Genomic DNA, 72,089 nt, shown 5'->3' with positions numbered 1-72,089 from the left:
TGTTACATTATTTACAATGATGAAGTATGAATACTACATTAGAATTATAGGTCACAGGGCTGCCATTTTATTAGTTTTAAATGCTATAGTATGGATATCATAAAAGAATTGAAGGTCACAGTGCAGGTATTGTATTCATTTTAGATGCTGTAGTATGGATTTTATATAGTATTAAAAGGCCACAGGGAAATTATTATTTCAGTTTTAGAAGTCACCGTGTTGATATTATTAAAGGCCATAGGGCAGTTAGTATGCATTAGATGCTATATGTGGATATTGTATTAATATGAAAGGCCATAGGAGAGCTATAATATTACCTTTAGAGGCCACAGTACAGTTACAATACTAATAATAGTGTCACAGGCAGCTCCTATAGTACTTAGTATAGATGCTGTAGTATACACACCATATTAGTATTAAAGCCCAGCCAGGCAGTGGCACATGCCTGTAATCCCAGTGAGTTAGGAAGCTGAGGCAGGAGGATTACAAGTTCAAGACCAGTTTCAGCAACTTAGTAAATCCTCCAAGTAATTTATCAAGATCCGGTGTCAAAATAAATTTAAAGAATTTTTAAAAGGCTGGAGATGGAGTTAAATGCCCCTAGTTTCAATTCCTAGTACCAAAAAAAATATGTACTAAAGCCAAAACTTCAGTTATTATATTAGTTATATATGCTATACTATATACATCTTATTAGTATTAAACTATTATAGTCATTTTAGATACTAGTTTGGATATCATATTACTATGAAATGCCAGAATTATAGGCATTTAGTTAAATTAATTTTAACTTTAGATGCTATAGTATGGATATCATAATAGTATTAAAGTCCACAGGGCAGCTATTATATTACTTTTAGAGGACATAGTATAGAGATTTTATTAAATTTAAGGCTAAAGGCCATAGGGATGATATTATATCCATTTTAAATGCTATATATTATAGATATCATATTATATGGATATCATATTAAAGGCCACAGAGTAGCTATTATATCAATTTAAGATGCTATAATAAGGATGTCATATTGGTATTAAAGGATACAGGGCAGCTATTATATCATTTTTTGGATGCAATCATATGGGTACTACATTAGTGGCCACAGGATAGATATTATATTAGCTTGAGATGCTATAGCATGGATATTAATTTTGTATAAAAGACTGACTATAGGGCAGATATTATATTAGTTTTGGATGCTATAGTTTGGATATATTATTAACATTAGAGGTTACAGGGAAGTTTTTATATTAGTAATATTATTAAACCCTCAGGACAGTTGTTATATTAGTTGTACTTACTACAGTGTAGATATTACTTCAATATTAAAGCCACAGATCAGCTATTAATGTAGATGCTGTAGTATGGATATCATACAAATATGAAAGGCTACAATAGAGCTATATCATCCTATTCTGCAGCCACATAAGCATATATTAATACTAAATGCCACAAGGAAGTTTTTACAGATCTGTAAGATGCTACAGTAAACATACTACATTAGTATTAAGGTCAAAGTTTAGTTGTTATATTAGTTTTAAATACTATATTATTTTTAGATAGTATTCTGGGTATCATAATAGTATTGGCAGCTATTATATCAGATTTAAATGCTACATTACGGAGAATTTATTAATATTAATGGCCATAGGGCAGCTATCTTATCAGTTTTAGATGCCAAAACAGGTAATCACATTAGTACTAATAGCTGCACGTCAGCTATTATATTAGTATTAAGACCACAGAGGAGATATTATATCCATTTTAGATAATAGAGTATGTATATCTTATTTGCATTCAAGGCTACAGGGCAGCTATTATATCAGTTTTAGATGCTACACTAAGCAGTTTTAGATGTTCTACTAATATGATATCATATCAGTATTAAAGGCATCAGGGCAACTATTTGTTTTAGGTGCTACAGCATGTATATTATTTAGTATTAAGACCACAGTACAGACATTATATTAATTCAGATGCTACAGTATGATATTATATTAATATTAAAGGTCACAGGGCAGATATGTTATCAGTTTAAGATGACATAATATGAATATAATATTAGTATTTTATATATATTATATCATAATATTAAAGGCAACAGGCTCTTATATTAGCTTTGGATACTATAGGATGGATATTTTGTTATTTTAAAAGATCTCAGGGAAGACATTATATCAGTTTTAGATGTTCTAACATGGATATCATAAATTAGTATTAAATGCCCAGGTCAACAATTATGTCACTTTTAGATGTTCAAGTACACATAACATGTTAGTATTAAAGTCAACATGGCAATTGATATATTAATTTCAATAGTATAGCATGGATATCATTAGTTTAATGGCTACAAAGCAGCTATTTTACTAGCATAAGGTACTATAATATAAATTTCATGCTAATATTAAAGGCCATAGAGACCTGTTTATCAGTTTTAGATTCTATATAATGTACACTAAATATTAAATCCACCAGAGAGTTATTATATTGGTTTCACAGGCTGTAGAAAAGGTGTCATATTCATATTAAAGGTCACAGGACACCTATTACATTGGTTTTAGAGGTAATAATATGGATGTCATATTAGTATTAAAAGCTACAGGGGAGCCGTTATACTAGTTTTAAATGCCATAGTATGGATATCACATTAGATTTAAATGCCACAGCCCAGCTACTATATTCATTTTAAGTACTATAGTTTAGATATCATAGTAGTATTAAAGGCTCTAATGGCTCTGATATTATTTTTGATGCTATAATATGAAAATCATATTAATAGTAAATTCCACAGAGCAGCTATTTTATCAGTTTTTCATGCCATATTATGGTGATCATATCAGTAACAAAGGCCACAGGACAGCTATCATATTAGATTTAGAGGTCATAATATGGATGACATTTTAATAGTGAAGCCTATAAGGAAGCTATTGTATTTTACATGCTATCACAAAGTTATTATATTAATATTAAAGGCAGAGAGAAGCCATAGGATGGATATAATATCAGTATTGGAAGGCCACAGGACAGTTTTTATATTAATTTCAGGGGCCATAATTTTTATATCAAATTAATGTTAAAGGCCATAGGGCAGGGGCTGGGGTTATGACTCAGTGGTAGAGCACTTGCCTGGCATGCATAAGGCAATGGGTTTGATCCTCAGTACCACATAAAAATAAATTAATTAAATAAAGGTATTGTGTCCATCTATAACTTTAAAAAATATTTTTAAAAGGCCACAGGGCAGGCTGGGATTGTGGCTCGGTTGCAGAGTGCTTGCCTAGCACGTGTGAGACACTGGGTTTGATCCTCAGCACCACATAAAAATTAATAAATTATGGACTGGTGTTGTGGCTCAGCAGTAGAATGCTCATTTAGCACATGTGAGGCCCTGGGTTTGATCCTCAGCACCAATAAAATAAAGGTGTTATGTCCATCTACAACTAAAAAAATTAAAGGCCACAGGGAATGTATTATATTAGTTTTAGATGCTAAATTATGGATATTTTGTTAATATTAAAGGTCACAGTTCACTTATTTTATTAATTTTAAATGCTGTACTATGGATATCATTAGTATTAAAGACCATGGGGCAACTATTATAAAATTTTAAGTACCAGAGAGCATAACATCTTATTATTGAAGGCCATAGGAAGCTATTATATTAGTTTTAGAGCCCACAGTATGGATATTACATTAGTATGTAAGGCCATAGTGCCACTATAATATAAGTTTCTGATGCTGTATTATGGATTTTTATTACAATTAAAGGCCACAGTGCATCTATTATATCAGTTTTAGAGGCTATAGTATAGATAACTGCATTTTAATTAAAGAGCACAGGTCAGCTATTATATTAGCACTAGGTGCTATAGTATGAACATCATTAAGTATTAGAGGCAAAGGTACATGAATTAGTTTAAGATGCTATACACTGATATTACATTAGTATTAAAGAACACAGGAGATCTATTAGATGAGATAGTATGTATGTTTCATTAGTATGAAAGGCTACGAGACAGCTACTATATTAGATTGGTATGTTTTGCCATGGATATCATATTACTGTAAAAGACCAAAAAGCAGTTATTATATTAGTATTCAATGCTATAGTGTGCATATTATATTAGTATTAGAGACCAAATGTCAGCTATTACATTTTTTAGATATACATTAAACTCCCTTGTAGATAGATTCTTTTGCTGATAGTCCTAAAAATCAATTATGGTAAAGATTTATGGAGAAATTTAGTTAAGATTTTCTGTGGATGAGGGGGTGCCATTACAGAAGATTCCTTTAGTAGTGCAGTCCCACTAAGGTAACTTCTGACCAACAATTGACCCCAGTGCCCACATTAACATGAAACTGACTTATAGATGAAGCCCTCAGTAGGTTACCACCGTGACAGTTCTGCAGAGGACCAGCTAAGGTCAAAAACTCCACTGCCCAACATGAGAAGGAGTTGAACACCTGATTGGCAGAGTATAGAGGTGGTCCCCAGTTCTCCTGGTAAACATTAAACAGTAACAAAGTTGGGGCACAGCCAAGAGATGGCGGGGGGGGGGAGCGGTCCAGGTGAACACTAAGTTGGCAAAGGCATGACAACAATGTAGTAAGTGACATTTTTGAATACTTGAAAAAAAGCATAGACTTACACAAGTAGTCTTTATGTTGTCTGAGGAAAGTACTAAGAGTCAACCCTGAAGAAGTAAGCAGCTTGGCCTTTTGAATGCAATAGAACACAAATGAAGAAAATCAAAGGTTGATGAAGAATCTGGGTAACTTAGGTTTTAGAAGTTAAAGAATTAAATGTAAAGGTAATACCTAAAAAGCCAATTACATGGACAAGTCATCAGATGACATGGAGAATCTTAAACAACTTCTAGAATAGGTCAGAGTCTCACAGTTGAACACAGTTGAGTTGAGGCTGGCTGAGCATCCTTGGGAAGGACAGTTTTGTCAAGAGAGGGGGTGGTGAAGGGCTACACAGTAACCTGTAAGAGACTATTGTCAAGGGTTACACAGGGGACTGAGAAAGGAGGTGGTAGAAAAACATACAGGAGATGAGAGCAGTTGCTGAAGGAAAACACAGGAGTTGAGAGGTGTTGGTGGAGGGCTACAGAGGATGGGATGAGAAGAGACCATGGAGTACTACAAAGACGCCATGAGAGGAAATGGTCAAGGGCTACACATGAGCCCTTGAGAGGAGGTGATAAGAGAGTACAAGGAGGAGATAAAATGAAGTGGTAGAGGGCTAAATGGGGAGATGAGAGGAAAAGGTGGAAGGCTACACAGAAAGCTGTGAGAGGAGGTGGTGGAGGGTTACACAGATAGAGGTGAAAGGTGCTGATAGAGGAGAAGGTTGAGAGCTACACAAGATCAGTAAAAGGAGACAGTGGAGGGCACACCAGAAGCCATATGGGATGTGATACAGAGCTACACATGAAGCTGTGAGAGAAGTGGTGTAGGACCATAGAGCAGGTCATAAAAAGTGGTGGTCAAGGATAACACAGTCTGGTTTGACCCTTATCCTGACCTCTCTTGCCTACCTATAACTCTAAAACACTAACTCTATTCCCTATCTCCTAGCTCTTACATCACCCAAGAAATCCTACATCTAAGTCCACAAACTATATGCTTCTATTTACCATCCACTCTGTAAATCATCCCTACCTATCCTGTACCTAACATCTGACCACAACCCACACCACAAATTTGCAACCCAACCCAGAACACAAATTTGCTCAAGCCCACCCCAACCATAATTCCCAAACTCTAATGCTCACCATAAAATTTTGGTTTCCTGATCTTCACCTTATGGAGGGACTGGGCTTCAGTGTGACTGACCTTGAGAAGGGGATGGCCTCAGTGTCTATGACATTTGAAAACTGGCTTTGTTCCTCTATCCAGAGCTGGTTGGTCATATCTGCTCATTTCTTGGAGTATATTCTTCTGTACTAGGTTGGAGAGATCCAAGTCTTGCTTTGCCTTAATATGAACTTGACCTGTGACAATCAATCACTTTTTCACAGTCATTGTGAATATTGCACACAAGTGTCACACCAGTATTGTACTGGGAATTAAAACAGGCTCTGAGTATTGAGGTGGTTGCCCTGTGCCATATGCTGGTAAGTGGCAGAGCTAGAGTCCTGTGCACAACCTCCAGCCCCACTCCCAGCTCCCCCACCACCTTCACTATCTCCAAGACAAGGAAGAGAGGAATCTCAGTCCCTGACCAGGACATGTTCTCTGGGGCAGGTATTGCAGGTAATACTGTCCTAGAAGCTGATGAGTGATGAAGCAGGGTGGGGGGGTGTTCACTCAGCTTTACCTAATCCTCATTCTTGGCCTGGATCCCACATCAATTTCAATCCATATGAGCTCTGACCACAAGAATCCTGGCCCAAAAGGGTTTGACACCAGGCTGTACACTCCCCAGACAATGGAGGCTGGTTTCTTATCCAAGAGCATCTGCTAACTTCAAACTCATTTCCAGCCTCCTGGGAGCCAGAAGTAGCCTTAATCAGACCCTCCAGGTATGTCCTGCCTCATCTCAGACTCCAAACATAGCTTCTTCTCTGCCCAGAATGGCCACAGTCCAATCTAACCAGACATTCATGCAGGCCAGAAAAGAAATTGTCCTTTCCAGATCAGGCAAAGGAGGTGTCTGTAGACTGTTGGCATCATTCAGTCTTACCTATATCCCAGTAAAAGAGGAGATGGAGGTCAACTCTGCTGGTCCACTGGAGCTACTAGGGCCCCAATTGGACAAATGGGGAAACCCAGTGCTCTTGTGGCAAGGGTTTTTATACTTGTATACTTGGCTTAAAGTTGCACAGAGCATAAAAGTGCAACCAGAACTTGGCACAGGACTCTGAATATGGTGGGTATTTTGCCAGGTCCAGAGCCTCTTGTGACACTTGGAGATTAACCTATGCAGATGGAAGTCAGTCTCCACTCCTTTCTTTGTTTCTCTCATTTGTGCTGCTGCTATTCATGTCAGCAAGAAAAAAAAAAAAAAAAAAAAAAAAAACCTCAGCTTTTCCTCTTCTATTTCTTTCTTGACTTTCCAGTCCTTTCAGCCTTCTTTTTCTCCTCAGGAACCTGTGTTAAATCTGGCTAGGCTAGAATATGTGCTCATGTAACCCATAATGCTCAGAGTCTAGAATCACTGGTACCACAGGCTTCCATGCCTATTTATAATTTTGGAAGTTCTGTATTATCTTCTAATTTGTTTCTCCAGATTTCACACAGAATTTATCTACACAGACTTTATGTGTGGCCTCTTGTAGTTAACTTCTCATCCAGAAGAAACATTTTATATGTTACTTATTTCCCATAAGTGTTTTAGTTTTACTTGATATTGTTTCTTTGGTTGTCTTTCACTGACTTCTCCTTTCTTCTCTCTTCTACTCTCTCTCTTTTTCCTTATCTATCTCTTTCATGGTGAATAAATGCAGCATGAAAGTGTAAAACCTGATTTTTCTTTTGTTTCTTCCATGACTCTACATTCCTCATAAACCCTCTTTTTCTCCATGGTGTCCTAGATGTGCTTTCAGAGTCTGGGCTGATACACCTGCATCCTCATCAAACCTCAGCCTTCACCTCTGAAATCGCTGGTACCTCAGGCTACCTTACCTACCATTTCTGATTTGGAAGATCTGAATTATCTTCTATCTTGTTCCTCCTGATTCTGCATGAAAATTTCTTCGAAGATTTGACTTGTGTCACTTGACCACATTTTTATATTCCTTTTGACATCAGTTGTAGTTAACTTCTGAGGTATAAAAACAATTTTGTAGGTTATAGCATCATCTGAAGTATAAAAACAATTTTGTAGGTTATAGCATCATATAAACATTTTTATTTAGCTTGATTTTGTTCTTTGGTTGCCATTCATTTATCATCCTTTCACTCATGTATACTGCAGTCCCGGGAATCCAACCCAGGCATTACTTATTCCAGAGAAAGCCTCCACCACTAAGCTCCATGCACAGCCCTGGAAGGTGAGCAATTGACATTATGGAAGACTTATTTTCCCCAATACCACTAAGATCAGGCGAGACAGCCTGAGGCACACAGAATTCATTTAGCCAGCCTCAAGAGAAAGCCCAGATTTCCTGTGGTACCTGTGTGTGTTTATTTCATGTGTAACACAAAGGATACTCTGACTAGTCACCAGGGAAGCTGAGGCTGGAGAATGGGAGGATGGCATGTTGCAAATGATCCTGGGAAACCTCATGAGACCATGTCTCATAAAAAGGACTCATTATGGCATGGCGACACTCAGTAACCCTGAAAACATGGCACTGAAAGTGGCATGGAGCACTCCAACTGAAGCCTGTTTAATGCTGTATTTATTCCAGGAAGAAAGAGAAATGACTTTTTCTTCTCTGTCCATGATTTTCTGCTCCTTTTTCTCCTTTTTCTCTTCAGTTTCTCTACTGTGTTGGATGATCGTAGGCCTATGCTTCTGCACTCACATGACCCCCAACCTGAGTTTCTGGAAAAGCTGATGCACAGGCTGAAGTTGCTAGCACACATAGACATTTCTTCTGGCACCAACTTCAGTTAAATTCTCCACTACCAAAAAATTTTGTAGGTTAATCCCAACCCATATTTTTTTGCCTTATATTGTTTTCTGGTTGTTATTCATACATCTACTAATTTATATTGCAGTCCTGAAAATCCATTCCTAGGCATCATAAATATGAGGGAATGGCTCTATCACTGAGCTCCAACCACAGTCATTGGAGTTTTGCACCTCAAGGTAGAGAAGACTCCATGTTCCCCAACAATGTAAAGCTTCCAGGGTGAAAATCAGCATGAGAGATCCTCAACTTTTCCTTCATGATATCTTCCATGACTTTCCATTATTCTCAGATTTTCCTTTTCTCCTCAAACTCCTGGCTGTGTTCTTCTGAGCTGGTCTTCTACACCTGCATTCATGCACTCTCCCAGTTCAACCTTCTGGAATTGCTGATACCACAAGCTCCTCCTCATGCCTGATTCTGATTATGAACAGATTATCTTCTAATTTTCACTTTGATATTTCTTTTGCTAACCAACCAAAGTTAACTTCTCTGCTAGGAAAAAAAATACTGCAGGCTACAAGCATCCCATAAATGTTTTTGTTTTGCCTTATTATTATTTTTCTGTTGTTTTTTGGTTGCCATCATTTACTCATTTATATTTCACCTTGAGAATCCAATCCCAGGCATTTCACTTTCCAAAGATAGTCACTACCCCTGAGCCCTCTTTCAATTCCTGGGAAATTAGCATTTTAAGTTACACAGTACTCAATGTTTCCCTACAGAGATAAGCTGATGATAGACAACCAGAGGCATACTGAATTTGTTTATTTAACTTAAAGATGAAACTCAGATTTCTTTGATACCGACATTAGTAATTAAAGAAATGGCCCAGTGACTAAAGAGGTTGAGGCTGGAGAATATGGAGATGGCATTTTCAAAGTGATCCTGGGAAGCAATGCCAGAACCCATCTCAAAATAAAACAAAAGAGGCAAGGACTGTGAAGTATCATGCATCTATGTTTAATCATCAGATACAAAATAAATCATTTCATTCTCCTTTTTCTTATTTCTCTCCTTTGTGCTGCTTTTATTTTCTGGAGAAACTCAACTTCTCTCTGTTCCTTCTATGACTTTCCATTCCTCTCCTCATGGTCCTGACTTTGTTCACTCAGGGCTGCCTGGTATACCTATACTTGTGTGAACCTATAGCCTCTTCTTCTGGAATCATTTTAACATAGGCTACCACAACTATCCATTTTTACTTTTGGAAAGTCAGAATTATGCACAAAATTTATCTTCAAAGATTTAACTGTCCACTTGAGCACCTTGTGATATTTCTTCTGACATCAAAATGCTAAAATCTCCATTAGAAAACAAAAGTTCATATGTTGCTACCATACCAAAAACATTTTTTTGGGGGGCCTGACTTTATTTACATATACTCCGGAGGTCCTCAGCAACAGCTCCTGCAACCACTGGAACAACATGCTATTATACAATTTAATTTCTAATTGCAGAAGGTCTGATTTTCTTCTCATTTGTTTTTCTTGATCATAAATGATATTTCTTTTCAAAATTTGATTTCTATCATCTTAATCACCTTTTGATATTTATTCTGACATCATTATTTTTTAAAAAAATTAATTTGTATGTGACAGCCTAATTCATTACAATTCTTATTACACATAAAAAGCACAATTTTTTCATGCCTCTGGTTGTATACAAAGTATATTCACACCAATTCGTGTCTTCATACATGTACTTTTTTTTATTTTATTTTTTAGTTATCAGCGGACACAACATCTTTGTTTGTATGTGGTGCTGAGGATCGAACCCGGGCCGCACGCATGCCAGGTGAGCGCGCTACCGCTTGAGCTGCATCCCCAGCCCTATACATGTACTTTGGATAATAATGGGGCACCAACCATTTTGAAACACTTGCAGTAAAGTGAAATTTTTTTACAGGTTAATAGTTTCTCAAATCAACTGGTGCTTTATTCCTTCTCCCATTCATTCACTTTCCATATTTCTCTATCCTGATGCCTTTCTTCATGCAATAAAAATCAAACCTTAACTCTTAACACTAACCTTAAACTTCTAACCCATGCCATAGACCCTAACTTAACACTATCCCTAACCATGTTGCTAATCCTAACCCCAAAGCCAACCATAAACGTTAATCTTCTAACTCTAACCCCTAAGCCTAACCCTAAACCTTCAATTTAATCCTCACCATAAACCTCTAACCATTTCCCTAACCCAGCCCCAACCCTTTTCCCAACTGCAAACCCCTAATCCAACCCATAACCCCAATCTTAATATCAACTCTAACACTACCTACCTGAAGATGGCAGCAGCTCCCACTTGAACTTGATGAAGTAGCAAGTGCCCAGGTGGCTTACAACTTCTGTCTAACATGGACACAAATGAGATGTTCCATGACCCTCTTCTTTGAGTCATTTGCTGTAGTGGCTCACAGCAGCCAGAAAACTATTTAGTACTGCCAATTCACCATAAATCATATCTTTCAAACATATCTTAAAATAATATATTTAAACAGGCATATGACCACACACACAGGGAAAGGTAAGTGGTAAAGAGCCTGTAGCTTTTATGGCCTCCCCAGGCAGCATCCTTCCAGCACCTTCAGCAACAAAGAATCATAAAACTCTATCCTTTTCTTTTTTATGGATGCTTCATTAAGTACACATGACTCATTAAATCATTGATTATTTGTTACCAATTTAGCCTTCAATTCCTCTGTTCTCCTTAAATGTGTGGGAAGGCTCAAGTTCAAACCCTGTAATGACAGTTTTTTTTTCCCACTGAACACAGTCATCCTGTGTTGCCCAGGAGCCCTAGACCATCAATCACCTCACTGGCATCAGAGAGACACATTGCTTCATAGATTGAAGAATGAGGAACTAAGAGACAGGAAACTGAAGCACAGACCAAATATGTATTTCTTAGCACAACAAACCACAAAATAGCTTCAAATTGACAACGAACTTGAATACACACTTTTTACCAGTAAACATGAAAAGATGATTAACAGGATATTGTATTAGTGTCATTATAGACATGCAAGTTAAACTACAGTGAAATTTCCTCACTCCTACTAATAAAGCCATAATCAAAAGATTTAAAAATAACAAGTATTGGAAAGGATGAAGAGAAATCAGCACTCTTTTATATACCTGTTAACAATACATAATGTGAAGCTTGTGTGTGGAGTAGTTTGCTATTTCCTCAAAAAGTAAAAACAGAATTATCATAGTACTCAACAACTCAATTTCTATGTATTTAACCCCAAAGAACTGAAAGGAAGTATTAAAAGAAATGTACATGTGTACACTCTTCATATGTTAAAGTCATGAAAATGAGAGACAGGCTCAAAAGGAGTTTTAGGAAAAGAATCCTAGATATGAGTAAAAAAAATTAGGTTTTTTTTCCTCAGTTGGGCAGGTAATGAAAGTGAGGATTGATTACCATGGAGAAGCTTGCTGATGTCCTGATTTGCAGGTTATGTGGTGGTCACCTGGGAGCATCCTACATTGAGTAAAATACAATGCAGTATTTTATATGGAGATGCAAATCTGGCATAGCAATGACCAGTGGAGAATGTAAGTGAAAGGATGCAGAGCATTTTGCACCACCAACGCAGGGTTCCTGTAAGCTTAGCACTATCAGAAAATCAACTGCTTTTTAAAAACCACCATGTCAATACTATGCCAGAAAAACAGACATCAGACTTTATTAGGGAAGCTGATCCTTATAAATCCAGCTCAGCCAAATCTCAGAAATATGATTGCAAGGAAATCTTTCATTAGAAGTGACTGTGTGTGTGTGTGTGTGTGTGTGTGTGTGTTACATTAGTACTAGAGGCTAAAATTTGGATGTTATATTAGTGTAAGAAGGTCACTTAGCAATTATTATAGTGATATAAAACCAATGTGTTCATAGTAGATTATCATTAAAGACCACACAGTCTGGTTATCACTGTGAAGGCAGTAAGGGTTCATGTTAAGTAAATATATTACTAGTAGAGGTCATCTATGTACACTGTAAGCATACTTTGGTAAACAATGTGAATATCACATTAGTATTAAAGGGCACAATGTGTATACTGTATTAATATCAATGACAAAAGGTTATGTATGCTTGTAATCCCAGCAGCTCATAAGGCTGAGGCAGGAGGATAGCAAGTTCAAGGCCAGCCTCAGCAACTAAGTGAGGCCCTGAGCAACTTAGAGGCACCCTGTCTCAAAATAAAAACTGAAAAGGTCTGGCATGTAGCTTAATGATTAAGTGCCTTTGGATTCAATATCTAGTACCAAAAAAAAAAAAGAACAAAAGATCAACTATTATATTAGACTAGATGTCTCTGTGAGGACATTGTATGTGTAATGAGTGGCAGAGGATTCAATGAAGATATTATCTGCATCACAGACCTCAGTGAGGATATTATATAGGTCAGAAGTTTCAGTTTAGATATTATATTAGTGGTAGAGTCCTGAATAAAATATTATATTAGTGTAGCAGGTCTCAGTGAAGATACTATACCAGTATCACAGGTCTCAGTGATAACACTATATGTTCTAGAGATTTCAGTAAGAATATTATATGTTTTAGAGGCTTCAGTGTGAATATTATGTGTGTCAAAAAATCTGACTAGGAATAATATCTGAGTATCTGAAGCCACCGTGAGAATATTATATTTGTCAGAGGCCTCAGTGAGATTATTATTATCAGAGGCCTCACTGTAGAATATGGTAACTATTAAAGGTTAATTGAGGATATTTGTAAGAGTACTCATTGAGAATATGATATGAGTGTCAGAGGTCTGAGTGAGTATATTATATATGTCATAAGCTACAGTGAGAATATATATATATCACTATTTATAAATTATATATTTATATAATATAGACAAATATATGTATGCAAATATATTATATATATATATATATATATATATATATATATATATATATATGTGTGTGTGTGTGTGTGTGTGTGTGTGTGTGTGTGTGTGTACTGGGGATTGAACCAAGGAGTGCTTTACCACTGAGATACATCTTCAGCTCTTTTTATTTTTTTTAGGAACTTCAAATTTTTGAGGCTGGATTCAAGCTTGCAATCTTCCTGACTCATGCTCCCGATTCATTGGGATTACAAGTCTATGCCACTGTATTGAAGTTATTCAGAATATTATTGAGTTTCAAAGTCTTCAATAGGTCATTATGAGTTAGATGACTCAATGAGTATACTATATCACTCAGAGGACTCAATTAAGGTATTATTTTTTCCAGAGGCTTTGGTGAGATTATTATATGAATATCAGAGAACTCAATGAAGATAATATATGTGTTACAGTCTTAACTAATGTTATTATATGAGCATCAGAGATTTCAGTGAGAATATTATGAGTGACAAGAGAACTTGGTGAGGTTATTATATTGTCAGAGGCCTAAATGAGAATATCACATGAGTATCAAAGGGTTTGTGTGGATATACATGTCTCATCCACCTCATTAAAAATATTACATTTGGGGCTGGGGTTGTGGCTCAGCAGTAGAGCACTTGCCTAGCATATGTGAAGCCCTGGATTCAATCCTCAGCACCACATAAAAATACATTAAAAAATAAAGGTACAATACCTTTGTGTCCAACTACAACTAAAAAATTAAAAAATTAAAGAATATTACATTAGTGTTAGATAACTCAGTGAACATATTATACGTATTAGAGTCATCACTGATCATATTATGTTTTTCAGAATCTCAGTTGTGATATTACATGAATGTCAGAGGCCTCAATTAGGCCATTATACATTTTAGTCCATTTAGTTAATATATCTGTAAGAGGACTCACTGAAGATATTATATGTCCCCTTATATGTGTCAGAGGACTAAGTGATGATATCATCAATTTTAAAGCATCAACATGGATATCATATGTGTCAGAGAACTCAGTGTGAAAATTTTGTGTCAGAAAAATCAATAAGAATATTATATGTGTAAAAAAAGAATATTATATGTGTGCCAAAGGTATTTTCAGAGCCACAGTGAAAATACTGTATCTGGTAGAGGCAAAATGAAGATACTATATTAGTGTCACAGGACTCAAGTGTGGATATTATATGTGATTTAGAACTGAGAGAGGATGTTCTATGTGTTAGAGAACTCAGTGAGCACATAATTTGTGTCAGAAACCTCAGAATATTATATTCTTTAGAGGTTTTAGTGTGGATAGTGTATTAAACAGAGGCCTCAGTGAGATCATTATATGGGTTAGAGGCCTCATGTGGCCATGATATTTGTTATAGACCTGAGTGAAGATATCATATGAGTGCCATAGGCATCAGAGAGGATATTATATAGGTAAGGGCCTTAAGGTGCATATTATATGTCAGAGCACCGAGTGAGTGTATTATAGATGAAAGAGGCCTCATTACATGAGTGTCAGAAGAATCAGTGAAAATATTATATGAGTGTTACAGACCTCAATGAGTATATTCTGTAAAATGCCTCAGTGAGGCATTACATCTTTTACATATATGGAGCTTCACTGAGGACATTATATGAATAGCAGAGAACTCAATAAGAATATTGAATAAAAATATAAATGTGAAAGCCCTGACTAAGAATATTATGTATATCAGAAGTTTCAGTCCTCACTGAAGCCCTTATTATGTTTGTTAGAGACTTCAGTAAGGATAGTAAATGTATTAGAGTCTACATGAGGATATTATGTATCAGAATCCAGAGCAAGGCTATTACCTGAGTGTGAGTAGTATATGTATTAGAGCCCTCAATCACACTGTTATATGACTATGAACATCCTTAGTGAGAAAAATATCTGACTGCAAGAGGCCTTGGTTGAAGGCATTGCATGTGTTTGAGATCTCAGTATGTTCAATCTATGGCTCAAAGGCCTCAGGAAAGAAATCCTATGTGTCAGAGGTCTCACAGAGGACAAAACAGGAATGCCAGACTACTCAGCAAGAACATTAATTGTGTTAGAGTTCTCAGGGAAGAAGGTATACCAATGTCACATACTTCAGTGAGGGTATTCTGTGTTGAAGGCCTTGGCATTTGTACTGCTTGGGTGAAAGTCCCCAGTGGAGCTACTGTGTCAGAGACCTCAAGGAGACTCTTAAAAGTATCAGAGGACCTCAAGGATTTAGAGTTCTCAGGGAGTATATTATATATGTCAGAGCCTTCAGAAAGATATTACATGAGCCAAAAATCTCATTGAGGCTATTAACTGAGTCAGAGGACTCAACACTGGTACTTCATTGTTGTCAGAGGCCTCAGAAGAGGACAGATTGTTTTTAGAGGGGTAGGAGAAAATATGTTTTCCTGAGGCCACTGGGATGATACCATGAGTCAGAGGCTTCAGTGTGGGTAGAACATATGAGAATCTGAGTGAAGATTTTATCTTGATTTCAGAAACCTCAGGGGGATTATGATGAAGTATCTCAGAACTCAGTGAATAAAATCTGTTAGTGTCAGCAGCCACATGAGGAAATTTTGTGCATCGAAATCCTCTATATTATATGGGTTTCAGAACTCTCAGAGAAAATGTCACATGATTCTAAATGCTGTGAGTGAGGATATTTTAGAGCATCTTTAGGAAGTTGCTTATAGGTGTCTGAATACTCAGTGAAATAAAATATGAATATCAGAGGCTGCAGTGTATATAGGATGCAAACTTCAGAGGAGGACCTACTGTGGATATCCTATCAGGGATAAGACCACTAGGAGGGTTCTATTTGAGTAGTCACCATTAGAACGAGGATATTACATGGGTCATAGTCATCAGTATACCAATGGTAAGAGTAAGAGGCCTTTGAAAACACAATATAGGCTTTAGATACTTGATGTGAAAAGTTAATGCCAGAGTGAGGCTATTAGTTGAGTTTCAGAGGCCTCAGCAAGAATCATATAAGTGACCCAGAAATCAATAATGAAATATTATCCAGCTATAGGCCTCATTGAGGATGTGTCAGGGGCTTCATTGAGATTAATCAATGATTGCCACAGGACTCAGCTAGGGTTTTGTCTCTGAGGCCTCATTGAGTTGAATACATATGTCCAAGGACTCAGTGTATATAATTAATACATTTCAGATCCCTCAATCACACTTTTACATGACTATGAACATCCTCAGTGAGGAAAATATCTGACTGCAAGAGGCCTAGCTGGAGACATTGAATGTGTCTGGGATCTTAGAATGTTTAATCTATGCCTCAAAGGTCTCAGGGAGGAAATCCTGTGTAAGAAGTCTCACACAGAATGTGACAGGAGTGCCAGGCTACTCATTGAGAACATTATGTGTGTTAGAATCTTCAGGGGAGAGGCTATACCAGTGTCACACCCCTCAGTGGGGATATAATGGTGTCAAAGGCCTGAGCATTTGTACTGCTTGGGTGAGAGTCCTGCATGGAGCTATTGTCTGTGTCAGAGACCTCAAGGAGACACTTAAAATGTTAGAGGAGTCTGTGTTGACAGAAAGATATGGTCTGAGCCCTCCATGATTTTTAAACATGACTAGACAATCGGGATCTCTGCCAGTGAGGCTCTTAGGTGTGCCTGAGCTCTCATTGAGATATTCACTGAGGGACAGACAGAGGCTTGAGGGAGAATATTATTTGCATCCAACAAGCCTCTGTGAATATGTGATGTAAGTGTCAGAGGCAACTGGGAGGAGAGGATACGTGTGTCAGAGCCCTGAGTGAGTTTATTGTATACGTGACAGTCCTCAGGAGATAGAAGAATTTTTGGACTCAGTGAAATGATCAAGGAATTTCAGAGCCCTCAGTAAGTACACAATGTTGAGTGTCAGAGGAGACTCACTGAGGATATTTCCTGAATGTCAGGGACCTCCATGAGAATGTTTCCATGAGTGCTGCAGGCCTGAGTGAGGACATGTATGTGCTATAACAAGAAAAGACCTGTGTTAGCCTATTATATGTGACAGTGCCTTCGAGGCTATCACCTGAGTGTCTGAATCCTCATTGAGAATAATACATTTTTCAGAAGATATACTGTAGATGTTTGGTCAAAGTCGGAGGCCTTAATAAGGATGTGATAGGTGTCAAAGTCTTCACTGAAATTATTTTGTTATTACTATAGGTCTCAACCAGGGTATTTTCTCTTAGAGACCTCAGAGAGTTGAGTATATGTTTAGAGACTAGGGGTGGAGAATGTAGGTATCATAGCCTCACTCACTCTGTTATGTGACTATGAAGGTCCCTAGTGTAGAAAATTTCTGACTAGGAGAGAATAGTTTCCTGTGAGTATATTTTAGGGTTGAGATTTCTAGTGAGGAAGTTTTTTATTTTTCTTATTATTTTAGTTATACATGCACACAATATCTTTATTTTGTTTATTTATTTTTATGTGGTGCTGAGGATCAAACTAAGGTCTCTACCGCTAAGCCACAACCTCAGCCCTCTAGTGAGGAACTTCTATGTGTCAGATGTCTCATTGAGAATAATGGTGGGAGGACCAAGGTACCCAGTGAGGACACTGTATGTGATGGAGTTTTCAGGACTGAAAGAACATCAGTGTGAAAGGCCTCAGTGAGATAATGAAATGAATATCAGAGGCCTTAATGACTATATATATTACATGGAAGAGGCTTTACTGAGAAGACAATCTTTCTCAGACTGGTCAGTAAGGAAAATATGGGCTCAAATGACTCAGTCCCTACTCTATATAGGTTGGAGCCCTCGGTGGGGATTTCATATGTGTCAGAGACCTCAATGAGACACATGAATGTATCAGAGGATTCACTGTACACACTATGTAACCTTTGGAGATCTCAGTTATATTTTGAATATCTATCAGAGCATTAATCTGTACAGACATCAGGTGCCCCAAAGCACTTGTTAAGATAGTGCTTAAGTGTTAAAGGTCTCAGGGAGATCATTATCTGAGCTTTAGAAGCCTAAGGGTGGATATTATATTCATTTCATTGTCCTGCATGAGGATGATATCCATTGCAGAGTCCTTAGGCAGTATGTTACCAGTGTGAGTGGACTCAGTGCCATATGATGTGAATGTCAGAGGCCTCAGGGAGGAATCATGGGAGTTTCAGAAGAGGATACATTGAGGATATGATTATCAGATACCTGCTTCAGGCTATTATAAATGTGTCCAAGGCCCAAATCAGTATATTTTAAGTGTTAGAAGCTTCAGTGATGACTTTGTATTTGACATAGGCCTCTGTGAGCATATTATACGTGGCCGAGGTTTCACATGGATATTAAGTGTCAGAGTCTAGAGCCAGAGTGTTACCAGACTGTCTGAGGCCTCAGTAACAATGTGAATATGACCAAGGTCACAGTGTAGATATACTACTGAGGGCAGAGGCCTCTGTGAGGATGTGGTATGTGTCCAAGGCTTCAGTGAGAATGTAGTGTGTTTGTTACAGGCCTCACATTTGATATTAAACTTCATAGAGGCTGCAGTAAATTTACTATACCTGTCAGAGGCCTCAGGTTTCACCTCTGGAAAGAGGCCTCCATAAGTATATGATGGCTGTGTCAGAGGCCTCAAAAAGATTCTAAGTGGAAGAGATCTCTTGTTAGCCAATTACATGTGTCAGATGTCTCCAATACATCATTAATATTAGAGACCTCAGTAAGCCTCTTATAGGTTCTATAGGTCACAATGTAGACACATTATGTGTCAAAGCCCTCAAGGAGTTAGAGGCCTAAAGGAGTATAGTATATCTGCCAGAGGTTTCAGGTAGGATATTACATGCTCCTGACTCTTCAGTGAGGCAATTAACTGAGTCAGTGGACTCAACATTGATACTTCATTGCTATCAGAGGCCTCCGTGAGGATACTATTATGGTCACAGGCCTCATTGAGAATACTAAATGGGTCAGAAGCTTAGTGACAATGGAGGATGGGTCAGAGGCCTGAGGATATCACATGCATCTGAGTCTTCAGAGAGAATATTTTGTGTATCAGAGGCCTCAGCAAGTATATGGGCTACAGGCCTCACTGTTTATATTACATGAGCATCAGAAGCCTGAGGGAGGACATTCAAAATGTGTCAGAGGCCTAACTGAGGATAGTTTGTTTTTTGAAGGGTTAAAGGAAGATTTGTCAGAGGCCCCAGAGCAGATACCAGGTATCAGAGGCTTCAGTGTAGGTATAAGGTGTGAGAACCCTGAATGAAGATTTCATTGATTTCAGAAGCAATGTTATTATCATAGGACTCAGTGAATATACTAGGTTAGTGTCAGAAGACAAGAGAGGACATTCTACGTATCAGAATCCTCTAGGAGTTTATTATATGAATTTCAAAGACCTCAGGGAAGATATCACACGATTCTTGGAGCTGTGAGTGGGGAAATTTTAAGTTTCAGAGTTCTCAGGAAGTTGATTAGGGGTGTCAGTAGATTCAGTGTGATTGTATATGAATGGCAGATGCCTCAGTGAGTATGGGATGTGAATATCAGAGGAGGCATGGAGGATATCCTATCAGGGTCAGAGACACCCAGGAGAATTCTAAATAAATAGCATAGCCCAAATGAGGATATGCAGGAGTTAGAGTCCAGTGTACCTACGGTAAGAGTAGGAGTACTCTGTAAGCCTATTATATACCTTAAATAAGCCTATTATATACCTTAAAATCTTCATGTGGATATTTACTGTCAGAGTCCAGAGCAAGGCTATGAACTGATTGTCAGAGACCTCAGTGAGAATCATACATATGATCCAGGACTCTGAAAACATTATGTCCAAGTCAGAGGCCTCGAGGATGTGCAATGGGTCAGAGTCTTCATTGAGCTTACTTCATGATTGCCGCAGGACACAGTTAGGACATGTTCTACGTTCAGGGCCTCAGTAAGTTGAGAACATGCATCTGAGGACTCAGTGTGGATAATATATGTGAGAGAACCCCCAGTAACACATCCTTAGTGAGGAAAATATTTGATTGCAATAGACCTTGTTGAAAGCATTGCATATGTTGACATCTCAGTACGTACAATCTATGGCTCAAATGTTTCATGAAGGAAATCCTATGTGCCTGAGGCCTCACAGAAAATATTATGGAAGTACCAGGATACTTAGTAAGAACATTGCATGTGTTAGAGTCCTCAATGAAGAGAGTATACCACTGTCACATCCCTCAGTAGGATATTACAGTGTGGAATGCCTCAGCATTTGTACAGCTTGGGTAAGAGTCCTCTGTGGAGTTATTGTCTGTGTCAGAGACTTCAAGGGGATACTTAAAATTGTCAGAGGGATCTGTGTTGATAGGAAGGTACTGTCAGAGTCTTCAGTAATTTTTTAATATTTTAGACAATAGGAATCTTTGCCAGTGAGGCTCTTAGGTGTGCCTGAGCTCTTGCTGATATATTCATTGAGGGCCAAGAGGATTGAGGGAAGATATTTTTGAGTCCCATAAGCCTCTATGAATAAGTTGTGTAACTGTCAGAGGAACCAGGGAGGAAAAGATATGAGTAATAGAGATCAGAGTGAGGATATTGTACACTTAAAAATCCTCAATAAATAGAATAGGAGTGTTTATGGACTCAGTGAGATGATCAAGGAATGTCAGAGGATTCAATGAGTATCCGATGAGTCAGAGGAGGACTCACTAAGAATATTACATGAGTGTCAGAGACCTCCATGAGAATGTTTCATAAGTGCCATAGACCTGAGTCTCGATATATATGTACTGTAATAAGAAGAGGACTCTGTTAACATATTATATGTGAAAGTTCTTTGAGGATCAGAAATGTGAGTGAGAATAATACATTTGTCAGGGGATATACTGAAAATATTCTGTCAAGGTCAGAGGCCCCAGTGGGGATGTGATATGGGTCAGACTTCATTGAGTTTATTTTGTTATCGCCTCAGGCCTCAATTAGGGTTGTTGAATACTTGTGTCAGGGTAGATAATGTAAGTGTCAGAATCCTCACTATTTTATATGACTGTGAAAGTCCTTAGTGAAGAAAACTTCTGAATATGAGAGGCCTTGCTGAGGATATTGTCCTCAGTGAGTATATTTTAGGACTCAGAGTTCTCAGTGAGGAAATTCTATGTCAGAGGCCTCCTTGAGAATAATGATGGCAGGCTAGGGTTTTTCAAGGTAGAGAGAATATCAGTGTGAAAGGCCTCAGTGAGATTATGAAATGAGCACCACAGGCCTTCGTTATGATCTAATATGTGTAAGAGGCCTCACTGAGAATATAATCTCTCTTAGACTGGTCAGTGAGGAAAATATGGGCTCAAATGACTCATTCTATACTGTGCATAGGTTAGAATCCTCAGTGGGGATTTTATATGTGTCAGAGACCTCAATGATACACATATGTCTCAGAGGACTCATTGTAACTCATGTTACCTTCAGAGACCTCAGTGATTTTTGGATGCCTCTCAGAGAGTCAAAATCTGTGTGGGCTTCGGTGCCCCAGAGCACTCAGTATGATATTCCTTGAATGTCAGAAGCCTTGATTAGGATATTTCTGAATGACAGAAGCCTCAGGGTGGATATTATATTGATCCCATTGTCCTGTATGAGGATGTCCACTTCAGAGTCCTCAGTAAGAATGTCATTAGTGTTTTGGGACTCAAATGAGATAGAGTGTGAATGTCAGAGGCCTCAGGGAGGATTCATGTTAGTGTTAGAGGAAGACTCACTGAGGATGTGATATGAGTGTCAGAAACCTTTCTGAGGCTATTATAAAAGTATCCAAGGCCTCAGTGTGGTTATTTTATGTGTCAGAGGCTTCATGAGGATATTAAGTGTCAGAGTCCAGTGCCAGGGTATTACCAGAGTATCTGAGGCTTCACCAACAATTATGAATGGGGCCAAGGTCACAGTACAGATATCCCGTTAATGGCAGAGGCCTTGATGATGATATGTGTCAGATTCTTCAGTGACAATATAATGTGTTTGTCACAGGCTTTACTTTTGACATTATATTTTGTAGTCTGCAGTAAACTTACCATACTTGTCAGAGGCCTCAGTTTTCTCCTATAGAAAGAGGCCTCTGTGAGTACATGATGGCAGTGCCTGAGGCCTCAAGAAGACATTCTGAGTGGAAGAGACCTCTGTTATCCAATTATACATGTCAGATGTCTCCAATACTTTATTGTTAGTATCAGAGACCTTAGTAAGCCTCTTATAGATACTGTAAGTGTCAATGTAGATATTATATATTTCAAAGACCTCAGGAAGTTAGAGGCCTCTGGGAGTATATTATACCTGTCAGATGGTTCAGGGAGGATGTTACATGCATCAGCCATCTCAGCGAGGCTATTCAATGAGACAGATGTCTCAGGATCAGTACTTCATTATTGTCAGCAACCTCAGTGAGGATACTATTAGGGTCACATGCCTCAGTGAGAATACTAAATGCATTTGAATCCTCAGTGACAATGGGACTTGTGTCAGAGGACTTAGAATATCATATGTTTTAGAGGTTTCTCTGAGAATATTATGGTTGTCAAAAGAGTTATTCGGTAATATTTTATATGTCAGAACCTTCAGTGAAGACAGTACCTTTTTAAAAAGTTTCATGTGTTTAGTGAGAGCCCTGAATAAAAATATTATTGTGTTTCAGAGGCCTCAAAATAGTTTTTCTTTATTTGTCACAGGCTCTCATATGGATATTTTATGACTGACACAGGCCTCAGTGATGATACTGAGCATGTTAGAAACCTCTGTGAGGACATTATATGTCAGAGACCTCATTGATTATATGTGTAGAGCCTCATTGAGAATATTATATGTGTCAAAGAACTTAGTTTTTTATGTGAGTTTTAGAGATCTCATTGAGAATATTTTTATGTGACATAGGCTTCCACAAGGATTTTATATGTGTGTCAAATGCCTCAGTGAAGATATTATATTTGTCCTAGTTCTCTGTGAGGCTATCGTATGAGTGTGCAGGACTTGAGTGTAGACACATTATTTTTTAGGGGTCTCAATGAATATGTGATATCAGCCAGTGGTATCATTAATGATATTTATTGATGTCATACTCATATTATTTCAGTGCATAATATACATTTAGAGTCTTCATGAGTATATTATATTGTATTTAAAGCCTCAGTGAAATGTTTTATAAGTGTAAAAGGCCGAATTGAGGGTATTATACTATTCTTTGAGGCCAGAGTGAGGATATTATTTTAGTATTTAAGGCCTCAGTGAAGATATTATATGAGGGCTGGGGATGTGGCTCAAGCGGTAGCATGCTCGCCTGGCATGTGTGCGGCCCGGGTTCGATCCTCAGCACCACCTACAAAACAAAAGATGTTGTGTCCGCCGAAAACTAAAAAACAAATTTTTTTTTAAAAAATTCTCTCTCTCTCTCTCTCTCTCTCTCTCTCTCTCTCTCTCTCTTTTAAAAAAAGATATTATATGAGTTTTAAAGGCTTGTATGTGGACCTTATGTTATAGTTTAAGACCACTGTATGGATATTTATATGTGTGTTAAAGGTCACTCTATGAAGAGTAGAGTGGGCCTCATATGGATGTATTAACATTAGAAGCTACTCTAGAGATTGCATTCAAATTAGAGTATACATAAAAATAACAGTTTTATAGAACACTGTATGGACATTATTCTAGAGGACACACCTTGGTTGTCCATGGAATCAGTGGTCATTGTGTATTTCATTTCTTATAGGAAGCCTTCTCTCTGTGTGGTCTCTGAGGTCTTCCTCTGCACTGAAAGCATAGACAGAAAACTTTCACTCACCATTGCAGGGCAGACATTGTTCCTTTGATTGTCTGTCCTCCAATAAGGTCTGTCCTCCCTGGAGTTGCTCCCTCCACCTGGACACTGTATGGTTGGGTTAGGCACCAGGATGCAGCACAGGATGCTGCAGTTCAGGAATTTATGTGTGACTCTCCTAGCATTTCTGAAAAATGAATAAAAGTCAATACTGGAGTTAGATTATATTGAATGCCATGATTTTGTAAGTTCAAACAGAAATGAACCCCATAACCCATAATTTTTCAAAAAATGGTGATGAAACATATTTTTGGAAACTATGCTGAAATGAAATAAATGTGGACAGAAATTGAGGCCTTGGGTTCAATCCCCAGCACCACATACACAAAAATTATATTTTCTACTCAGTGAAAAAGGTCATTTAGAGAACAAAAACATAAGTCACAAATGGGTATAACTTACTTACAAAACACAATTTTTGAAAAAAAAATTTATTTAAAACATACAGCCAGGTGCGGTGGCACATGCCTGTAATCCCAGCACCTTGGGAGGCTGAGACAGGAGAACGGTGAGTTCAAAGCCAGCCTCAGCAATGGGCAAGGCACTAAGCAACTCAATGAGACCCTGTCTCTAAATAAAATACAAAATAGGGCAGGGGATATGGCTCAGTGGTCAAGTGCCTCTGAGTTCAATCCCTGTACCAAAAAATAAATAAATAAGAATTAAAAAAAAACATACAAAGACCTCTTATAAACTAAAAACTAAAAACCCAAACAAAAATGGGTAAATATCTGATACATGACCAAATAAAATATGAAGGTGGCAAAGAGCTATATGAAATGATGCTCTAAAATTATGTATTGATAGGGAATTACAAATTAAGACAATAGCATGGCACAGCTATTATAACTGCTAAACTTTAAAAGAATGATACTATACCAATAGCAAGAGGATGCAGGACATTAGCACTCTCATCCACTACTGCTAGAACACATGGCAAAGCCACTTTGGAAGACAGTATGCCAGGCTGACCAAAGCAAAACAAGTTTAATCTATGACCCCAAACAATTGCACCCCTAAATTATCTGCATTTACACAAGTGCTTTGAAAAACTTTGTCCAACCAAAACCAGCATATAATTATACACAACAGCTCTGCTGTTGCTAATCAGATCAGAAATCAGTCCTTCAATAGCTGAATGCATAACCAAAGTAGAGTACATCCACACAACAGAATATATTCAATAATATAGAATAGAAAGGAATGAATTACCCACTTATGCAAAGATAAAAATGAAGAGTCTACAACCTGTAAGACTTATTTTTATGACATTCTAAAAAAAGTAAAATGACTAAAAGGATAAGCAGACTAGTGGTTACGGGGGGTGGGATTTGTGGTATGGCACTTTAATGAAAGTTACCTAACATATTTGAGAAAACATATGGAAATCTCATATTTTATTACGTTATTTAGGATTTGGTAATACCCAAGGAAGTAAAATACAGAACATGAGAAAGAATCTAACTATATTACAAGTGAATGAATACATCCACCACAGGTTGTAGGCAAAGGGTATAGACCTAAGCCATTTAGAAATGAGAAGGATAGGAAAGAACCCTTATAAAGGCTTCTTAAGGGAGCTGCTTCTACATTCTGCCATGAGGACATGGCTAGAAAACACAATCTATGAAGAGCAGGTCCTCACCAGACATCACACTTCCCAGTGCCTTGGACTTGGATTTGCCATTTTTCTGAGGTATAGACAATAAATTTTTGTTGTTTATAAATTGTCCAGCCTAAAGTATTCTGTTATAGAAGTCTAAGGGAATTAAGACACTGGTTTGTTATAAAGAATAGACCTGAAGAGTCAGATGAGGAGATGTGCAGGATAAGGCCCAGGAGGGTCCCCAGGGCACAAGCCTCTGTCCACATAGAACTAGGCTGTACTGCCCTCCCTGCACGTGGATACATTTGACCACTCAAGAGCTCCCTACCTCACTCCTTTTAGAGATGTTTTGTGGAAACTTAATCATGTAGGCATGATGGATTATTAACTCAATCCTCAGCTTTTTTCCCCCAGTAAATGTGGTGCTGAAGGTTCTAAGCTTCTAAACCTGGTTTGGTCTTTCTCATGACCATTTTCCATCCTGAAGCTGTCCAAGAGACCATCAAGAATCCTTATGAGAACAAAAGACATTTCTATCACCCAGGATATTCCAAAGGATTTGGGATCTCTGTGTAAGTAACCAAGGTCAGAGGACAAATATTAGAACAAAAGATGTTCTTAGCATGCCTATCACTCAGGAAGTATGAGTATTTTATGAGCTCTCCACCAGAAATGGGGGGCAGAGACCAAATATGCATTTCTTACATCAAAACCTGTAATCTGGAACAATAATGAATTAATTGTGCATAATGGGACAATGAATTAATTAGAAAGCAGATGCTAGAAACCAGGTTTCTCATTACTGAGGTTGGAAATTACAGATAAGCAAGGGGGGTAAGGGGGGAAGCCTAGAAGGATCTGTGTCATAATTGATCACAGTCCATTGCCTGCAGATCAGAATAAACTCACATTTAGCTTAGTAGAAATACAGATGTTCCCACATAAAAGAGTTATAATTAGGTGTGTGTTTAGATTAAAAAATACATATAGCAAATTAAAACTACATTGAGATTCCATTTCACTCTAGTCAGAATGGCAATTATAAAGAATATAAATAACAATAAATGTTGCAAGGAAATGGAGAGAAAGGTACTCTCAGATACCTTGGTGAGACCACAAATTGGTATAACCACTATGGAAAGCAGTATGGAGATTCCTCAGAAAACTCGGAATGGAACCACTACTTGACCCAGTTATCCTACTCCTTGGTCTATAAACAAAGGACTTACAGCATACTACAGTGACACAGCCACATCAACATTCATAGCACTCAACTCACAATAGCCAAGCTATGGAAACAACCTAGGTGTCCTTCAATGGCTGAGTGGATAAAGAAAATGTGGTATATATACACAATGGAATATTACTTAGCCATAAAGAAAAATAAAATAATGGCATTTGCCAGTAAATGAATGGAACTGGAGAATATCATGCTAAGTGAAATAGCCAATCCCCAAATACCAAAGGCTGAATATTCTCTCTGATTCGTGGATGCTAACCCAAAACAAGGGAGGTTGGGGAGGGGAATAATAGAAATCCATTGGATTAGATGAAGGGAGGGAAGTGAGGATGGGAATAGAAAAGACAGTAGAATTAATTGGACATAGCTTTCCTAGCCTTGTATTTGAAAACATGACCAGAATAACTCCACATCATGTACAACCACAAGAGTCAGATCCTAAATAGAATAAGTTATACTCTATGTATGTATAATTTGCCAAAATACATCCTATTGTCATGTATAACTAAAAAGAATAATTTTAAAAAAGAACACACAGCATTGTCAGCTGTCAGGGTCAAGATGCAATGGGCACATTTACCTGCCAAATGAAAGTTTTTTTGTGGGGGGAGGGAGGAGTTTTTTGTTTAATTTTTGTCTTTATTTATTATAGTACTAGGGATTGAATCCAGGGGTGATTAACCATTGAGCCACATTCCCAGCATTTTTCATGTTTTATTTTGAGACAGGGTCCCACTAAGTTGCTTAGGACCTCACTAAGTTGCTGAGACTGGTTTAAACTTGTGAAGCTCTTGCCTCAGCCTCCTGAGCTGCTGGGATTACAGGTATGTGCTACCACAACTGGCCAGATGAAAGTTTTTAATATCACTATCCAAAAGATCTAGGGCTCTTTGAAGAAGTAGCTGATACTATGACTGAGACAGTAAAGACATGAGTCAAGGTAATCCTCAACTATCAGAAGTAAGGAATTTTGTACAAAATCATTAAAGTATGTTAAAAGAAAACAGGAAATAATAGAAAGAACTCCCAGTAGAAAGAATGGTCAAAGCTATTCCCAAAGGCTTCAAGTAGGAATGAATTAAGCAACAAAGTACTATAGAGTTGGATAACAAACAAAAGCTTGGAGTAAATATCCAGATGCTCACATTGGTACAAATAAATGACTAAACAGATAAACAAAAAAGGTTAAATAAAAATCTCTTATGCAGAATTTCAAATAATTGAGGTGGACATTTGGCCCCCAAGGAGTTAGACCTAACTTCCTACTCCTTAAGAGGGGGCTCTGCACAGTGACTTACTCCAAAACAATATATATAATGTGGACATGCAGAGAAACATAACTTCACAGTGAGAAACCTGGCAAACACTACATCAGTCAGATGAGCACAGTTAATATTAACATGAACAATTCACCTTGAGGATATGAAATGAAGAACAGCACTTCATCTGTAATCTGCTTTCCCCAATCCATATGTCTACATATGAGAAAAACACCAACTGAAAATCTAAAAAGTACCTGACAGGTGCTCCTCAACTGTCAGGTCCTCCTCAACCATCAAGGGCATCAGAGAAAGGAAGGTCAGAGAAACTTTCACCACCAAGAAAAGCCTATGGAGACAGGATGACTGAACATCATGTGGGATCTTGGATGGGGTCCTGGAACTGAAAGAGGCAGTACTGAGAATCCAAAGGAAACATAGACATTACTTAATAAGAGCATATCAGTATCTGTTCATCATGAAAAATTATGTATGATGTTAATACATCTGAGATAACTCATATAAGTCATAAGAGAAAAAAACTGGGTAGAAGTTACATAGTAGATCTTTGCACTTTCTTTGCAATTTCTGCATAAACATAAAACTACTCTAAAATAAAATCTTAAGACGTGGCTATATTTTTCCAAACACCTGCTCGTTTAATTACTCAGAATGTTAATTACTAATAATTGACATTCTTAACTAGTTCTGCATTTTGTTAAGAGCATTTATAACAAAAATATTTCAAACTAATAATGTAAGATAAGTACTTCTTTTATATATTTTATGTTAAAGTAATAACATGTTTAAACTTATTTATCATTATTTATTTTGCTATTGCTAGGTTCTGGATTTTCTAAAAATTTCAAAACTTTAAAGAAAAAAATCTACATTTTAGAGACACTATTTCAAGCCATGGTTAAACTTTTTCAAAAGAGTGATGATAAAAAAAATACGTTACAAAAGCAGATTGATTCATTGTGAATGAATCATTCATCCCAAAGAATTCTTATCTTTTGTTTGTTTCTATGTATACCCTTTAACAGTAATAGTATCAAATATTTGCCACTGGGAAAAATATTCAAACAAAAAATGTATACAGAATTTGTGACAATAACATATGATGCTTTCTGTAAAAAGAAAAATTTAAAAGAATATCAAAGTCAATTTCCTCCATGATGCTCTTCAGAAATGGTAAAACTAGAGAAACATCAATGAAAGCATGGTTTATGAGTGTTTTATGGGGAAAATACATTTTAGAAATCACAAAAAATATTGGATGCCCAAACTCTGGAATGTTTTCAAATGTAGTTGAATTTCTATCTAAGTTTCTCATTGATATAGCTAGTCATAAAGCTAATAAAAACAAAGAATCTATGGGGCTGGGATGTAACTCAGCGGTAGCATACCCTATCCAGAATTCAGGAGGCCCTGGGTTTGATCCCGAACATCACAGAATTTTTAAAAAATCAATGCCTTACTTGTGTAATCAAGTAGAAAGTGAACAATTACCACTCTTAGGAAAATGTTAAGCCTGAAAAACAGTTAAGACTATTAATCAAAATACTCTTACAGTGGGTTGTATAATAGAAATAGCCTATTGTTAACAGATGTGTCACATCATAAAGTATATTCACATGAAATATCCTGTCAGAACAACAAAAAAGACTTTGATGATCATTTAGAAGGAGAAAATGGCTATATTAATTAGAAAATTATTAAGAAATTATAAACATGCTAATGATATAAAAATTCTCTGTGCCATATTAGGCACTTTGACCTGTAATCACAGCTATTTTGGAGGCTGAAGCAGGAGCATCACAAAGTTTGAAGTCAGCCTCAGCACCTCAGGAACTTAGCAAAACCCTGTCTCAAAATAATATTTAAAAAGGGCTGAAATTCATTGCTTGCCTAGCATGGTCAAGGTTATGAGTTTAATCCTCAACACCATAAATAAATCTAAAAGAATAATTCCAAACAAAGCATATAATATGAGATAACTAGGGCATTTATAGAAAAGGGTGGAAGACATTATGTTGAATACCCCAAAATAATTTAACTATATTTAATTATTTTTTTCAGCTCATGATATTAACATGTCTAATCTCCACTTCTATTACTTCAAATTAATCCATTAAAATACGGTAAAAACTGTATGTACTTTTTTAAATTATTTCAAAATATGAGTTATACTCAACTCTATTCTAAAAACTACCTTTGAAGCACTATAGAGGTACCAACATTTATATAAAATGAAATCAAGCCATTTCCCGCACAGAGTAATATTTAGTAAGTACTAATATATACACACATAATTTCAAAAGAAATAAAAATTGATGAAATCAAAAGGTCACTGGTATGCTTTTAATGCTATTTTGAATGTAGGAGAAACACTTAATAGATTTCTCCAAAAAGAACTTCTGACAATATATAAAGCATGCTTATTACAAGGTCAATTCCCTTACTTGCAAGGAGTAAGAGAAACTAACTACTTGATGAATGTAAAACTTTAATAAGATATACGAATATGCTTTCTAAATTTGAAAAGGTAGAAAATGTCTGTTTAAAAAAAGTCTATTTTTGGTAAATGTATCTTTTTTTTTTAAAAGAATCTACTGACTTTTCTCTTACACATTGTAATTATTTCAGTGGTTTTAAGCATCATGTATTATCAATAGCTGGCATTTTAAAATATCACCATCCTCTTTCTATCTATAAAATTGATTAGCAAATTTTGCTCAGAATAATTTCAACCCAATTTGGAAAAGATCTCTGTGTGTGTGTGTGTGTGTGTGTGTGTGTGTGTAAATTCATAATATTTTAAACAATTCCCCTGACACGTGGGTCCTGTCAAAGACATATTGTCTGTGTGTGGTGCTGGAATGGAACCCAGGGACTCTCACATGTTAAGCAAGTGCTCTGCCACCAAGCTACACACACAGCCCCAAAGACCTTAATAAGCAGAAGATAATTAAAATTTTTTTGATATAATGAGAATTGTCAAACAAGATAACTCAATCAAAACAAAGTAAACTAAAAAGTATATTTAAAAATATTATTGATGAAAATAGCAGAAGTTCAAAATTAGAGGAGAAATTAAAAATCAAACTGCAGAAACCTACTTGCATAAAATTGGAAACCTAGAGGGAATGGGTGATATCCTAGTAAAAATACACATTAACAAAAGATTAAAATAAGAAAACTATGAATGATCAATCAGCTTAAAAAGTTTGAAATGATGCTTATAGATCTCCCATTGGGGAAAAAACCAGGAACACAGAGATTCACAGTTGAGTGTTAACTGACTTTAAACAATTCTGGATTTACTTAAAATGTTCATGATCTAGGAGAAAAGAGTGAAATTATTACTTAAAATAAATTCTTCAATTAATTTAAATTAATTTTCTCAATTAATTTAAATTAATTTCTTCAATTAACTTTATGGTATAATACCAAGGCCTTATCTAGTCAAGCTATTTCAGCATAGAATATCAACACAGTATTTAGCATACCATTACAAATACACTGCCAATTAAACCAACTTACTCAACTAAAGACAAAATGTATTCTCAATCAAAATGTTGATTAATTTAGTTCCATAAAAATCCATCAACTATTTTTTTCACAAATTCTGGCTTTATTAGAAATAACATACTTAAACGTAAATAACCTCGTGGGTTCCATACATCTACTTTTCCATTTTTAATATTTTTCCTGCTTTAATACAGTAAGAATAACAATTAGAACAATTCCTCCTCCCTCTGTGCCAGGGTTCCCCAGAAATACCAAAATAGCTGTATTATGATGACAAGTAATCAGAGCCTCATGAAGGGATGTTTCCCTAAAGTAAACCTTGCTGAATTAATAAAGGAGAGCAAGGCTCCCTCCTCAGTGAAATCAGATTCATTCCCTCAGAGCATGGAGTGCATCTGATTTTTCTTCACCCTTTCCACCTTTTCCTTACCTGCTGCCTATTTATCCAGAAGTTTCTGGAAGATCTCTCTGAGGCTGCTCTGGGCATGCCTATAGACATGACCCACAGTACACCCAAGCCAGGATCTCTCCAAGGCTAGTCTGAGAGCTCTAGGAGTCCCTGTAGATATGACTCATAGTGTCCCCAACGCTCTGAGGTTGCTCTGAGAAGGGACCTCTGGATGGTCCTACACACCTGACCCACAGTACCTTCGAGTCAGGCATCTGCCTGAGGATGGTCTGAAAAGAATGGAGCTCAAGGCGTCCCTATAGCCTTGACCCACAGCTGGTCTGAGAACGGAGTTACAGCCTTGATCCACAGTATCCCCAAGCTGTGTGTCTCTCTAGGGCTAGTCTGAAGAGAAGGGAGCCCTAGACGTCCCTGTAGATACAACACAAAGTGTCCCCAACCTGGGAGTATTCCTGAGTCTGCTCTAAGAGGAAGCTCCAAGTCCCCATACACAGGAACCACATTGTCCCCAAGCTGGGAGTATGCCTGAATCAGCAAGAAGAAGGCAACTCCCTGTCCCAATACATATGACCCACGAGGGTACCCAAGCTAGGAGAGTCTCCTCAGACCAGGGGCACAGAGGGGACATAGTGTCCCCGAGCTGGGAGTACCTCCTCAGACCCCTGGCACAAGGAGGACCCAGGCTCCCTGAGCTGGGAGTATGTCCTCAGACACAAGGCATACATGGAACCCAGGGTCCCCAAGCTGGGAGTATCTCCTCAAATCCTAGGCACTCAGAGGACCCAGGGTCCCTGAGCTGGGAGGACCTCCTCAGACCCCAGGCACAGGGAGGACCCAGGGTCCCTGAGCTGGGAGTATCTCCTCAGACTGGAGGCACACAGTGAACCCAGCGTCCCTAAGCTGGGAGGACCCCAGGCACACGGAGGACCCAGGGTCCCCGCGCTGGGAGTATCTCCTCAGACCCGAGGCACACGGAGGACCCAGTATCCTCGAGCTGGGAGGACCTCCTCAGATTCGAAGCAGGTCTGAGGAGGAGCTCCGTATCCCCACACACATGACCTACACACAGTACCTGCAAGTTGCGTGTCTCCGGGAGGCCGGTCTGAAGAGAAAGGAGCTCTGCCGCCCCCTGCTGGTAGACCCACCGTGCTCGCGATTGTTCCTGAGGCAAGTGCTCCAGTCCTCACCCTGAAGAAGGCGAGGCACCTCCCCCTGCTGACCCCGCCCAGTGCGGGACTCTGCTCAGCGCAGAGGCATCACTCCCTGATGGCCACGCCCAGTGCAGACCTCTGCTCATGCGCAGAGGCAGTTGCATACCTGGTCTTCTGGCCGAGTCTCTCTTTGTAACCACAGCTGTTACTGAATAGAATCTGTGCCACTTCTCAAGCTAAGTCTGGCCGTGTTTATTTGTGGCATCACCAGAAGTGGAATCTCAGGAGAGGAGAAAAGGGAGGCCAAGAGACGACCTCTCTGAGACCCCGACCCCTGTACGCAACCAGGCCACACACTGCTATAGCCAGAGGCCAGGCAGGCAGAGGGGCAGACATGAGCACCTGCAGGGAGCCCCTGGACACTTCACTCTTGTGCCCAAGGGCAGAAGGCCAAAAAAAGGTCAACACAGAGGCCTCTGTGAAGTGTAGTCTTTGAGACGAAGTGACTGAGTGATGTAGCCAAGGACAGCTGAATTTTAGGATCATGGGTTTTAAGAAAAGCAGTTATATCCCAGCTCACGTTGACTACTTTCAAGGTTGGGAGATCCTGAGCTCACACCAAGACCCCAGCAGCCTCTGGGAGCTGCAGGGTGCACCCCCTTGCCCTGGGGCATTCTAGATAATTCAGTCTATCTTTCTTTCCCAGCTCTCACCATGAATGCCTCTGGGAGGTGCACAGTTATTCCCAGAGTTTCTGGACAGTCTAATTTGGTGTTCTGCCCACACAGCCCTCACCAGGCAAGACCATCAGAGCTGTGTTCTACATGCTATCCCAAGTGCCCTGGAGGACCCTGGCAGTGGAGACTGGTGTTCTGCCCATGTAGCCCTCACTCCAGAAGCCTATGGGGACTACAAGTAGCAGATTTACCCTCATACCCTTCACTGCAGAGGCATCTGGGGGCTTTAGGACCCCCATGATCATGGACATTGTAGCCTTGTGCTAGGTTGATGCAGCCCACACTAAAATTGTCCTCAGAGCTTTGAGGCCCCAGGAATTCTTGGTATTGAAGTCCAGTTTGCTCAAGCATTCCTGACCTCAGAGTTCTAGAGCTGTGGGCTATTGGGCAGTGCAGTCCATCTTACCTAAGTGGACCTCACCATCAGGGCTCCCAGTATCAACACACCACAAGCCTGCCTGGACACCCCTGAGGAGTCTGGGTAGTGCAGTACAAATCTTGCCCATGCAGTCCTCAAGAGGTAGGTGTCTGGGAGCTGCAGGCCCCAGGGGATTCTAGTAGTGTATTCTTGCCTTCAGCTTGCATAGCTCTCACTGTGGAGGCCTCCGAGTGGCAGGCCACACAGACACCTGGACATCTCCAAGAATTCTGTGTAGTGTAGTTCAGTTCTCTACCCTGCAGCCCTCACCACAGAGTATTTTGGGGGCTGCAATTTCCTGAGGATTCTGGGTAATGTAAGTTGCCGCAGTCCGGCTGCAGCAAACTAGCCCGGGGGTGACGAGCAACTTGTGTAGATTGATACAGCAGGAGTGGAAGCTGTTTACTGTAGGACCGGAGCAATATTTATATATTTCATATAGCTTATCTTAATTAGCATAAACTAGATACAGCAGTCAACCAATAAGGAATTTTCACACTTAATGGCTCGCTTTTGTTACTTCACAAACCACTCCCTCTGGCATTTTGCCAGGTGTCATCTTGACTTGTTTACAGACTCTAACAGTAAGTCAGTGTTTTGCCTGCGTCCCTCCTGTGAGGGCCAGGATAAATGCAGGCCACATGCTTGCTTGGTAATGCAGACCTCACTGTGTAGGGTTCTTGGACTGTAGGTTTCACAGTCACCAGGGTATCCCCAGGAATCATGGACAGTGTAATCTGACCTTTAGCATGAACAGTCTTTGCTGTGGAGGCCTCTGGGTGTTGCAGGCCACATGCTCACCCAGGCAACATGTCCCCCTAATGATTCTGGGTAGTATAGTTAAGTTCTCTTTCCTACAATTCTCATCACAGAGGATCCTGGGAGCTGCTGGCACTAAGATTTGTGGGTAACATAGTTCTGTGTTTTACCCATTCACCACAGAGTGTTCTGAGAGCTATAGCCCCTGAGGATTGTAGGTAATGTAGACTAATGATTTGATCACCACAGAGGAGCCTAGAAAGTGCAGCCCATGAGGATCCTGGATAATGTAGTCTAGTGTTTGCCTGCACAGCCCTACTCGGAGGACCACAAGAACTGCAGACCCATGTTTTCCCTGGTACCCTGGAGATTCTAGGTACTGTAGCTCTCATCACAGAAACCTCTGTGAGTTATAGGCTGAATACTAGGCTCAGGGCAGACATACCTTGCATTGAGCCTGGTGTTCTGCCTTTGCAGCTCTCAATTCAGAGGCTCCTAGGAGCAGCAGCCACCCAAGGGATATTAAAAGCACAGTTTGTCATTCTGCCACACAGACCTCACTGTAGAGGTCTCTGCAAGCTGCAGGTCTCTGAGGGCTCTGGGTAATGCAGTCTGTCATTTGGTTCATACTGCCCTCAATGCAGAGGACTCTAGGAACTGCAGATCCTGAAGGATTCTGGGTAGCACAGTCCATCGTAACCTTTGCAGCTCTTGCCCCAGAGCCTCCTGGGAGTTGCTGACCACATTCTCCATAGCCACTCCTGAGGACTCTGGGCAGTGTAGTAACCAATAAGTGTTCTCTTTTCTACATTGTATCTGAAATAAAAGGGCCACGCTGCCATTTTAAAACCTGGCTTTTATCTGTTTTAACTATGTCTATTTCTTATTATTAACACTGTTTCCTAAATGTTTAAGAGATCAAAAGCTATCCTTTCACTTTTGCTAGTCCTGCTAACATATGCAGACCTGTGATTATAATTATTATATACTATGAATTCTGAATTTTACTTTAAAAGTTAAACTTAGTTAATTGTGATACTAACCATTACTAGCTTTTTCATATTTTGGATATATTCATGTTCTTACAGTATACAAGTCCTTTAAAATGTGAGGCTTGGGAGAGCCCTTTACCAAGATGATGTTCTCTAAACTAAAACTATCTGAAGCAATCGTCTCTTGCAGGTTTATATAGAAATAACAAAATTGATTGGTATTTATGTTATTTAATGTTTTATAACTGGATAAGGGTAACCTGTTATTAATAAGTTATATATAAAATTTTGTGTTACTTTTTATACTGGGATGTGAATTTAAATGTATTTTTGGAAAGTAATAAGCAGAGCCTGGTTTGTTTAAAGGCTGATACTGTGAAATATGCATTTTGCCACTTTTTCCACAAAAAGGAAGTTAAGAGCCTTTCTGTTTTATTCATGTTTCAGATGTAATGTTGTTTGTTTTAATTATAAAGAAAAGAGGTTTATTTTGGCTCAAGGTTCTGGTCCAAGATTGAAGGGCTGAATCTAGTGATGGCCTTCTTGCTGGCAGAATATCGAGGTGGCTCAGTACATCATATAGTGAGGGAAGGGACTAGTATTCTCAAGATACCTAGTGTCTATAGCAGCCTCACCGTCCAGTTAACCCATAAGTCACTCCATTAATCTGTTCATGGTGTGAATGGATCAACCTTTCTCAAGTTAACCCATAAACCTATTAATCTGCTAATGATGTGAATGGATCAATCTTTCACAGGACAAAGCTCTGATCTCTTTATGACCTCTTAAAGGTCCCATTTATTTTTCTTTCTTTTTTTTTTTAACTGGGGATTTTACCCAGGGGTATTTTCCACAGAGCTACATCCCCAGTCCTTTTTAATTTTTTATTTTGAGACAAGATCTTGCTATATTGATGAAGTTGGCCTCAAACTTTGTATCTTCTCCCTCAGACTTCAGAGTCTAAAGGACTCTGGGCAGCACAGGCCATCATAACCTTTGCAGCTCTGGGAATTCAGGTGTGTACCACCTTGCCTTGTGGTTCCACCTCATTTATTTATTTATTTTATTTGTTCAAATTAGTTATATATGGCATATTGACATATTATACACAAATGGAGCACAATTTCTCTTTCCTCTGGCTGTACATGGTGCAGAGTCACTCCAGTTGTGAATCATACATGTACATAGGGTAATAATGTCTGTCTCATTCTACCATCCTTTCCATCCCCACAGCCTTAATCTTCCTCTCACAGCCCTCTACACAAACCAAAGTTCCTTCATTCTTCCCTACCTCCCCACCCCACTATGGATCAGTATCTGCTTATCAGAGAAAACATTCAGCTTTTGTTTTTTGGGGATTGGCTCATTTCACTTAGCATGATATTCTCTAGTTCCATCCATTTACCTGCAAATGTCATAATTTAATTCTTCTTTATGGCTGAGTAATATTCCATTGTATATATGTACCACATTTTCTTTATCCATTCATCTGTTGAAGGGTATCTAGGCTGGTACAATCACTTAGCTATTGTGAATTGATCTTCTATAAACACTGATGTGGCTGCATCACTGTGGTATGCTGATTTTAAGTCCTTAAGGTAAAATAAAATGACGAGTGGAATAGCTGGATCAAATGGTGGTTCCATTCTGAGTTTTCTGAGGAATCTCCGTACTGCTTTCCATAGTAGTTGCACCAATTTTCAGTGCCAACAGCTATGTATGAGAGTACCCTTTTCCCCACATCTCTGCCAACACTTATTATTGCTTGTATTCTTGATAATTGCCATCTGACTGAGATGAAATCTTAGCATAGTTTTGATTTGCATCTCTCTAATTCCTAGAGATGATGAACATTTTTTTTCATTTGTTTGTTGATTGATTGTCTTTCTTTTTCTGTAAAGTGTCTGTTCAGTACCTTAGCCCATTTATTGATTGGATTATTTGTTTTTAGGGTGTTAAGTTTTTTGTGTTTTTTATATATCCTGGAGATTAGTGCTTTATCTGAGGTGCATGTGGTGAAGACTTTCTCCCATTCTGTAGGCTCTCTCATTATGTTATTGTTTCCTTTGCTGAGAAGAAATTTTTTAGTTTGAATCCATGTGATTTATTGATTCTTTATTTTATTGTTTGCACTTTAGGAGTCTTGTTTAAAAAAGTCAGGTCCTAAGCCACCATGGTGAAGATTTGGGCCTACTTTTACTTCTATTAGGTGAAAGATCTCTGTTCTAGTGTGTAAGTATATGATCCACTTTGAGTTGATTTTTGTGCAGGGTGAAAGATAGAGGTTTAATTTCATTTTGCTACATATGGATTTTCAGTTTTCCCAGGGCCATTTGTTTTCTTTTCTCCAATGAATGTTTTGGACACCTTGGTCTAGTATGAAATAACCATATTTATGTGGCTTTGTCTCTGTGTCTTCTATTTTGTACCATTGGTCTACATGTTTATTTTGGTACCAATATCATACCATTTTTGTGACTATTGCTGTGTAGTAGAGTTTAAGGTCTTGTATTGTGATGCCTCCTGCTTCACTCTTATTGATGAGGATTGCTTTAGCTATTCTGGGTCTCTTATGTTTCCAAGTGAATTTTTATGATTGCTTTTTTTGGTCTATGAAGAATACCATTGGGATTTTAATAAGAATTGCATTTAATCTGTATAACAGTTTTGGTAGTATGGCTGTTTGAACTATATTAATTCTGCCTATCCAAAATCATGGGAGATCTTTCTATCTTCTAAGATCTTCTTTAATTTCATTCTTTAGTGTTCTGTAGTTTTCATTGTAGAGGCCTTTCACCTCTTTTGTTAGATTGATTCCAAATTACTTTATTCATTTATTTATTGAGGCTATTGTGAATGAAGTGGTTTTCCTAATTTCTCTTGCAGTGGATTCATCACTTAGTGTAGAAACAGTTTTGATTTATGGATATTGGTTTTATACTGCTATGTTGCTGAATTCATTTATTAGGTCTAGAAGTTTTCTGGTGGAATTTTTTGGATCTTCTAAAAATAGAATCATTAGCAAATAGTAATAGTTTGTGTTCTCCTTTTCCTATGAATATCCCTTTAATTTCTTTTGTCTGTCTGATTGCTCTAGCTGGAGTTTCAAGAACTTTGTTGAATAGAAGTGGTGAAAGAAGGCATCTCTATCTTGTTCCAGTTTTTAGAAGGAATGCTTTTAATTTTTCTCCATCTAGAATGATGTTGGCCTTGGGCTTAGCATAGATAGCTTTTATAATATTGAGGTATTTTCTGTCTATCCCTAGTTTTTCTAGAGTTTTTAATATGAAAAGGTGCTGTATTTTGCCAAATGCTTTCTCTGCACCTATTGAGACAATCATATGATTCTTGTCTTTAAGTATATTGATGTGATGTATTATGTTTATTGTTTTCAGTATGTTGAACCAACCCTGTGTCCCTAGAATGAACCCCACTTGATTGCGTACACTACCTTTTTAGTATGTTTCTGTATGCAATTTGCCAGAATTACAAATTTTATTGAAAATTTTTGCATCTATGCTCATCAGGGATATTGGTCTGAAGTTTTCTTTCCTTGATGTATCTTTGTCTGGTTTTAGTATCAGGGTGATACTAGCTTCATAGAATATTTGGAAGGGCTCTCTTCTTTTCTATTTCATGGAACAATTTGAGGAATATTGGTATTAATTCTCTCTGAAGGTCTAGTAGAATTTGGCTGAGAATCCACATGGTTCTGGGCTTTTCTTGGAAGGTAAGCTTTTAATGGTGTCTTATATTTTCTTGCTTGAAATTGATATGTTTAAATTGTGTGTGTCCTCCTGATTGCGTTTGGACAGATCATATGCCTGAATCTTTAAGATTTTCTATTTTACTGGAGCATAAATTTTCAAAATGATTTCTAATTATCTTCTGTATTTCAATAATGTATGACATGATATTTCCTTTTTCATCATAAATTTTAGTAATTTAAGGGTTTTTTCCTTCTTCTTTTTGTTAGGGTGTTTAAGGTCTCATCAGTTTTATTTATTTATTTCAGAACCTTACAAGAAGGGCTCTTGATTTCTAGCAACAAACTTCAATCTCTGGCCACACAGCAATCAAGCAACAGCAGCAGCCACCCTCACCAAGTCAGAATCCACAAAGGTGCTAAGCTAACACTGCAAATCTCTCCATCAGTTTAATAGGTGACTTAAAGAACATGTGCCCTCCATGATGATCTAGTCCCAGGACACCTACCTACATGGCTAAACTCCCATCTCTGCCCTGTTCTGTAGGCCAAAGCTGTCAATTTCTAAAGCAGCTGTAAGAAAGTACCACAAGTGGGTGACTTAAAGCAGCAGAAATGTGTTCTCCACAGTCCTGGACGCTGGGAGTCAGAGTCCAGGTGGCAGCTGTGCTTCCTCTTCTGGGGGAGGGCCACCTGCCTCTTCTAGCTTCTGGGGTCTCCCACATTCTTTTGGCTTGTGGTAGCATAACTGCAATCTGCCTTCATCTTCTCATGACCTTCTTTACTCTGCCTCTTTCTGTGTCTCCTCTCATCTTGTAAAAATACCAGCACTCCTGGATTAGCACCCTAACTCCCTGTGATCCCCTCATAGGTTGATTAAATCCACAAACAGCTTGTTTCTAAACAAGGCCACAGTCACAGGTGCCAGACTTGGGATTTCAACAAGTCTTCTTGGGGGCTACAATTCAACCCATGATAAGGATTTTTGAGGAAGTTCCCCAGAGCCGTTTCTTTCTCCATGTGTCCTAATTTTCAATTCCAATTTTCATAGAAGTATAATCTGCATGACTTTCCATGTTCAGTTGTTACCTCATTCTTTTCACTGCAGCATTTTAATTACCAAGCACAACAGATTTTGCTCGAGTGCTAGAAATTGCCAGGAGCACATGCCTATTGCCCACCATCTTTACCATTTGATTTATCTATTTTGGAGTTGATTCTAATTTTTCCAGGTCCACTGACTCCTCTAGAGCTCCCTTGCTCTGCTCACTCATGACCAAGGACTCCTGGGAGCTGTGCACTGTGACCTTGTGCAACTACTTGCTTCAGGCTCACTAGCGCCCCCTGGCCTCCTAAAGCCCACACCACCTCATCCCCACTGGGTCCCCTGGCCTCCTAAGGCCCACACCATTGTCCCTGGTCTTATGAGCCTCACATGATTGTAATAGACTCCAAAGTGATGAGTCTACTTTGGTGTTGTCTTGCACTACCAAACTGCTTTTCATGTGACTCCTTTAATTAAAACTTTCTGAAAATATGTCTTTTTTTGAGAAACAAAAAAGAAGTCTTTAACTTAAAATGAAAAGTATTGTAGAAATTAACTCTAGATGTGGCATGCTGATGGAAAAATTCACATCCAGATTGCTTGTATATATTATGTTAAGATAAATTAGATTTATAGCAGGGAACCCCAGGCCCTTCAGGACCCCAATCTTTTATGAAATTGAATTTCATTTCTGTCTCTTTTCAAAGGTAGAAAATAGGAGTCATTTTAACTTAGCGATAAATTATTTAACAATAAATTATTTAGCGAAAAATATTTCTTTTTTAATGATAATGGTTAATATTTGGCAAGTATGAAATCAATACCTGCTTATTGCAGGAAATTTGAAACATACCCAGCACTGGCTCACCTCTGAATTTTCTTGCAGTGTCTCACACATGAGCTTTGGGGAAAAGGTTCATATCTAAACCATAATGATCTTGACTCTTCCTGAAGGATCTGTTGGAGAGGAAGGAAGTGAGAAATTTGCAGACCACAGCACTAGTGAAACTTTGAGAGCAATTTTCTAGGAGTGAGATGCCCAGGTGAGAGAAGAGCCACTCCTTCACCTTTCATGATGGCAGACCTCACCAAACAACCTGATTTTCTCATTTGCATTCTTGCTTCAAAGTGGCCCAGCATGGTTCTGAACTCAACTGCCCAAGAAAGAGATGCTGGTGTCACATGGCTGTTTTATGTTCTTCTCTGATGCAGTTTGTGAACCTGGCTAGTTAAAGATGCACTTGGCTTCACAGCTCTGTCTAGCCTCCCTTCCATCAAGAAAAGAGACTGAGGATGGCTTTGAGGTGAAAATGGTTGACTGTGAAAGCTCCCAGAAGGTACCGCAGCAGTCAAGAGTGTCCATTGATATCACCTGTGGCCAAATAAAAAAGTGAAGTCTCTGTTTAATCCCTGCCTCATCCTCCTTTCTCCATCTTTTGAACTATGGCAGCAGTTCAGAAGAACTATGGACTAAATAGCTGCATTCTCTCACATTTTATATGTTGAAAACTCACCATCATCATGTGATGGCAACAGGAGACTGAACCTTGGAAATGTGATTGGGTCATGAGGTAGAACCCTTGGGAATGGGATTAGTGTCCCCAGAAAAGAGTCTCCAGACCTCCACCCCTTTCCTCCCATGAGGATACAAAAAGACAATGGCTGTCCATAAACTAGGATTGAGGCCTTCACCTGATCTGCAGGAACTTTGACCTTGGACTTTATAACCTTTAGTACTATGACAAATATATTTCTGCTGTTTATAAAGTACCAGTTTATAAAATTTTGTTAAATCATTTCAAATTCCCTAAGATAAGAGGGTGCAGGAGATTGCCATGTGACAAATCTGAGTATTGTTAGGATGGCTTACTTCTTCCCTTTAATCTGCTGGTTCTTGAAGCCCAGTGCCAAGGATTCTACTTCCAGTCCTGGACATGCATTAGGAATTCTGTCACCACAGTCTCCTCCTGATCCAATCATTATTCTTTCTGAGCTAGATCAGCACACTCTCATTGAGCATTATTCCTGTGCTATCAAGAGATACTGAGAAAGGTGAAAACAATTCTTGCCTTAAGGAAGTCAAAATGTAGTAGGGAAAGCAGTAAGTTAAAAGATACAGATATTCTGAAATTGTCCATCTCTAAAAAATATTCTGCAAACAAGAAACAGGATACAAAATAGGTAACGTGTTAAGGAAATTAAAACCAGAGAGAAATTACTTGAGAACCCGAGTGCCATTTGTCCTGGCATTAGCAGAAGCCTCTCAAAAACTAAGCCTTTTCAAAACTAAGAAAAGAAGCTGCAAGAAAATAGAGTTAGCAGGCACCTCACCCAGAAGTCTGGGAAGCAATGACCAAGTCAGGGACAGCAGCGCATGTGTACTCCTGGTGATCTATGCTGTCACACCTGGCACGCTGCTGGCTTTGTTGCAATTCCGTATGCAAAGTGAACAGACTTTCTGTGGCACGGATTATCTACCCATTTAATAAAGGCATACCCCAGGTTTCTTCCTATGGCTGCCTGGACTCAGTCAACCTACCTGGGAGAGAGCACTTGCTCCGTTACAACTTGGCCAACTCTGCAAGGGGAATTACAGACATTTTCACTTTTACTAGCCATAAGTAGAGGTTGTTGGAAGAACATTGATTGGTGACCTAGGAAAAAACACCATGGGGACCCTGTGTTGCAGTTGAAGTACCCTTGTTCCCTATTCCCTGTCTACACCCTATTCCAACACCCACATCCCCATGCCACAATCTACCTCGTTTTCTGTTCCCAGAACCTAAATTCCTGCTTTTAAGCACATCTGGTGTTGGGCCAAGGAGAATGTCCTGGAGATTGCTCAGGGGCAGTGTTCTCCAGCTGCAGCAGAGGTGTGAGTGAGGCTGAGCTGTGCCTAGAGCGTGCGCATGAGGGTAGGGACAGACCAGAGAGGACAGCAGACCTGAGAGAAGGGCCAGGGCACTGAGAGTTAGGGAAAGAGAAGCTTCCATTGAGAAGACTGAGATTTTAGGCAACCTTCAGCGCTCACCACCCACTGACCTTAAGACTCAGGGAGTACTCACCTCCACTGACCATGAGGTCGAGGGAACGCTCTGACCATGGAGTCCAGGGAGTGCTCACTACAACTGACCATGGGGTCCAGGGAGTGCTCATCACCACTGACCATAAGCACCAGGAAGTGCTAACCACCACTGACCATGAGGTCCAGGGAATGCTGTGACCATGGGGTCCAGGGACTCCTCACTGCCACTGACCATGAGGTCCAGGAGGTACTCACTGCCACTGACCATAAGGTCCAGGGAACATTCACTGCCACTGACCATGAGATCCAGGGACTGCTCACCAGGCCTAGGGAGCACTCACCACCACTGACCATGGCACCCAGGGAGCACTCACCACCACTGACCAGGGGATCCAGAGTGTGCTTATCAACACTGACCATGGGGTCCAGGGGGTGCTCACTGCCACTGACCATGAGGCTCATGGAATGCTCACAGCTACTGACCATGAGGTTCATGGAATGCTCACTGCCACTGGCCATAAGGTCCAGGGAATATTCACTGCTACTGACCATGAGGTCCAGGAGGTGCTCACTGACACAGATCATAAGGTCCCAGGGAATGCTCACTGTCACTGACCATGAGGCCCAGGGAGTGCCCCTGACTCCTGATCATGAAGTACAGGGACCTTCAGCATATAGACTCTCCTGCTACTGAGCTTGCACTCCCAGGAGGATTGCTGCCATTGAAACAGGTGAATGCGACTGATGTGACCGAGCTCCTAGGGCTGTTTTGGGTTGAGACAGTCTTTTAAATAATCAAGTATAGACTTTGGAGACTGTGTGGGATTCAGTTGCATGTGCTATAGAAATGACCCACAGGCCTGAAATTAGGCTGTGGTTGGAACAGCACAGAGGGTCTCCAGTCAAAGCTTCCCTCAGGTCTTGGAAAACCTTGCTGCAGTCCCTGGGCCTGACACCGGGTGGTGCTTCTACACCATTATACCCAGGCCTCTTCGGCAAACCAGGGATTGGTGGGCCCTGTCCCAGATTCAGCTGGTCAGCAGGGCTTCGCCCCTCCCTGCCTTCCTCTATAGTAACCTTCTTCCTCTTGAAGCCACAGAAGGCTCTAGCATTAAATTTGTCTTTCATTGTTTCATTGCCCAGGTCAGAGAAGAGCTACTCCTTTACCTTTCATTGTTTTCAAAGGTTAATAAAACAGGTACTTGTCACTCCGTTTTTCTGTATGCTTAACAAAACACTGTTGAAATCTTAAGAACTGATTGCTAATCTTGTTCCCAAAATGTGCTGTCCTCAACTGCGAACTGTTTGCTAATCTTGTTCCCAGAATGTGCTGTCCCCAACTGCCAAACTGCAAAATGTAACTTCCCTTCCTGCCCTCTCCAAAAAAAGTATATAAGCTCTGCTTAAGCTGTTCTCAGGGCTCTTTGCTCTATCTCTTTTTGCTCTAGTGAGCTCTGAGCCCCAGCATGCTGGACCCCCAATAAACCCTTTGCTGTTGCATGAGACAGTCTCTTGGTGGTCTCTTCCTCTGACACTCGCCTGACCTTTACAGTTTGAGGTGATGGGTTTTTACTTTATTTTATTTTTTGGTACAAGGATTGAACCCAGGGGTGCTTAACCACTGAGGCACATCCCCAGCCCTTTTTATTTTATTTTTTAATTTTGAGACAGAGCCTCACTGAGTTTCTTAGGGCCTCACTAAGTTGCTAAGGCTCGTGATCCTCCTAAACTTGTTATCCTCCCCAGCCATTAGGATTGCAGGCTTGGCCACCACTTCTGGCTAAGGTAACCTATATGGAAGCTATTTGTTTCATTAGGATATTAAGGGACATTTAAAAATACTTTTTAAAAGGGCAAGACTATGCCATGAGGTTCAATTTTTTTTCTTGGATGCTAAAATGATATAAAAACTTCTTTTGTCAGAATAAAACTTATTCCCAGAGGGTTCTACCCCAAAGTTCACATTAGTTCTTGTTCTGAACACCAGAAGCCATGTTAAAGTTATATTCATAAAATTACAGAATGAAAGAACTTTTTTAAAAAATCATAAAATTTTAAAAATGGGGGGGGGGGGATGTGACTTTTAGTGCCAGTCACAAGATTTAGCTGGGAAAGAAGTTTCCGGTCTTGACATGGCGAGGACATGCTTGTATCCTTCCAACGACCTTGGCACCAGTGCCACTTGACAGGCCTGTTTTCCTCATGGATGTCTGCCAACACTTTCCCTTGGTGGGGGGAAAGGAAGGCTGCCACAATGGAGCTTCCTTCCTCTGCTGCCATCAGGAGGACTCCAGGCCTCTCTGAGTGCCTCCCTGGCTCTCCAGTGCTCCAGCCCCTTCCATGCCATCCTCTGCAGGCACTACTGGATGCAGTCAGCCTCTGACAGTGCTGCCTGGTCTCACAGCTGGCTCGGGGCACCCCTGGCACCCATCGTGGTTGTTTTGTGCTTATCTTCCCTTCTGCTATCTTGAGCACTTCCCACTCTGACTGGCATGGCTCCCTCTGGCCCTCAGTCAGCTTTCTCAAGGCCCAGCCAACTCCACCCAGTCACCTTCTCTCAACAGTCTTCTCTCTACCACTGCTGAGTGTGAGAGATTGTCTTCATTTCCACTTCTCCAGTTAGTGCTTTATCTTGGCTTAATTACACAAACTCTCTGTTTAAAGTACCCATTTTCTTTCATGCTTCTAAAAGCCAAACTTGTGAAAAATATGTGAGATCAAATCTAAATAAACTACCTTTCAATATATGTAAGTTCTTAGCAAAAGGCCCAATACATATTTTTTTTCACAGTTTAAACTTCATTTACTTCAGGAATATAGGTGCTGTGATCTTATCCCCAAGATCAAAGTATAAATTATATACAATATTTTATACTTATTTTAGTTTCATAAATACTGAATAATGAATTATTTAATATTTGAGTCAAACATTCTGAGGGCACACAGTACAGGAAGACTGGAACAAAAGGAAATTTACCGTTAATCATTAAAAAGTTAAATGAGTATAAAATAACTTCAATTTTTACATGTGAGTTGATGTAAGGCAAAAGCTCTCTCTAGATAAGATGAATTTAAGGACATAGGTAACCCTGGGATATAAATGTCTGGGTATAAGCAAGAATTACAAATAGTATGCACCAATTTCAAGGCAGTGAAATTGGCAGGGTCCAAGTCAGGGGCTCCAAGAGTAAAGGGGGACTCAGGTAAAGCCTGGATCACAGAAAAAAACAGGAATGTTCCCTGGAGTAATATATACTATGAAGAAAGGGTAGAGTGGGAATTGGAACCTCAGGCCTGGCACAGGGTCTGGTGGTTGGCAGGTGGGGAAGGAAGGGACTGTGGGCACACCTTCCTCAGATGCTCAGAACCCTTTGTGACTCTACCTGGCTCTGTGATGCAGGCCTGAGGTTATAGTCAAGCCCAGGCACCCTCAGGGCTCAGATGCCTCAGGCAACCTAGCGATTCAGATGATGAATATTCTTTTCTGGAAAGCAACATTCAGCCATGGCTGAACCATGCCTTAAATTATTTGGATACTGTCCTCAGCAGCATCTTTATGCCTGGGGTAGTGTTGCTCCTTCTGTACCTGTGCTACTTGTTGTTCAAAGTGTTTTTATCGATACTCTGGAAAAACCCCAACATCCCAAAGGTAGGGACCCCCAACAGGGGTTCTTCTTGTGGCCTCACATTAGTAAATGAGTTGGGTTGGATAGAGAGACATGTGAGGTGGGAAGTAGGAATAGAGGATAAAACTTCACTCTTAGGGGGAAGAGATCAGGCAGGGCCAGGGGCTCAGGGAGGACTAAGATTTCCAACTGAAGCTCACAGACTATTTTAGGGTCTCGGTGAAGGGTTCCAGGAGAAACTGCCTAAAAGTAATCTGGTCCTGATTGACATCCTTACTTATGGTGGGTTCTCAGAAGAAGTGTCTCTCCAGACACTTGATCCTGAGTGCCATTCCCATGTCACCTATCTTCATCAAACCTTCATGTTGGGAGGACATGAAGGAGGTTTGATGAAGGATAGGTGACATGTCCTAATAAGGACAGTAGTGCTGACCTCTGAAGGCCTCTGAACAGAGCCTGGAGGCTGAGATCTGTCCCATCCAAGAGTAAAGGGGGACTCAGGTAAAGCCTGGATCACAGAAAAAAAACAGGAACGTTCCCTGGAGTAATATATACTCTGAAGAAAGGGTAGAGTGGGAATTGGAACCTCAGGCCTGGACACAGGGCCTGCTGGTTGGCGGGTGGGGAAGGAAGGGACTGTGGGCACACCTTCCTCAGATGCTCAGAACCCTTTGTGACTCTACCTGGCTCTGTGATGCAGGCCTGAGGTTATAGTCAAGCCCAGGCACCCTCAGGGCTCAGATGCCTCAGGCAACCTAGCGATTCAGGTGATGGAGAATATTCTCTCTTTTCTGGAAAGCAATACTCAGCCATGGCTGAACCATGCCTTAGATTATTTGGATACTGTCCTCAGCAGCATCTTTATGCCTGAGGTAGTGTTGCTCCTTCTCTACCTGTGCTACCTGGTGTTCAAAGTGTTTTTATCAATACTCTGGAAAAAGACCAACATCCCAAAGGTAGGGACCCCCAACAGGGGTTCTTCTTGTGGCCTCACATTAGTAAATGAGTTGGGTTGGATAGAGAGACATGTGAGGTGGGAAGTAGGAATAGAGGATAAAACTTCACTCTTTAGGGGAAGAGATCAAGCAGGGCCAGGGGCTCAGGGAGGACTAAGATTTCCAACTGAAGCTCACAGACTATTTTAGGGTCTCGGTGAAGGGTTCCAGGAGAAAATGCCAAAAAGTAATCTGGTCCTGATTGACATCCTTACTTATGGTGGGTTCTCAGAAGAAGTGTCTCTCCAGACACTTGATCCTGAGTGCCATTTCCATGTCACCTATCTTCATCAAACCTTCATGTTGGGAGGACATGAAGGAGGTTTGATGAAGGATAGGTGACATGTCCTAATAAGGACAGTAGTGCTGACCTCTGAAGGCCTCTGAACAGAGCCTGGAGGCTGAGATCTGTCCCAAGAACATAGGGTCCTGTGAGGGAGGCAGATGTGACTGTTGGGTCCAGATTCTATGATCTCCTTCAGCAGAGGACTTCTGATTGAGAATGTCAGAATGTGGAGCTCACAAAAGTAAAATGCTCTCTTAAGCATTCTAAAGAAGGAAAATTGAAAATATTGTATTACCTTTAAAAAGTTAAAAGGAAGAAATCTCCATTAATTAAATGTAGAGTAACAATAATTGTGGAGAAGATATAGCTGAGTTTCATAGAAAAAGGAGAATTGAAGTGAGTCCCAGGCCCTGATTCAATTATTTTTGTTCTCAGCAAAAGAAGAGACTCAAGAAGAGAAGAAGCGAAACATTCAAAGGTATGTTTCTTCTTATTTGACTTGAACACTCTAAAGGTGTCCCTTCATTCCCCTTCCATGAGGCCTCAGGTCCAAGACCTCTGAAGATGTCAGTTTCTAACCATAGTCTCTCTCAGGAAACAGAGCCTCAGAGGAGAGAGACAGTGGTACCTTACACATTCCTCAGAGTCCCTACTGTGCTCATCCTGGTAATAGTGATGGACATGGGCAATGGGAGCTGCTTAATAGGTGACTATGGGAGGTTGAAGAAGGACTACAGGTTGCTTTGAAGTCAGAACTTCTTTTTCCTGATATTGTGCAATGTACTTTTATTTCCTGGGTGATCAGACCCATCTCTGAGGAAATTGCTGAATTCAATGCTTATACCTGCTGGTTCAGAGCCTCTAATGGGATTAACTATGTGAAGAACTTCATCACTGAAGCCACACACATAAAAGCATTCTTAATTATTATTGCTCCAGTTGGACTTTGTCTTCAAAATTCTTTGGGGGTTTCCAACCTGAATATTAATAAGCTTTTCCTATAAAGGGATCCCTGTGTGATCACTGTGTACAAACATTCCTTATATATAACCCACTGTCCTGGTTTTCCAGGTCCGAGAACTAGCCAGAGAGAAACACAGGAGTTGAAGAAGCTGTTTTCTGTTATAACAAGGTGATTACTCATTTCTTTTCCTTCATTCCTAATCCCTTTCTCACATGTTTTATGCATTCCCCAGGGATTCAGTACAGCATGGCCTTCTCACAGGGAGGGGGAGCCCTAGCAACAGGTATGTGAGTGAAGGCCTTGGGAAGTGCTAAAGAGGGTGTTGTGAGGTGAAGGATATGGGCAATGTGAAGGGGGTAGGTTGTTTCACCCACAGGACTGCAGACCTCTTTTTCCTGTATGGTCCTTGTTACAGCTTTGTACTTTGTGTCCCTTATAGCCCCCTGGGCCAACATCAGGATAGAGACAACTTGCAGCAACTGTTATGTCCAGACAACCTCTGTAAGATGTTTAATGAGGTCAGTCATCTGCTATCTCTGGCACCCTTGGAAGATGTTGCAAGTATTCAGACACCTTTGGATTCCACAGGTTATGTGAGAAAATCATCACCTTCCAAATTCCCTGCTCTCTCCTCAGTCCCAGGAGGGGAACTATTGCCAGCCTCTCTGTTGAAGCTTTCTCCACCTTCCTCATTCTCTCTTCCCCCTAACAAGGTCATGCCCTCAGCTGACCTTCTCTCACCTTCCCTGTTGAGTGACTCTCTGCCACCAGAGCCTCTTCCTCCCTTGGACTGCAAGGCCACAGAAGACCCTTTACCACCCCCATCACTTTCCCTCCCCCCTCCCCCACCACATCCCACTCAGGAAACAGTCTTCTACCACAAGATGCCACTCTGCCAGTGGTGAGCAGTCCTCCTGGCTTGTCCACTCCTGTTCCACTGGGAGGCATGGACCATTCCAGCAGAGCCCCCTGCCAAGAATGTGCTGTCTTCCAATTTGGCAGAAGATGGTGTGAAACAGCAATTTCCTGCCCTCCGTTCTGAGAACTTATCTGGGGGAGACACTGTAGCCTACTGTGTGGAGACTCCTAACATCTGGTTTCTGCCCCCTGCTGTCCTGACATGCCAAGGATTTTCTTCAGAGGAAAGGTCCGAGTCAGCTGCTGATCAGCAGGACTTGGCCATCTCTCTTCAACAGCACCTAGTCCCCTGTTGGCGCTGGAAACTCCTAGCTGCGGGCTTCGTGATGCCCTCAGGGTCATGGGTTCAGGTCCGATCAGGCATGAACTTGGTCCTGGAAACCGGCTGTTGCCGCGCCCCGCAGGTGGCGGGAGAGGCGAGGCGCAGGAGGACAGCAAAGCGACCGGTCCCCCAGCTGGCAACGGCTTCCGCAGCGCGTGGTGCCCGACTGAAGGGAAAAACCGTCGCTGGCGCCCTGGGCGGCCCTTAAGTGCCGCCCCTGCCAGCTGGCCGCCTTTCCCTCCTTCCCCACCAGGGGACGCTAGGCTGGAGGCTTGAGACCCTTGGAAGGCCCCATAGGCCCCGCGCCAGCCTGCCTTCCAGCATTCCTGAGCAAAGACCTTTGAGTGGCTCATTCTCTAGACTCCCTGAGAAACTTCCGGGTGAAGGGAACCAAAGCCAAGCCACTGACAACTGTCCTTCAGGAAAGTAACTCCCGACAGGTGGAGACTGAATTCCCTCTGCTCTTCTTCCTCTGGAACCGGGTGCGCACACTGTGTCCACAGCCTCCTATCTCCAAAGCCACTGCTGGGGTTGGGATGGTGCAAGGAAAGTGGAAAGGCCTCGAGGCTCTCTAGAAGTGTCCTCCTGGTGAACCGCTTGCTTGGTTGCTGCAGTCTTTTGGCTGTCATCCAGAATTTCAAAGCCGTTGATTCTGAAAGTTTACCATTTTTTTTTTTAATCCTGTTTCTGGAGGGACAGCTTTGTAGAGTCCTCTAGAATGCCATTTTGCTGACACCCTCTTTTTGGGTTAGGGTGGTTGATCAATTCTTTTTTCTTTTTTAAAATTTTTAACAGATTGTTTCTTTGTATTTAAAGTGGGCTTCCTGTAGGTACCATATAATTGGGTCTTTCTTTTTCTTTTCTTTTTTTTTATTGAAGTCTGTGCTAAATTTTTTTTTTTTAATGAGAATTGTTCTCAGTTTATTTTCTTTCTTTATTTATTTTGTTGGTTTTTTCCTTGTGGATTTATTTCTTTTTTTAAATTTTTATTGTTGGTTGTTCAAAACCTTACATAGTTCTTTTTTTTATTAATTTTTATTGTTGGTTGTTCAAAACATTACATAGTTCTTGATATATCATATTTCACACTTTGATTCAAGTGGGATATGAACTCCCATTTTTACCCCATATACAGATTGCAGAATCACATCAGTTACACATCCATTGATTTACATATTGCCATACTAGTGTCTGTTGTATTCTGCTACCTTTCCTATCCTCTACTATACCCCCTCCCCCCTCCCCTCCCCTCTTCTCTCTCTACCCCCTCTACTGTAATTCATTTCTCCCCCTTATATTTTTTCCCTTACCCCTCACTTCCTCTTGTATATAATTTTGTATACCACTGAGGGTCTCCTTCCATTTCCATGCAATTTCCCTTTTCTCTCCCTTTCCCTCCCACCTCTCATCCCTGTTTAATGTTAATCTTCTTCTCATGCTCTTCGACCCTACTCTGTTCTTAGTTACTCTCCTTATATCAAAGAAGACATTTGGCATTTGTTTTTAAGGGATTGGCTAGCTTCACTTAGCATAATCTGCTCTAATGCCATCCATTTCCCTGCAAATTCTATGATTTTGTCATTTTTTAATGCAGAGTAATACTCCATTGTGTATAAATGCCACATTTTTTTTATCCATTCGTCTATTGAAGGGCATCTAGGTTGGTTCCACAGTCTTGCTATTGTGAATTGTGCTGCTATGAACATGGATGTAGCAGTGTCCCTGTAGTATGCTCTTTTTAGGTCTTTAGGGAATAGACCGAGAAGGGGAATAGCTGGGTCAAATGGTGGTTCCAGTCCCAGATTTCCAAGAAATCTCCATACTGCTTTCCAGATTGGCCGCACCAATTTGCAGTCCCACCAGCAATGCACAAGTTGTACAAGTGAACCCTTTTCCCCACATCCTCGCCAGCACTTGTTGTTGTTTGACTTCCTAATTTCTGCCAATCTTACTGGAGTGAGAATGGTATCTTAGGGCAGTTTTGATTTGCATTTCTCTGACTGCTAGAGATGGTGAGCATTTTTTCATGTACTTGTATATTGATTGTATGTCCTCCTCTGAGAAATGTCTGTTCAGGTCCTTGGCCCATTTGTTGATTGGGTTATTTGTTAAGTTGTTGTCTAATTTTTTGAGTTCTTTGTATATTCTGGATATTAGGGCTCTGTCTGAAGTGTGAAGAGTAAAAATTTGTTCCCAGGATGTAGGCTTCCTATTTACCTCTCTTATTGTTTCTTTTGCTGAGAAAAAACTTTTTAGTTTTAGTAAGTCCCATTTGTTGATTCTAGTTATTAACTCTTGTGCTATGGGTGTCCTATTGAGGAATTTGGAGCCTGACCCCACAGTATGTAGATCGTAGCCAAATTTTTCTTCTATCAGACACCGTGTCTCTGATTTGATATCAAGTTCCTTGATCCACTTTGAGTTAACTTTTGTGCATGTCGAGAGAAAGGGATTCAGTTTCATTTTGTTGCATATGGATTTCCAGTTTTCCCAGCACCATTTGTTGAAGATGCTATCCTTCCTCCATTGCATGCTTTTAGCTCCTTTATCAAATATAAGATAGTTGTAGCTTTGTGGATTGGTTTCTGTGTCCTCTATTCTGTCATTGGTCCACCTGCCTGTTTTGGTACCAGTACCATGCTGATTTTGTTACTATTGCTCTGTAGTATAGTTTGAAGTCTGGTATCGCTATACCGCCTGATTCACACTTCCTGCTTAGCATTGTTTTTACTATTCTGGGTCTTTTATTTTTCCATATGAATTTCATGATTGCTTTCTCTATTTCTACAAGAAATGCCGTTGGGATTTTGATTGGCATTGCATTAAACCTATAGAGAACTTTTGGTAATATCGCCATTTGATGATGTTAGTTCTACCTATCCATGAACAGGGTATATTTTTCCATCTTCTAAGATCTTCTTCTATTTCTCTCTTTAGGGTTCTGTAGTTTTCATTGTATAAGTCTTTCACCTCTTTTGTTAGGTTGATTCCCAATATTTTATTTTTTTTTTTTTGAGGATATTGTGAATGGAGTGGTTGTCCTCATTTCCATTTCAGAGGATTTGTCGCTGATATACAGGAATGCCTTTGATTTATGCGTGTTGATTTTATATCCTGCCACTTTGCTGAATTCATTTGTTAGCTCTAATAGTTTCTTTGTGTAGACCCTTTTGGGTCTGCTAGGTATAGAATCATGTCATCTGCAAATAGTGATAATTTGAGTTTCTTCTTTTCCTATTTTTATGCCTTTAATTTCTTTCATCTGTCTAATTGCTCTGGCCAGTGATTCGAGAACTATGTTGAACAGAAGTGGTGATAGAGGGCATCCCTGTCTTGTTCCAGATTTTAGAGGGAATGCCTTCAGTTTTTCTCCATTCAGAATGGTGCTAGCCTGAGGCGTAGCATAGATTACTTTTACAGTATTGAGGTATGTTCCTGTTATCCCTAGTTTTTCTAGAGTTTTGAACATAAAGGGATACTGTACTTTGTTGAGTGCTTTTTCTGCATCTATCAAGATGATCATATGGTTCTTATTTTTAAGCCTATTGATGTGGTGAATAACATTTATTGATTTCCATATATTGAACCAGCCTTGCATCCCAGGGATAAATCCTACCTGATCATGGTGCACAATTTTTTTGATATGTTTTTGTATCCAATTTGCCAGAATTTTATTGAGGATTTTTGCATCTAGGTTCATTAGAGATATTGGTCTGTAGTTTTCTTTCTTTGAAGTGTCTTTGTCTGGTTTAGGAATCAGGGTGATGTTGGCCTTGTAGAATGAATTTGGAAGTTCTCTCTCTTTTTCTATTTCCTGAAATAGCTTGAAAAGTATTGGTATTAGTTCCTCTTTAAAGGTCTCGTAAAATTCTGCTGTATACCCATCCGGTCCTGGGCTTTTCTTAGTTGGTAGTCTTTTGATGGTTTCTTCTATTTCCTCAATTGATATTGGTCTGTTTAGGTTGTCAATATCCTCCTGACACAATCTGGGCAGATCATATGACTTAAGAAATTTATCGATGCCTTCACTATCTTCTATTTTATTGGAGTATAAGGATTCAAAATAGTTTCTGATTATCTTCTGTATTTCTGAAGTGTCTGTTGTGATATTTCCTTTTTCACCCCGTATGCTAGTAATTTGAGTTCTCTCTCTTCTTCTCTTCGTTAGCGTGGCTAAGGGTCTGTTGATTTTATTTATTTTTTCAAAGAACCAACTTTTAGTTTTGTCAATTTTTTCAATTGTTTCTTTTGTTTCGATTTTATTAATTTCAGCTCTGATTTTAATTATTTCTTGCCTTCTACTTCTTTTGCTGTTGTTTTGCTCTTCTTTTTCTAGGATTTTGAGATGAAGTATTAGATCATTTATTTGTTGTTTTTTTCTTTTTTTAAGGAATGAACTCCAAGCAATGTGTTGAGAGCCACAGCCAAAGGGGCCCCAGCAAACTTTTAGACTGCCAGCTGATGATTGGCTCACAGCAGCCCCAGCAACATCTAGCTGATTGGCTCCTCTGCAGTGAAGCTCACTGGGCTGTTTCCTGCCCTTTCAGGCCACGGAGCTGCTCATTGGGGGACTTTTTGGCTCCGCCCATGTGACCCAGCCAATAGGCCTCGAGAGCAAGAGGATTGTGGGAGGTGTGGAGGCTGATGGTTGGAGAGTGTGGCTTGTGGGAAGCCGGTGGTGGCAGTTGGGTTCTGAGGGTTTTTTCCTGAGGTGCTGTTTTGTTTGGCGTGTGTGGTTCTAAAAATAAAGTTTCTTTCTTTTGACAAGTGGCTCCTGAATTGTGCCCAGCCAGACTGCGGCATTTGGTGGCTCGCACGGGGAGCGACTGAGAGTAAGTAAACTGCTCGCCCCTGAGGGCAGGGCGAGAGGATGGGTAGCCATTTTCCTCTTTTGTTTTGCTTCACTTTTGTTTTAAGTTGCCTGTCCCTGGAGAAGTGTAAGATGAAAGAAAAACTGCTCGCATCTGAGGAACAGATAGGGAGAAAGGACAGATGGACATTTCAGGAGGATAGAAAGGCTATAATCATTTTCTGTTTTTCCAATTTTGTTTCATTCTGTTTCAGATTTGTTTGGCGTTATCTTCTTGGGTTGTATTATAGTTATAGTAGAAATATTCAAGTAAAAGAGAAAGTCTCTCGAGCTAGTCAGAGAAAAAAATTCAAGTAAAAAAGAAGGTCTCTCGAGCTAGTCAGACAGAGGAAAAAATTCAAGTAAAAGAGAAGGTCTCTCAAACTAGTCAGACAGAGGAAAAGATTCAAGTAAAAGAGAAGGCCTCTCAAGGTAGTCAGACAGAGAAAGTGTAAAGCAGAAAAGGCCATCAGGGGGAAAGTTACAAAAGGAGACTGCTACTAACACCTTTCTATCACCAGAGGGCTTAAGTGTCCAACCAACAGCACCACCTCTACAGGAGACTGCTTCTAACACCTTTCTATCACCAGAGGACGTAAGTGTCCAACTGACAAGGCCACCTCCATATGCTGGGAGGCCCCCGACCCCCACAGTTGATAGTTCGGATTCTGAGACAGGATCTCAAGTATTAACATGCCCTGTATTTGAGGTAGGAGGGCAGCAAATTTACCATGCTTTAAATTTCAAAACAGTGAAGCAGCTAAAAGAGGCTGTAACAACCTATGGTCCTCAAGCACCCTTCACTGTAAGCTTGGTCGAATCCAGCAGATTGGGCTAATATGTGTAAAGCTGTGCTAAATGGAGGACAATACCTGTTATGGAAGGTTGCCAATGAGGAATTTTGCAAGGAGACGGCTAGGCGAAATGCAGCCGCTGGTTATCCTCAGAGAAATCTAGATATGTTGTTAGGAAAGGGACCTTATGAGGATCAGCAGCAACAAATTGCATATAATCCTGGTGTATATTTACAAATTGCTGTAGATGCAGTTAAGGCATGGAAGACTTTACAAGGACATGGAGGTTTACAAGGTCAATTATCTAAGATAATACAAGGAGCTAATGAATATTACGCTGAATTTGTAGATAGGCTTATTCAAACAGCTACCAGAGTTTTTGGGAAAACAGAACAAGCAATGCCATTAATAAAACAACTGGCTTATGACCAAGTGAATCATTGGTGCAGAGAGATCATTAGACCGTGGAAACATGAAGATTTAAACACATATATTAAATTATGTAGAGACATTAATGAACAAGAGCAAGTCATGGCTACTGCAGTAAAACAGGCTTTAGATGCCAGAGACATTAATGAACTAGGGCAAATTGTGGCAGCTGCAGTAAAACAGGCTTTAGATGCCAAGCCAAGAACATGCTACAATTGTGAACCAACAGGACATTTTAAAAGGAATTGCCCCATAGGAGGAGGGTTTAACAAAACTAGGTATCAAAGGAGTAGAATACCGGGTATTTGCCCATGATGCCGTAGAGGGAGACATTGGGCTAATGAATGCCGTTCTCAAACCACCATAGAGGGTACTCCATTATCAAAAAATGAACAAGAACAAAGTGTTTATCCATGATATCGTGGAGAAAGGCATCGGGCTCCATTGCCAAAAAATAGACAAGGGGGCCCAATGCTCCGGGGCCCAAAACCACAAATATACGGAACACTGGAGGAACCCAGCAACCCCATCAGGGTAGTGCCCAGGACACATTGTCCATCAGATTCCTCATCAGACAAACCAGAGGGAGCGCAGGGTTGGACATCTGTGCCTCCGCCAGAGCAGTACTAACTCCAGAGATGGGAGTTCAAATCATTCCCACAGGGGTAAAAGGACCTCTTCCCAAAGGAACAGTAGGCTTATTATTGGGATGCAGCTCTTCTACTCTAAAAGGACTTATGATAAGTCCTGGGGTAATTGATCCCGATTATGAAGGTGAAATAAAAATTATAGCCAGTTCTCCAAACGGTATATCAGTAATTTCACCAGGAGATAGAATAGCACAGTTACTAATAATACCAAGCCTACATGATAAATTTTCCAGTCGTGCAGTAGAAAGAGGTTCCAAGGGATTAGGCTCCACAGGTGTAGATTGGGCTATGCTGTCTTTAAATTTAGATTCTCGCCCAATGCTAAAACTAAATATTCAAGAACATGAATTTAATGGGCTACTGGATACAGGTGCAGACCTTAGCATCATCTCTCGTCAAGAATGGCCAAAATATTGGCCATTACAACAAGCCACTCAAACGCTTCGAGGCCTGGGAGTGGTGACTAATCCCCATAGAAGTGCAATGGTATTAGATTGGAAGGATCCTGAAGGATGTGAAGGAACTATACAGCCATATGTATTGGATCATCTTCCTATAAATTTATGGGGACGAGATGTCCTAGATCAATTAGGTTTGACATTAACAAATAATATCAACCAAAATGCACCCACTATTATGACTAGACAAGGTTTTAGGAAAGGAAAAAGATTAGGAAAACAAGAACAAGGTATAGCAGCACCAATACAAATAGATCAAGAAACAGACAGACATGGGTTGGATTTTCAGAAAGGGCCACTGAGACAATAAAAATTACTTGGAAATCAGAAAGACCAGTATGGGTTCCTCAGTGGCCCCTGACTAAAGAAAAGATACAAGCAGCCCATGATCTGGTCAAACAACAATTAGCGGAAGGACATATACAACCTTCTGTATCTCCCCATAATACTTTGTCATCAAAAAGAAATCTGGTAAATGGAGATTATTGCAAGATTTAAGAACCATTAATAATGAGATGGTTATTATGGGACCTGCTCAATCGGGGATTCATCAATTGTCAGCTTTGCCAAAAACTTGGTATGTTTTAGTTATAGATATTAAAGATTGTTTTTTTTTTTTCAATTCCAATTCATCCTGAGAATAGTCCACGTTTTGCATTTACTATCCCTGCACTGAATCATGAAGGTCCTGATCAGAGATATGAATGGAAAGTACTCCCTCAAAGGATGGCTAACAGCCCAACTATGTGTCAAATTTATGTTAACAAAGCAATCCAGCCACTTAGAAATCAAAATCCTGAACTACAAATATTTCACTATATGGATGATGTACTATATTAGCACACAAAGCTAAAAACACATTGCTAGAATGTTATGCCACACTTACAAACTTATTAAAAAATTATAATCTAGAGATAGCAATAGATAAAGTACAATTAAATTTTCCAATTAATTATTTAGGAGTTCTATTATCCTCAACCATGGTCCATCCACCAAAAATTCAAATACGAGTAGATCAACTCAAATCACTTAATGACTTTCAAAAGTTATTAGGAGACATAAATTGGATAAGGCCTTATCTAGGTATACCAACAGGAGAGTTGGGACCTTTATTTGATATCCTAAAAGGTCCATCAGATCCAAATTCACCCCAAATGTTAATGCCTGAAGCAAGAAAGGCATTAAAAATCATTGAAACATATATGGAAAATATGCACTTGGATAGAATTGATATAAGTTTGCCTTTATTATTTATTGTACTACCAACAAAAAATATTCCTACAGGAGTATTTTGGCAAGAAGGTCCATTATTATGGATACATTTATCTTATTCTCCTAACACTATTCTTACTAGGTATCCTGAGGCTGTAGGACAATTAATACTCAAAGGAATAAAAGCAGCAAAGGGAGTGTTTGGAATTTCTCCCAATAAAATTATTACTCCATATACTATGAATCAAATTGATGAGTTAGCTAATGAGTTAAATACTTGGGCAGTAATCATGTGCAAATCTAATGTTTCATTTGATAACCACCTACCATCTAATCCTTTATTGTCTTTTTGGTCATCGCATCCTGTAATTTTTCCAAAAATGACAAGAAAAACACCTATCGGGAATGCTCCAAATATATTCACTGATGGATCAAATAATGGTACAGCAGCAATAGTTACACCTGATCAAACTTTTACATTTTTAGTACCCAAACAATCAGCTCAAAAGGTAGAGCTTAATGCAGTGTTACAAGCTTTTGTGATGTTTAAAGATTCTGTATTTAATTTATTTTCCGATAGTCAGTATATAGTTAATGCTATAGTATCCCTTGAAGATGCTGGTAGGATTTCCCCTTCCTCTACTGTTTTCTCTTTGCTTTCCTCTATACAAAGTCTAATCTGGGACAGAAAAGATCCATTCTTTATAGGACATATCAGGGCACATACAGGATTGCCTGGAGCCCTTAGTTTGGGCAATGATTTAGCAGATAAAACTACACATGACATACATATTTTCTCTACACTAGAAAAAGCTACAAATTTTCATAAAAAGTTCCATGTCAATGCTAATACTTTACAAAAGTGTTTTAAAATAACTAAGGAAAAAGCTAGACAAATAATAAAACAATGTCAAAATTGTGTGACATTTTTAACACAAGTTAATCTTGGAGTCAATCCTAGAGGACTGATACCTAACCATATTTGGCAGATGGACGTCACACACTTGCCAGAATTTGGAAAATTGAAATATTTGTATGTTACAGTTGATACTTCTTCTGGATTTTTGATGGGCTCCCTTCATGCCGGAGAAAAAACTAAAGATGTTATAGCTCATTGCTTACAAAATTTTGCCACTGTGGGCGTTCCAAAACAGTTAAAAACAGATAATGCCCCTGGTTATACTTCAACCTCTTTTAAACAATTTTGCTCATCATTTGGCATTACTCATATAACAGGAATCCCATACAATCCACAGGGACAAGGCATAGTTGAAAGAGCTCATCAAACTATTAAAATGTACTTATTAAAGCAAAAAGAAGGAATTGGGAAGGGGTATATATTCCCCAAAGATAAACTTAAAATAACCCTTTTTACTCTAAACTTTTTAAATTTGGATTCATCAGGGCTTAGTGCTGCGGAAAGGCATATGTGTCCAAAAAATGTACATAAGCCCAAGGTACTTTGGAAGGATATTCTAACAGGACAATGGAAAGGTTCTGACCCAGTAATTGTCTGGAGTCGGAGGTCTGTTTGTGTGTTTCCACAGGGAGAACAGCAGCCGATTTGGATTCCAGAGAGATTAACTAAGGTCCTGACCCAGTGATTGCCTGGAGTCGGGGGTCTGTTTATGTGTTTCCACAGGGAGAACAGCAGCTGATTTGGATTCCAGACAGATTAACTAAAGCAATTTCTACAGACCAAAAAGAAGATGTGATATCCAGAACTCCAGTTTGGTTATTCTTACATCTGTGACAGAACCAGAATGCTTTTTTCAATATCTATTGTATTATTGCCCTTTCCCATATCATGAAGTTCTATTTTGTTTTTTTGAGCTCATACAGACCTAGGTTAATGTTTTGCTGATCAGTTCTATTTTTTTGACTATAGAGTTTTTAAACATTGCAATGGAGATTTCACCTGTAAAAAGTTATAAGGCCTTTACTATTATGTGTCGTATGTATTATGTGTGCACACTTGTGTTTTGTGTTATATGTTTGAATGTATGTATGTCCATATGTCATATATGATGAGCGCTCATGAAAAAATGGATCCAAATAATTTTTTTTATTCACGTGATTTAAATGGTTAATTTAAATTAGGTAAACAACTATTAAGGATTGTTTTAATATGTAAACAAAAAAGGAGGTTAACAGATCTGTTTGTTTACTTTCACCTTTCCTTTTCATTATATTTAATAATTCTCTTAAAGATAATGTAAATTATTAAGAAAATTGTTTTCTTTTAGTGCCTTCTGGAATGTTACATAATTTTTTCTTTAGCCATTATTGCCAGAATTCCTATCTACATACCAGTGCTGGTGAAGACAATGTAAATTATTAAGAAAATTGTTTTCTTTTAGTGCCTTCTGGAATGTTACATAGTTTTTTCTTTAGCCATTATTGCCAGAATTCCTATCTTCAGTGAAGACAATGTAAATTGTTAAGAAAATTGTTTTCTTTTAGTGCCTTCTGGAATGTTATATAATTTTTTCTTTAGCCACTATTGCCAGAATTCCTATCTTCATCCCAGTGCATGAAGACAAAGATAAAACCAATCTACAGCTTCTGCAATAGCCATCACTGAACTGCTTGCAGAACTTGCCTGGACTATGTATCACTTGTATGCATTGTGAACTCACTTGTATGCATTGTGAACTATCTGTTGGTGCAGCAACTTGTGGTAGTGTTGGGATATTTATGCTAATGGTGTCATCGGTGGTACAATTTTTCCAAAAGGAGCCATCAATTGGCTTGGTGTATCTTCCTCCCTTCTGCTTGTCATGATCATTCAGCTAAAATTTGGGGGCCAACAGAGGTGAGGCAAAGAACCTCACCCCCCCGCTGGTACGAAGACCTCTACACAGATGTGGCTGTATACTGGACTGGTAGTCAGTGACGGGTAAGATCCAATTACAATGGTACCAACCTAAGACAGGAGGCTGACGCCTTGAGGTCAGCTCATCCGATAATGGGTAAGAACCATATGTACTATTGGACAACCTAACGCAGGCATGGTCCCTAAGCCACATGCTTGTTGTTTAAACAAAGAGGGGGAGATGTTGAGAGCCACAGCCGAAGGGGCCCCAGCAAACTTTCAGACTGCCAGCTGATGATTGGCTCACAGCGGCCCCAGCAACATCTAGCTGAAGGGGCCCCAGCAAACTTTCAGACTGCCAGCTGATGATTGGCTCACAGCAGCCCCAGCAACATCTAGCTGATTGGCTCCTCTGCGGTGAAGCTCATTGGGCTGTTTTCCTGCCCTTTCAGGCCACGGAGCTGCTCATTGGGGGACTCTTTGGCTCCGCCCATGTGACCCAGCCAATCGGCCTCAAGAGCAAGAGGATTGTGGGAGGTGTGGAGGCTGGTGGTTGGAGAGTGTGGCTTGTGGGAAGCCGGTGGTGGCAGTTGGGCTCTGAGGGTTTTTTCCTGAGGAGCTGTTTTGTTTGGCGTGTGTGGTTCTAAAAATAAAGTTTCTTTCTTTTGACAAGTGGCTCCTGAATTGTGCCCAGCCAGACTGCGGCACAATGAATTTTCCTCTTAGAACTGCTTTCAATGTGTCCCATAGATTTCAATATGTTGTGTCTGTGTTTTCATTTATCTCTAAGAATTTTTTTATTTCCTCCTTGATGTCTTCTATAACCCATTGATCATTCAGTAACCTATTGTTCATTCTCCAAGTGATGCATGATTTTTCCTTACTTCTTTTATCGTTGATTTTCAGTTTCATTCCACTATGATCAGATAAGATGCATGGTATTATCTCTACTCCTTTATATTGTCTAAGAGTTGCCCTGTGACATAATATATGATCTATTTTTGAGAAGGATCCATGTGCTGCTGAGAAAAAAGTGTAACTGCTTGATCTTGGGTGGTATATTCTATATATGTCAATTAAGTCTAGGTCATTAATTATGTTATTGAGTTCTATAGTTTCCTTATTCAACTTTTGTTTGGAAGATCTGTCCAGTGGTGAGAGAGTGTGTTGAAGTCTCCCATGATTATTGTATGGTGGTCTATTAGACTCTTGAACTTGAGAAGAGTTTGTTTGATGAACATAGCTGCACCATTGTTTGGGGCATATATATTTATGATTGTTTTGTCTTGTTGGTGTATGGTTCCCTTGAGCAGTATGTAGTGTCCCTCTTTATCCCTTTTGATTAACTTTGGCTTGAAATCTATTTTATTTGATATGTGTATGGACACTCCTGCTTGTTTCCGAAGTCCATATGAGTGATATGATTTTTCCCAACCTTTCACCTTCAGTCTATGTATGTCTTTTCCTATCAAATGTGTCTCCTGAAGGCAGCATATTGTTGGGTCTTGTTTTGTGATCCATTCTACTAGCCTGTGTCTCTTAATTGGTGAGTTTAAGCCATTAACATTTAGGGTTATTATTGAGATATGGGTTGTTCTTCCAGCCATATTTGTTTATGTATGTTACTAAACATGGTTTGTTTTCCTCTTTGATTATTCCCCCCCCTTTACTGTACTACCTCCCGCTGTTGGTTTTCATTGATATTTTCCATTTCCTCTTTCTGTAATATTTTGCCGAGGATGTTTTGAAGAAATGGTTTTCTAGCTGCAAATTTTTTTAACTTTTGTTTATCATGGAAGGTTTTAATTTCATCTTCCATTCTGAAGCTTAATTTCGCTGGATACCCAATTCTTGGTTGGAACCCATTTTCTTTCAGTGTTTGAAATATGTTATTCCAGGATTTTCTAGCTTTCAGAGTCTGTGTTGAAAGATCAGCTGTTATCCTGATTGGTTTACCCCTAAATGTAATCTGCTTCCTTTCTCTTGTAGCTTTTAAAATTCTCTCCTTATTCTGTATGTTGGGCATCTTCATTATAATGTGTCTAGGTGTGGATCTCTTATGATTTTGCACATTCGGCATCCTGTAGGCTTCTAGGATTTGGGATTCTGTCTCATTCTTCAAGTCTGGGAAGTTTTCTCATATTATTTCATTGAATAGATTGCTCATTCCTTTGGTTTGGACCTCTATACCTTCCTGTATCCCATTGACTCTTAAGTTTGGTCTCTTTATGTTATCCCATATTTCTTGGATGTTCTGCTCATGGTTTCTTAACAGTCTTGCTGAGCTGTCTATGTTCTTTTCAAGTTGAAATACTTTGTCTTCATTGTCTGATGTTCTATCTTCTAAGTGTTCTGCTCTGCTGGTAGTATTCTCAATTGAGTTTTTAAGTTAGTTTATTGCTTCCTGCATTTCTAGGATTTATGTTTGTTTGTTTTTTATTACCTCTATCTCCCTGTATAATTGATCTTTTGCTTCTTGGATTTGTTTATGTAATTCATTGTCAAAGTGGTCGAAGTGGTCTTTCATTGTCTGATTTTGCTGTCTAATGTCTTCCTTGAGACTCCAGATCATCTGAAGCATGTATATTCTGAATTCTTTATCTGACATTCCATCTGCTGCAGATATTACCTCTTCTAAAGTTGAGTTGACCTGCATTGCTAGTGGTCCTTTCTTTCCTTGTCTTTTCATACTGTTTGCGTTTCTTTCTGCTTGGTGAAACTGTTGTGTTATTGATTTTTCCCCCTATATATTTATATTGCTCTTATATAGTTGCAAAGTCTCCCTCGCAGGCGCTGGTGGTGGCTCTGCCCCTCCTCCAATTGGGGCAATGTGACTACCACACCGGCAGGCCGCTGGGCCTGTTTTTTTGGTGGTCGCAGGTCCGCCTACCTTGCAGGCACGTGGGGCGGCTCTCCCAATACATATTTAACAATCATTAAATAAAGGGAATTATTAATTGAAATTCTCCAAACAATTTAATTCAACACACTTTCCAATATCAACTAGATGGAAAATGCTTTATACTAGAGAAGGCAGGATTTAATAATCCACAATCTTATTCCTCCAGAAGCTCAGAGACTATGGGAGAATATAGATATCTACATGGGTAACAGAAAAACATATGGTCCTTCTCCTTAGAGACTGTGGGAAGAATGACAGAAGATGAAAGGAGAATCTAGGGGTCATGTGAGATACTGAACAGTACTCCTCAGGTTTAATGTGAACCAGAACTGTTGGAAACCTTTCCATATATTTGATGACTACAATCTCACTGTGCTGAACATAGAGCACAGCTGTTGGACGCTTCCCATGTCACATGACCAGCTCTCTCTTCTGTGCTGAATGTGGGCCAGGGCTGTTGTACCCTTTTATATATTATCTCTTTCATTTCTCTCAAGGCAGTTGTTTGACGTAGATACGTTTTGTCTCATCTTCTTGTGACCAGAAAGGAGAGTAAGGGGTAACAAAGCATGGGGACTGGCTGAAGGCACTAGGGCTGGTTTTGGCCCTGGAAGTTCTGTCCCTTGGAGACTGTTCCCAGCCATTGTCTAGGTTGATTCCATAGCTTAGTTATTGTATGTTAAGCAACTATAAACATTGGTATGGCTGAATCACTGTAGTATGCTGATTTTAAATCATTTGGGTATAAACTGAGGAGTGGGATAACTGGGTCAAATAGTAGTTTGGAGGGAGGAGAGACAGAGGTGGCATTCAGTCTTGGAAGCAGAAAGCTGAAGAGATCTGCCCAATAGCCTGGTTGTATGTGGCAGGACATATATTTCAGCAGGAGGGGATGGTATCCAGAACTCCTCAGGCCAGCTGTGTCTGATCCTCTAGTGTAGCCATAAGATGACCTGAGCTGAGCAGACATCTCAACTCATCCTTGGAAAGGGTGTGGGATTGGCTCCCTACTGCCTGCATGTGGTCTCCTGTCCTCAAATAGCCACCACCCTCTTACAGCCACACTTCCAGGTGTGCCTTGGAGAAGAGGACTGGAAGTGTTTTCTCTAGCACCTGTCGTGTATGGTACAAAGTAAGGGCCAATGGGGTTACCAGAGCAGCCTCCTGTCCCTGAACAGAGGCCTGGGTGGCCTGTACTGCTGTGAGGAAGAGGGCAATTTTCTGGGCAATGCTAAAGACAACATACCCTTAATATGCCCCTGCTTGCAACAAAACCTTGTTTCCAAACATACCTGAGAGAATGACCCAAGGTGTGTGCATGTGCAGCCCTCCTCACGGGTGGGCAGGTGGGGGCAGATCAGCAGGGAACCTGGTCAGGTGTCTCTGTGCAGTGCTCCTCACAGGTGGGCAGGAGGGGGCAGAGCAGCAGGGATCCAGGTGAGGAGCCTCTGTGCAGTGTTCCTCCCCAGTTGGCATCAGGGGCAGAGCAGCAGGGATCCAGGTGAGGAGCCTCTGTGCAGTGCTCCTCCCAGGTTGGCATCCAGCGGCAAAGTAGCAGGGAACCTGTTGAGGAGCCTCTGTGCAGTGTTCCTCACAGGTGGGCAGGAGGGGGCAGAGTAGCAGTTATCCGCATGAGGAACCCTGTGCCTTGTCTAGAACCTGCCAGCTGCTGTCAGCCATGTGCCGGGACCATGTCTTTCAATCTTCCTGTGTCCCCACGGAGGAGACATCTCTTGTTTCTTAACTGTGCCATTTCAAGTCTAAGGCAGATGGTTTGAGTAATGCTGTTGTTTTTAACTAGATTTAGTTGCCTGTTGTGACTACAAATGACTTTAGAGACCAGATGGCCACTGCTGGCCCACATGCATCTGACAGGAAATGTAGGGGAGCACGTAGCTGGCTAAGGTGTAGATGTTTCTGAGTAGGGCAGGACTGTGAGTGACTCCACTACACTCTCAGTGTCACTCTTCTCCAATCCTGGTGCCTGTCATCCTCCCTGTCCCACCCTAGTGCACAGGCACCAGAGCGCAAACCAGACCTGCAACCTCTCTGCTGTTGTTTCTATTTCTTGTCTGGTAGCAGAGCTCAGGGCTTTCCTTCTGGACAACATGTAAACCTCCAGGTAAAGGTAACCAGATGGAACATGCTCCCCAGGCCTGAGCACATCGTGGGGCTGCCCTTGGCCCTAAACCTCAAGGACAAGACTTTCCTCCATCTGTGCAGATCTTGAAACTCCTGGGAAATGACTAGGTTCTGTGCAGCCTGTGATGTTCATTTTTTGTGTAATCTCACCGTGAAAATTGTGTTTTAACTGTGTGTGCAGCAATGTGGCCATCGTGGGAAGCTGACAGAGTGACTTTAGAGATAATGTGACATTTCTGTCCTGTTGCCTTTTGGGACTGGAGCTGAGATGCAGAGGTATAGGATGGATTGCCCACAGCCATGCAAGTACTTAGAGCAAAGCTGGAACCCAAACCCCGATTCCCAGCTCATGGCTTGTACCTTTTTTACCAAAGGCATACCTGAACTTGCATTTACCCTCCAGCTGCTGTGTAGGTCAGCTTTAGAGAGTAAAAGTAGCTGGTAGACACACTGTGTTCCCTGGCAGAGAAGAGCATGCTGCTAAGACCAGGAATATTTTCAGCATCAACTCAAGAAGCCAGTGCCGACTGTTTGCTGATTGCAGTGCCCTGTGGCTTGCCTGCCTGGGCCTGCAGCTTGCTCTCTGTGGTCTCCCCCATCCTGGAGGCAAGCCAGGTCTAGCTTGGGACAGACTCACATCTGAAGCCTGGCTGCCACACAGCATGTCGACAGGGCCCAGGCTGAGCTCCCAGCCCTCGCTCTTCTGTCAGTGCATGCCTGCCTCCTATCTGCTGCATAGACTATCCATGATTTAGGGCATGATCCAGCTTCCGGTTCCTCTTCCAGAAAGCTCCAGGGCTCTGGTGCTCTTCTCTCCAAGAACAGGTGTCTCACCCCCACACTGATCCCAACTCTGCCCAGGGTCTGTTTATTCCACGACCCTTTGTTTTGGGGACCATTGTACCTCTCACTCCTGAGGATGTGGGGGGAAGTACACTCATACATTTGTGGTGGGACTGAAAATTGGTGCAACCACTCTGGAAAGCTGTATGGAGATTCCTTAGAAAACTTGAAATGGAACTACCATTTGACCCAGTTATCCCACTCCTCAGTTTATATCCAAAGGATTTAAAATCAGCATACCACAGTGCTTCAGCCATATCAATGTTTATAGTTGCTTAATTTGCAATAACTAAGCTATGGAACCAACCTAGATGCCCATCAACAGATGAATAGATAAAGAAAATGTGGCATATATACATAATGGAATATTACCCCATGAGGCTTGTGGAACCATTCATCACACTATCTTCCACCTGGGGGGACCCTGATGGAACCATTCACCACACCATGAGGCTGGTGGGCTCCTTCTCCCACCTGGGGATACCCCTTGTGGAGCTATTTATTAACCATCTTCACCCAAGGAATTGCCTCCAGGTGGCTTGTGATGTCTATTTTCTGTTTAGGAATCTATTCCCAGTGGAAAGCTCCTGTTGCTTGCTGAGTTGAATGGTCTTCCCTGGTGTTCTCGGTCCTGTCCCAGCAAAACTGCTGGAGCAGGTGCTGCTGGACGGCCTCTGGTCTTTGCCTGCTTACCATTGTTATCACTGGAACCCCGAGGGGCTTCTACTAGGAATTTAATAGCAGAGAGCATATTTGCAAGGGTTTTGTTATGATCTAGACACAGATAAGATCTAAGACTTGAACTTGTTGGGATTGTAGGATCTGACCAAAGTCCTTTGGTAGAAATGGGTTTTTCCACAAATGTACCTAGTGTTGTCCATGGCTACCAACCTGAGAAAGCATCAGGCTCACTACATAATTTGGAGACCCAGGGCAAAAAGAAAAGCCACTCCCTAGCCAGAGATGGGGCAGCCAAACCCTATTTCCCAGGGCCCACTGCCCCACACTGGCAGACAGGCAGACACCAAGGTGCCAGGTGCCACTATAAGCTCCATCCCTGCCCTCCAGCCATCCTGGCTACTGCCAAAAGCTCTGCTGTGCTGTCAGCCTGAGTGTGGGTGGACGCCCTCTGCCTGGCCCAGACACACAAGGCAGGGCTATCTTTTTGCCTCTCAAGACCCCTCTGGGGACAAAGGGTGATGACTCAGTGACCCTTTCCTTACTCCCAAACAACCCAATCATTCAAAGCAGAGAACAGCCATGATCCTGGTGCAGGGGTGAGAGGAAGGCCAAGAACCTGACCCAGGGAAGTGGGGAGGGGCTGAGAGGCCAGACCCCCTGTGAGACGAGGCTTCAAGTAGCAACTGTCCTGTCACGCTTCACTTAGGAACACAGATCCCAAGATAAAACCATGAAAAATTCTGTAGCCTTCCAGAGACCCTGAGGGTTGCTTCAGCATCTCAGCTTCATGCTTGTGCTAGGAGTGATCTTGTTATAAATGCCAATAAGCACAGAGATTGGGGATCTCCAAGGAAAAGGGGACTTGAGACAGTGGGCTCTTTGCCCATCTTAGCAGATTAGTAGCAATGGCTGACATTTGGGGGCTCATTGTGTGCTCTGTTCAAAAGCATTGCATGTATTCACCCAGGCCTTTGGGATAGAACTACAGTTCCTTCCACTTTACAGATGGGCAAACTGAACTACAGAAGGTCACTTGCTCAAAGGTCACAGAGTTCATATATGGTGGGTCAAGACCTGGCTCAATCTTTCTGGTTCCAAAGTCTGTACCTGGACAACCCCCAATACTGCTCAACCCCCAGGAGTAGAGCTTATGTTCTACGTATGTTGGGGGGGGCATTGTACTATGATGCTTGGAATTGAGATCTCACTGTTACCTCTCCAGAAAATAAAGCTGGATCTCTCCATTCACACTTCAGAGTTTGCAAGGCATCGTCACTACCTGACTTCACTGTGTCCTTCTACAGGGTCACTACCAGGTCTTGGCTTTGCTATATACAACACTGGGCAAGTTCACCTTGTGGAGAGTCGATTTCCTAGTATAACCTCTGCCTTACAGATCACTACCTCTTTTTATTTGTATTTTTGAATGAGAGAAAATAGGCTTATGAACATCTCTTCATCTTGGAGGACCTCCTAGCTTTGGGGTTCCAGGAGTAGGACAGCTCTGCTCCAACCCAGAGATCAGTCCCAATGCTTCCAAAGGCTTTCCTCTTGCTCTGCCTTACCCTCCAGAGGACACCGTAGAGTCACTTCTGTACTGTCAACAGTCCTGAAGTCTCTGGGTTGTGAAGGGTGGGAGCAGGCACTGGGCTTGTATTGGGGTCAGGAGATGTGATGTCATTGCATGACAGAAGGCAGGAGATAATTGAAAGTGGACTGAAGTATGGGCTTATTGACCATATCAAACAAAGATCTGTTTTCTCCAAGAACAAAATTCAGACTGTTTTTCTTCTTCGTGCATAATTACAAGTGAGTTTAATTAAATAAGTTCCATTAACAGCCTATTAGGTTTCCATTTAGAGGTCGTATTTGAACACAAGCTGCCCCCACTCTCTGCAAAGTGATATGGGTCTGGGCTTCCATCTGCTTAATGTTACATTGCCCATTAAGAGAGGTCAATGCATTCCTAATCGTTTGCCTTGGGAGAGATGCCACGTCTCCCTCCCTGGCAGCCTACTCTTTCATGACTGTGGCTTGGCAGGCTGGGCAGGGGAGAAGCAGGACAGGGAGAGAGGAGGCCTAGGGTGCCATCCAGAGAAAGTGGGGGCATGGGATGATCCACAAAAGACCAGTAACGGCAGTGGTTGGCAACTGGCAGGGCTAATCACAACTGAGTGTCTTGGGGTGGGCTTGGTTCCCAGGTCAGTAGCTGGAGGTGCTTATTTCTGCATGATGATTTGCCTGCCTTAAGCATAAGCTGGTCAGCCAAGGGATCTGGGGCCTGTTGGGCCATCCAACTATGTCCTCTTATTTGAAACTGCTACTCCGGGAGGAAGGCAACTGGGAGTTCTCCATGATAAGTGTTTACACTGCAGTTGAATTGTCTCATATAATTGTCACAGTATAATACAGTAGATGGTATTATTTTGTGTGTGTGTGTGTGTATATATATATATATATTTAGTTGTAGTTGGACATAATATCTTTATTTTATTTATTTATTTTTATGTGGTGCTGAAGATTGAACCCAGAGCTTGCATATGTTATGCGAGCGCTCTACCACTGAGCCACAACCTCAGCCCCAGATGTTATAGAAGAAGCTAAGGCACGGAGAGGCCACACACAGCTTTGGGAAGAGTAGAAATGGACATAACAGCAGACTGTATGCCCATGGGGCTCAGGACCATGAGGCTCACAAGGTGCCTGAAGCTTTGGAAGAAGAGCCGAGTCCTGTCACCAAAAGGGTGAGATGCCTGTCCATGCCTGGCAGATGATTTGTGTCAAGAAGTGAAGCCACATGGCCTTACCAATGTTCTACACAGAGGAGAGCTTTAGTTGAGCTAGCAGAAGGGAGAGGCAATGGAAAGACACACTAGGAGCAGGGCATGAGTGAGAATCTTCTGCTGCACGTGGAAGTTTCTGAACTGGGAACATTCAAGGTGAGGTCAAGCACTATTGGGTGCTTATTGAGAAAGAAGATAAAGCTCTTTCTGATGCCACACCCTGCTCACTGC

The sequence above is a fragment of the Callospermophilus lateralis genome, chromosome 13, assembly GCF_048772815.1.
Source record: "Callospermophilus lateralis isolate mCalLat2 chromosome 13, mCalLat2.hap1, whole genome shotgun sequence".
Taxonomy (NCBI): domain Eukaryota; kingdom Metazoa; phylum Chordata; class Mammalia; order Rodentia; family Sciuridae; genus Callospermophilus; species Callospermophilus lateralis.
Note: the sequence above shows the minus strand (reverse complement) of the source record.